We start from the raw sequence: 72,089 nt of genomic DNA on the forward strand, positions 1-72,089 counted from the left end.
TATCTTAAAAGAAAAACTTTTAAAGATATACTAAAGAAAATTCTCTTTTTTGAATTTTTGGTCTTAATGTACTAAAAGAAAATATAAAAGCAATATTAATTCAATAAAGGAAAACCACCTCAAATGATTTTTTTTTTATTCCTAGAATTAGTATTCTAAAGAAAACTTCTAGCGGAAATATAAAATGCAACATCTCTTTTTTTGGATTTTTGATTTATAACACATTTTTTCAACTGAAAAACAGAAAGTACAATAATAAAAAAAACTCGATATTATTATACAAAACTAGAAGGTAAAAGACGCCATAAAAAGAAAAATAAACCCAAAACATAGAGAAGAAAATCTCTTTAAATCCACTCCTGAATGAGCGATTCTGACTAGATGGTCTTGGGGCTTTGTCATGCTAAAAGTAAATCCACACGTGTATGAGAAAACTTGAACCAACACTATGTGAGACAATAACATTCGCTACTAGACACATGCGAGACATGGTTGCGACTATTTTTCTAAAATTAACCTATGTGGCTAAAATGGCTAAAAATGCAAGATTTGGCTAAGACCCCGCGAAGCCAAGGACCTAAACTCACTAGGAAGACCGGACCCTATGTGGGTTGCCTACGTATCCGGCCCCGAAAGACGAGAATTAGGTATGCGTAGTTCGGACATATTGGATACGGGCGAGAAATAAAAATAACAACTAATTCAGAGAAAAAAATTATTTTATGTCTTTTGTTTTGAAAAAAATGATGAAACATGTAAACATCTTTTGGATTTTCTATTCTATTTTTTTTTATTTTTTCCTTTTTTAAAAAAATGACGGGAAAATGCAAACTCTATTTTTTGGATTTTTTTCATTTTCAATTTTTTTTTTTTTTGAAAAGGTGTGCAAGAAAATTATAAGTGGGCCCCACTTGCTTCATTTTTATACTTCAACCTCTTTTCTTTCTCATTTGTTTTTCTTTTTCCATTTGCCCTCAACTATCATTGGTCCGCCAAATGACCCTTTTACCCTTGAAGAAATGCAACATGTAGCACATAGGATGCATCAAGATGGTCTGTTATTTTGGGTACACCTATCCTAGACGGACCCAACCCCTGTGTTGAGTCCCCAAAGTCATATGCACGTGATGCAAACAAGCGTTCCTACTAGGGATCTGGCATGAGGCTATATTATTCTAGGTTTAAAAAACCTGGGTTTATTTGTTCTAGACCTGACTTACTCAAGCAGACAGCTCGAGCCGAGGGGGTGCAGCATACCGGGAATACAGAAGCTTCACCGGCTTTGCAACTTGTCCGAACCTCGTTCTAAAATTAGGATATGACTCTAACAGAAAAGAAGTCACACGAAGTGCACACTTCCCAGATGATTTAGAAGACTCAGAGAGAGGAGGGTTTCGTAACAATTTATATACAGTTCAAACAGTATCAATGCAGTAAAAAGTGACATTTAGCACATTAGGCCCAAAAATGTGAATAAAACCAGATAATAAATAAAGAAAAATATAACAATTATTCTAAGCTTGAATTCTGAACCCTGAACTATAAGTTATGGGTTCTTATCCCCAGCAAAGTCGCCAGAGCTGTCACACCTCCTTTTTCCTACCCCCAAGAAGGGTATAAGGGAGTTTTTCCAATTAAAGTGACAATCAAAACGGGATTATCTATTTTAAATTCAGAGTCGCCACTTGGGATGATTTATGGTGTCCCAAGTCACCGGTTTCAAATCCCGAATCGAGGAAAGATTTATTCTGTTTTACAGTCCGCGAACAAAGAAATCCGGGTAAGGAATTCTGTTAACCCTGGAGAAGGTGTTAGGCATTCCCGAGTTCTGTGGTTCTAGCACGGTCGCTTAACTGCTATTATTGGCTTATTATCTAATTTTAACACAAGTTTTAGCCTATGGTAGATTTTAATTTATTAACCGCTTTTAATCATTTTTAAGAAGATTCAACGATATTTAAAACACGCCTTGGACCACGTCACATGAAATGCACCCGCGGTCCGCGACATATTTTATCTAACGTTGTTGAGATTTGGATTTGGGTCACATGAAATGCATACCCGAGTTTAAGGAAATTAATTTAAATTGGCCTAAAGCAACTACACTCTTTCAAATTTGCGAGGACCATGGAAAATTCACTAATGGCACACCTCGATTTCCAAGGAGTTAAAATTAGTTGAGGGCCATGAGTTTTGAGATTTTATTTGGCATGGCACGCCTCGAATTATTCTATCAAAAGGATTTCTAAATTTAGTTTTGAGGGCCATAACTATTGGTGTTATTTAATATGGCACACCTCAACTAGCAATTCTTTACAATCTCGGAACAAATTTCCACTAGTGATCATTTTCTTTCACTTGGAGTAACTGCAAATCAAAGCTACCAAACGAACCTTCCCAACTCAACAAGAATTTTGGACGCTCATTTAAAGTAAAACCTCCTTTACAAACCCTCATGAGTAATTAAAATCAACTCAAGACCTGTTAGTGGTGTGCAAAAGAATATTGCTAAAAGATTCTGGCAATTAGTCTTCGTAATCTTCAGCATGTTCTAATAAATAATTTGCAGCTAGTTCTTCATTGCGATCACAAGCTAAAAAGGCCTCAATGACAAGAGCTCGATCAAAACCCGTGTAGAAAAGAACGTAGTTTAACTAGACAACCAACTACGGATCTCGACAACTTAATATCAAAAGAAAGAATTCATTTATGTTATTATCTTATACCAAACACCGAACAATCACAAAAGATTCAAATCTTCCACAAATCAAATCGATTCAAACACTAGACAATCACAAATAAAGATCATAATCTTGACAAATTAAACTCATCAGAAACAAAATGCTACTACTGCTCGTAGTACCTCAGACAAGCACCAGGATTTGCTTCAAGCAACAGTTATAGGAGATTTCACGCTAAGTAGTTGAAACAGCAAAATATTTATGGACTTTATTTGAGCTTGTCCACTTTCAAGTCTTATAACAAAGTTGTTTACAGCAACATGGCATCGACGTAATGGCAAAATTGAGAACCGGTGCTTCGACTGGAACTCAACGACCCTGACCGGGAACCTCACCCAAATAGAATCAACCTCGACCTCGACTGTGAATCAAAAAGAACACTCAACTAAACCAGAAAAGGGTGAGGAGTCACATTGTTGTTGAAATCACACAACGAAGACGAGCTTGTGAATGTGAATTTCTCTATGTGCTCGTCAATGAATGAAGCAATTGAGTGTTTTAATCTCCCCTACTGATTCTGCTATGTCTTCTCGTCCTCCTCTATTTTTCGTTTTATTCCTCTAGTTCTGATTTGGTCCAGAGATGCTGGTGTGTGTAAGTCTTAGCCATGGAGGGAAAAAATAAGGTTTTTCGCTGGTTTCCAATTGTAGAAGAAGAAGCAGAACAAAGGGGTAGTTCCAAAGGAGATCAGAAATCGGGGAGGGGGGTCTCTTCTATGTTGAAGCGGCGTTTCCGATCTTTTCCTCAATTCCGTCCCCCTTTTTCTGATTTTAGGCGTTACCTATATTGTATAGGTCAAGGTTTAGGTTATTTTTTGCTCTTAGGTCCTTAGGGTCTTTTTATTTATTTTTTGTTCCCAAGAAGAGTTTAGAAGGGTCCTAGGGTTAGCTTGATGGGTATTGGGTATTGGACTTAATGGGCAAATCTGAATTGGGCCAAAAATTGGGCTCTAAAACTCCTAAAATGTGGTCTAACACCTTAGTTAACTCCATTTAATAAAGGATAAAAATACTACACAATGCAAAAACTAATTTTAAATTAATTAAACTAAGCTATATTAAAACATGAAACTATTATATATTTTTGTATTTTGAAGATTATGTAAAGATAAAAATAAGATACTATTTTTGTATATTTTTTATTTAAATTTATGAAAGATACGTAAGATAAAATATTTTTGTGACGAAAATAAAGTAAAGGAGTCAAAAATAGTTGAAACAACTATATTAAGCCTAAATTAAATATTTGCATGCTAAAATATAAAAAATCTTGGGGAGGGTCAAAAATCACATGTCTACAGTGATGACGCTGAATAAAGAATGTTGCCCTTTGTTTTTATTTTCATTTTGTTATTGACTGTCGTTCGTTCCTTGTTTTTGGGGGTGGCCTAGGCGATATGTAAGCGGCGGTAGCCTGCACTGTGACTTTGCGTGAATAAAAGTTCTTTTCTTCACTATTTGCCTTGTACTTCACTTTTTATTTCAACTGTTCATGGCTTCGGTGTAAGATAGATGCTCGTCTGACAAGTCCCGATTTTTCTTTTCTTCCGGTGGTTGACGACCTTTAGGGGTGTCATTTCGAACCTATCGAAATGTCAGCCCATCATCGTTCGATCGAGGTCGAACCATTCTCTTTTTTGGCAAGGCCCTTGGCCTTGAAGGGTGTTATTTCGAACTTATCGAAATAATAGCACGTCGTCGTTCGAGCGAGGTCAAACCCTTCTTTTCATTTGGCAAAGGCTCTTAGACTTGAAGGGTGTTATTTTGAACTTATTGAAATAACGGCATGTCATCGTTCGAGCGAGGTCGAACCCTTCTTTTTCATTTGGCGAAGGCCCTTAGCCTTGAACGGTATTATTTCGAACTTATTGAAATGTCAGCCCGTCGTCGTTCGATCGAGGTCGAACCCTTCTCTTTTTTGGCAAAGGTCATTGGCCTTGAAGGGTGTTATTTCGAACTTATCGAAATAATATCACGTCATCGTTCGAGCGAGGTTGAACCCTTCTTTTCATTTGGAGAAGGCTCAGCCTTGAAGGGGTTATTTCGAACTTATCAAAATAACAGCACGTCGTTCGAGCGAGGTCGAACTCTTCTTTTCATTTGGCAAAAACCCTTAGCCTTAAATGGTGTTATTTCGAACTTATCGAAATAACAGCCTGTCGTTGTTCGAGCGAGGTCAAACTCTTCTTTTCATTTGGCGAAGGCTCTTAGCCTTGAAGGGTATTATTTCGAACTTATCAAAATAATAGCACGTCGTCGTTAGAGTGAGGTCGAACTCTTCTTTTCATTTGGCAAAGGCTCTTAGCCTTTAAGGGTGTTATTTCGAACTTATCAAAATAACAGCACATCATCGTTCGAGCGAGGTCGAACTCTTATTTTCATTTGGCGAAGGCCTTTAGCCTTAAAGGGCGTTATTTTGAACTTATCGAAATAACAGCACGACGTCGTTCGAGCGAGGCTGAACTCTTCTTTTCATTTAGCGAAGGCCCTTAGCCTTAAAGGGTGTTATTTCGAACTTATTGAAATAACAGCCCCATCGTCGTTCGAGCGAGGTCAAACTCTTATTTTCATTTGGCAAAGGCCCTTAGCCTTAAAGGGTGTTATTTCGAACTTATCGAAATAATAGCCCGTCGTCGTTCGAGCGAGGTCGAACTCTTCTTTTCATTTGGCGAAGGCTCTTAGCCTTAAAGGGTGTTATTTCGAACTTATCGAAATAACAGCCCGTCGTCGTTCGAGCGAGGTCGAACTCTTCTTTTCATTTGGCGGAGGCTCTTAGCCTTAAAGGGTGTTATTTCGAACTTATCGAAATAACAACCCGTCGTCGTTCAAGCGAGCTCGAACTCTTCTTTTCATTTGGCGAAGGCTCTTATCCTTGAAGGGTGTTATTTCGAACTTATCGAAATAACAATACGTCATCGTTCAAGCGAGGTCGAACTCTTCTTTTCATTTGGCAAAGGCTCTTAGCCTTGAAGGGTGTTATTTCGAACTTATCGAAATAATAACACGTCGTCGTTCGAGCGAGGTCGAACTCTTCTTTTCATTTGGTGAAGGCCCTTAGCCTTAAAGGGTTTTATTTTGAACTTATCGAAATAACAGCACGTCGTCATTCGAGCGAGGTCGAACTCTTCTTTTCATTTGGCGAAGGCCCTTAGCCTTAAAGGGTGTTATTTCGAACTTATCGAAATAACAGCCCGTCGTCATTCGAGCGAGGTCGAACTCTTCTTTTTATTTGGCAAAGGCTCTTAGCCTAGAAGGGTGTTATTTCGAACTTATCGAAATAACAGCACGTCGTCGTTCGAGTGAGGTCGAACTCTTCTTTTCATTTGGCGAAGGCTCTTAGCCTTGAAGTGTGTTATTTCGAACTTATCGAAATAATAGCACGTCGTCGTTCGAGCGAGGTCGAACTCTTCTTTTCATTTGGCGAAGGCCCTTAGCCTTGAAGGGTGTTATTTCGAACTTATCGAAATAACAGTACGTCGTCGTTCGAGCGAGGTTAAACTCTTCTTTTCATTTGGCGAAGGCCCTTAGCCTTAAAAGGTGTTATTTCGAACTTATCGAAATAACAGCCCGCCGTCGTTTGAGCAAGGTCGAACTCTTCTTTTCATTTGGCGAAGGCCCTTAGCCTTAAAGGGTATTATTTCGAACTTATCGAAATAACAGTTCGTCGCCAGTCCTTGTTTCTGGAGAGTTGGTCAACTTTCGTGGGAGTCCCAGTCCATTTGGTATTGCTTGCACCATATGGTGCAATGCTGGTGAATACGAGGTGTTGATGTTTCGTTTAGGTTCGTGCTGTGTACGCCTCATAGTTTTCTTGTCTGACTCTTGTTGTCCAGCTCGGAGATGTTGCCGGTAGGAAGTATTTCAGCTGTGTTAAAGCAATTTTTATCCTTCAGTCGAGATGTTCCTGTGTACGCTTGTCAACACGGGTCTTGTGTGCTTGCCTGGACAAAGAGTGGGAGGTGAGGATGAGATTTTCTTCGCACCCGCCCAGTGATCCGGTGGTGGTGGGGGGAATACAAGTTGGTAACATCATTTGCTTTGTTTAGTATATCGATGGTTGATGGGGCAAAGATTTCCGAGCCTGGTGATTTGGTTTGACTCTTCTTCCTCTTCTGCGATGCTCTTGTGTCTCGCGTGGGTTGGGTTTTTCCTCCGCGCTCCTTTTGGTGAGTGATTGTATTTTTTGATTTCGATCTGGGAGAAACTAGGAAATTTTCACTAATAAATCCCAACAGACGGCGCCAAATTGTTTGACTCAAAAGATATTAAGATCTCTTTGAACAAATCAATCAAAGATGAAGGGGTAAATCTTAGTCAAACATAATTAATTCCGGACCGAAAAGTTAACAATAATAATTGCATATGAGATGAAAGAGGCAAGATTGATCTTATTTAGATTCAGCATTGTCTTTCTCATCAATTGACGAGGAAGTAAATTTACATATATTCCTCGAAGTCATTTCCTCGATTTCTTGAAGATATAAGTAAGGAGCTTTTTTGTCATCCTTTATTAAGAGAAAAATGGAGAAGCCCCCCAAATTGAGAGCTTTCTTTGGCTATATATAGTCGAGGCCCTTTTTCCCTTTGCTTGACTCGACGCTTTCTTGTCACTAATGTGTTCTGGTCGTGATTTTAGGCGTTACTCTTTTCGATTCATCGAACGGCACATAGGAAAAATGGAGTGGGCTCTAGTGACTTTCACTGCCCAGTTACTAAGACAGAGTGTCGGACAATCTGGTCATGGTGGTCAGATTTTGACTAATACAATATTCACTGCCAAGCACATATTTCAGCAACTATGTTCTATATAACAATATCAAATTAATTATTCTTTGATAAAATCTTTTATTTACCAAAATATCTTGATGATATGAATTAAATAGAAATAAATAATTTATGAAATCATAAAGATAAGTTATTTTTACCATGAAATAAATTTTTGGACTTAGCAAAATAAAGACTACCAATTAAATTAGAATATAAAAAGCAAAGAGCTAACTTACTATAAAGGGAAAAAATTATACTACACACCAAGAGTGCAAACGACTAATATATACTGCAAAATATTTAAAAAAATTATTATAACATGCTATATACATATGAACATTTAAACCAAACAATCGCCTACCTAATTTCACGTATAATATATGTATAATTGTACATAATCAATGTATAATCTATGTATACCAGCTAAGAAAGTAAATAATAAATTTGGTCAGTTATTTGTGTAATATATATAAATAGGTATTTTTATAGTCTATTTAATTCGATTTTTCAATTATTTTCTTGCTTAAAATCTAAATTAAATTGAATTTATCTATTTTTATAATTCAAAATTAAAATCAAGTCAAATCAATATATAGTTAGTTTTTGCTCTTGATATTATTCGATTTTCTATTGAAAGAATTACAAGAAAATACACATGACTTCACACCATAACAAAAATGGCTCATGTTTTTAAGTTTTACCCAACCTAACCCATATTATACATATTTTGAAAGCACTAGCAAATTCAAAATTTGTGTTCTTACAACCATTGCTTCTAAAACGATACGGAGTTAAATTTGTGTTCTCACAACCATTGCTTTCACTCTCTCTTTTTCTCACATCTTCTACATATGCTTCACGGAGCCGTGTATTTTTTGCTTCTCCCCCCGTATCAACTGTTTGCAATGTAAGAAAAGTGAAGAGTAGAAGTCCACAATTGAAGTCCATTCAAAGCTTTTTGCTTTCAAAAATAGGATTTTTTGAGTTTGTTAGTTGTTTGGATTGGGGGTTGTTCCAATTGATTGAAAATATCAAAAGAAGTTCAAAATTTATATTTAAAGTGATTTGGAGTAGATTTGACCAAGATTTGAGTTAAATTTCAGAAAAGACGCAAGGAAGAAGACGAAGTCAGTTTTTTGTATAATTATGTATAATCTTATATAATAGTGTATAAAAACACTTATACACTATAGGCATGTGATTTTTAACCCTTCCCAAGATTTTTCATATTTTAGCGCGTAAATATTTAATTTAGGCATAATATAGATATTTTTTTAAGTAATTTTGACTCTTTTACTTTATTTTATTACAAGAAAACAAAAAATCACAAAAATAGGTTCATTAATGTTTTGTAGTCATTTTTAATCTTAAAAATCTTTTTAAAAAATAATAATACAAAAATAGTATCGTATTTTTATTTTAATATTATATTTGAAAATACCAAAATTAGCTTTATTTTAATGGTTAGTTTTATTTTAATATTATATTTGAATAGTAGGATTAATTAATAAATGGGACCGTATTTTTAATTTCGTTCGCAGGGAAAGAATAAAGCTTGGGCTCTAACAACTCATTTTTAGGCCTAATTTTGGACCTAGCCTATAATTCCCAAGCCCAGAATTCCTAGGCCCATACCCCTTAACCTAAAAACCCTACAACTATCTAAACCTAGACTCTACAATATAAGAAGGACCTAACGAAAATCTGAAAAAAGAACGCTAAAAATGGACTGGGAAAAGTTGGGAACCTTTCACAAGAGCCCCACCCCCATCATTGTCTTCTTCGAACCACCCATACCCAAACGACCCCCTGAACGTCTTCTTCTTCATGAAGAACGAAGAAAGAAGACATCAGAACCGAACAGGGTGAGAAGTCAGTTGTTTCTCTTGGATTTTTGGACTGAACCTAGATACACAAACGACCCCTGATATCATCTCCTTCACCCCCGCCAAGCCACGCCGCCAGTCCGCCGAAAAACACAGTTCCCATCCATCGAGCAGCCAATCTTTTTCTCAGCTGAATGACCAGACCCTCATGAGTTTCTTCTTCATGAAGATCTAACAAAAACCAGAGAACACAAAAAGAACCTTACGTGAGCTTGACCCATTTTTAACAGAGAAAGGACCCTTCAGCTTCTGTTTCTTCCCGTTAACAAAACTCGCCAAAAACTTTGAACACCAGCTGATGTTCTCTTCGTCTTCCTCCTCCACTAGCTCGCCTGAAAAACAAGCTCCAACCAAAAACCAGAACACACCACCACCAACGAGTCTAGCCGTGAATCCTATTCGTGAATCCCAATCTACTGCCTTTCAAAAGTTTCTGAAGCCTACCTTTCTTCTACTGGATAGTAGTTGCTTTGAGTTTGGATGTAGATTTTTCCGGCGCCGATTTGAGGTTTCGGTTCATAGATTTGGCATTTCAGTCCGCCGATCATGGATCTGTTTGGTTTGACGAGTGATATTGTAAATCTCCAGCTTTGTTTATCAACAAGGAGCTATTTTGAATTCATTTCCAGATCCATCAAGGACAATGTGTTCTTTCAAGTGCAAACGTTTTGCAGCTTCTAACACCTTGGAATGGGAAACAATTCGTTTTTTTATCTAAAAGAAATCTGAGTGTTTTTGAATCTATTAATTAATTCATAAAGGGGTTTCATGGAATTGAAGAAATCAAAAAGGGTTTCGTTGGCTACTGGACCTAATCTTTGTCAGCATAAACAATGATTAAAGTGTAGGTTTGAATTCGTGTTTGGTTGAGTTTCCGGTGCTAATTCGGATTCCGTCCGCGGTTCGGCGCAATTTGAGTGTTAAACATTGAAACAACCGATTTTCCGGCTATATCGAGGTCCAATTATTTTATTCTCTCTTTTTTTTATTCGAGCTTAATGTTAATTATTTGTTTGGTGATGCGATCCCGTTGTTTCTGTAATTGTTCTCCGTAGTTTTGAATTTGCTCGCTCGGTTATCTGCTCGTGTTTACTCAAATTGGTTATAGCTGAACATGATTTTGTCACAGTATAGAAATTGGATTGCTGAACTACGTCACATTATATTAAATGGGCTCGGGGGTGCATTTCATGTGACCCTGCCATAATTTTGAATAATAATAATAAAATAAACATGTTTAAAATCCGGGTGTGCATTTCATGTGACCCGATTCTAATTTCCAATAAGTTTAAGTAGAACGTGTCGTGAACCGCAAGTGCATTTCATGTAGCGTGGCTTACAATGTGTTTTAAATAACCTTGAATTTTCCTGAAATATTAAAAGCGGTTTTAAAGTTAAAATTTGCACATAGGTTCATAATTATTTAAAATCGGATAATTAAGCCGGATATAATAGTTGAGCGACCGTGCTAGAACCACAGAACCTGGGAATGCCTAACACCTTCTCCCAGATTAACAGAATTCCTTACTCGGATTTCTGGTTCGCGGACTGTTAAACAGAGTCAAGCTTTTCCTCGATTCGAGATTCAACCGGTGACTTGGGACACCATAAATCTCCCAAGTGGCGACTCTGAATCTTTTAACAATAAATCCCGTTTCGATTGTCCTTTAATTGGAAAAACTCTCTTACACCCTCATGGGGTGTAGGTAAAAAAGGAGGTGTGACAGCTCTGGCGACTCTGTTGTGGACAAGAACCCAGAATTTTTGGTTCAGGGTTTAGAATTCGAGCTTAGATGAATTGTTATAGTTGGATTTATTTATTATCTGATTTGCCTAATATGCTAAATGTTGCTTTTACGGCTTTGATATTATCTGAACTGTATATAAATTGTTGTGAAATCCCTCCTCTCTCTGAGTCTTCTAAATCATGAAGAAGTGTGCACTTCGTGTGACTTCTTTTCTGTTAGAGTCATATCCCAAATTTAGAACGAGGTTCGGACAAGTTACAAAGCCAGTGAAACTTATGTATTCCCGGTACGCTGCCCCCCCTCGGCTCGAGCTGTCCGCTCGGGTAAGTCAAGTCTAGAACAAATAAACCCAGTTTTTTAAACCTAGAAAAACACAGCCTCATGTCGGATCCCTAGTAGGAACGTTTGTCTGCATCACGTGCATTTGACTTTGGGGACTCAACACAGGGGTTGGGTCCGTCTATGACAGGTGTACCCAAAATAACAGACCATCTTGATGCATCCTATGTGCTACATGTTGCATTTCTTCAAGGGTAAAAAGGTCATTTGGTGGACCAATGATAATTGAGGGCGAATAGAGAAAAAAGAGGAAACAAAAGAGAAAAAAAGAGAGACTGAAGTGTGAGGATGAAGTGAGTAGGGCCCAATTATATTTTTGTTACATTTTATTTAAAAAAAAAGAGCATGGAAACTTCAAAAAGATTTTGCACTTTTTATCATTTTTCAAAAAGAAAAAAAAAATCCAAAAAGAAGTTACATGTCTCATCATTTTTTTTTAAAAAAAACAAAAGACAAAAAATATGTTTTCTCTAAATTAGTTGTTTTTTTTAAATTCACGTCCGTATCCAATCTGCCCGAACTATGCATACCTGATTCTCGTCTTTCGGGGCGTGATACGTAGGCAACCCACATAGGGTCCGGTCTTCCTAGTAAATCTTAGGTTCTTGGCTTTGTGGGGTCTTAGCCAAATTTTGCAGTTCTAGCCATCTTTTAGCCAAATAAGTCATTTTGCAAAAATAGCCTAAATCATGCCTTGCATGTTTTCAACATGAAGGGTTATTGTCTCGCATAGCGCTCTAGGTCTTTAACCTATTTGATTTTAATTTTCTCATACAGGCATGAATTTACTTATCGGAGTTTGAGCAGGACAGAGCCCCGGGACATCTAGTCAGGATCGCTCATTCAGGAGTGGATTAAAAGAAGATTTTCTTTTCTTTTTATGTTTTGAGTTTGTTATTTTATTTTATGTCGTCTTTTATCTTTTAGTTTTGTATAGTAATGTCGAGTTTTAGTATTATTATTGTACTTTCTATTTTGCATTTCAAAGGGTGTGTAATGAATCAAAAATCCAAAAAAAAAAATTGCGTTTCATATTTCCGTTAGGAATCTTCTTTAGAATACTAATTGTAGGAATGAAAAAAAGTATTTTGGAGGTGGTTTTTACTTTAGGCAATTAATATCTAGGACTTAAATAAAAATTATTTTTATATTTCCTTTAAAATATTAGGACCAAAATTCAAAAAAAAAAATTCCTTTTAGTACCTTTTAAAAGTTTTCCTTAAGGCATTAATCTCAAAAATCCAAAAAGATTTTCTTTTGAGGTTCTTAATGAAAAATGAAAAAGAACATACTTTATCTTTTGTTTAAAGTTTCTTCCTTTAGGCAATCAAATTGAAATCCAAAAACATGTTGTTTTATCCTTTTTGCTTGTTTCAAAATCCTGCATCAGGATATCAAATGGAAATTCAAAATATTTTTCTATGGTTTATTCTTTCGATCTTCTTCCTAAAAAAAAGGAATCAAAAAATATCTTTCTCTTCTAGAGTTTTTCCTTACTAGAGTATTTGTTTCAAAGAAAAGAAAAAAAATCCGTTAAGCTTGAGTTTAAAATAGGTTATAGAACATTAAGTTTAGAAAATTCAAAAAAAAAAAGATTTGCTTCATTTATTTCTCTTTTCTCATTGGGCTAGTAATTAAGGTAAAAAAAAGGAGAATGTTAGTTTGTTTCCTTTATTCCTGATTTTTCCAAACTACGCAAAGATCTGATTCATGCGGCGTCATGATACGTAGGCAACCTATATAGGGTTCGATCGAATCATTTTTTTTATTTTTTTTAAAAGAAAAGGAAAAAAAGGGAAAAAAGAGAGAAAAAGATGGTGAAATTATGGGAGGTGAGAATTGAGAAGGAAGAAAAGAGCGACAATCAGAAAGAAAAGGGGAAAGAAAATGAGCGAGCTAAGAAGCGCGAGGAAAGAAAAGAAAAGAGAAGATTCAAATGGACAGATTGGGATGATGCCAAGTGACCTTATGACCCTCGAAGTCTTTCTAGAACCATTAATTGTTGCTAGGTGCATTGCACGCAATGTGATATTTCTGGTGTTAAATGCCCTAACGTTAATGGGATGACCCCATTATATTCCTTTTGATATCTTCATAGCAGAAAGGTGGTTGGTTTGTGGTCCTCGAAGTAGTAACTCCTCTCCACAACATAAAGTCAAAAGGCAATGGCAGACAACAACAAAACTGAGTTAGTTGATACAGGTTCCCAAAAGCAATTGGTTGAACAGAACAATGGGTTGGTTGAAGAGGTGAGGATGTTAAGACAATACATGGCGGACATGTATCAGGCCTGGATGACAGAGAAGGCACCACCCCCGCCACCACCTAGCTTCCTAAATGCTATCCTTACCCAAACACTGGTCACAGTGCCAGATGATCCCCCATACTCTCCAAATCCACCCGCTTATCATGGCTTTCCCAGCCACCCTAGTAGCTCCATCACTCATACTCCAATTACCTTTGCCGAAAATTGCCCTCCGGTCTTATTCACCATCCCCAACAATGAACACCCACTCAAAGCTCATGACGCCCAATATTACCCCTCAGAGGTTGCCCACAAGGTTCCCAACTCATACAAGCAGGGTCCGCGGGATGGGCCTCATGTTGTAAGTGAAGAGTTCATAGGAAGAAAAGGGCGAGATGGGATACCCAGGAGGCTGAAAGGCATAGAACAGTCCTTAAAGAACAAGCAAGGAACGGGAGATCAGGGTAGCATGTCTTACAAAGAATTGTCTATGTCCCCTGATGTTCGCCTGCTCGCGGGGTTCAAAGTGCCAAGATTCAACTTGTATGATGGGAGTGAAGATCCGGTAGCCCATTTGAGGGCTTATTGCAGTGAAATGAGAAGTGTTGACGAGAAAGATGATTTGTTGATAGCGTATTTCAGTGAGAGCCTGACTGTGGCAGCTTTGGAATGGCATAATCGTCACGATATTGGTAAATGGCCTACATTGGGTGACATGGCTCAAGATTTTGTTCGGTGCTTTCAATACAGATTAGGTATTACCCCAGACCGCTCCTCCCTATCTAAAATGGAAAAGAAGCCGGAGGAAAGCTTTAGGGAGTTTGGGCTCAGATGGAGGGAGCAAGCTGCTCGAGTCAATACCCCGATTGGTGAAGAAGAAATGGTTGAGCTTTTCCTACAAGCCCAGGGGCCCATATACTTCAGTCATTTAATCCCGGCCTTGGGAAAGCCTTTCAATGATGTGTTAAAAATAGGGGAGCTAGTAGAAGAGGGAATCAAGTCAGGCAAAATCATGAGTTGTTCGAAAGACATTCAGAACATCCCAGTAAGCTTGGGTGGAAGAAAGCGAAACAGAAAAGATGATTTGATGGGCTTTCCCGATCAACACCTCCAGCCTCGACATCGTCCCTGTGGATATCCTTGTGCACCAGATGATCCTCCCCAATGCCACTTTTCTCCACAAAATTCCCAAAGTCGTACATCACTTTCTCAGTACCCAGCTCCACAAAATGCCTATCCACCCCCACGAGCCTACCGAACCCCCCTAGATCAGGTTTCCGGCCCAATCAAGCATTTAAGAATGAGAGGTTGCTGAAAAAAGAAAAGGCTTTCACCCTTATTGGAGAATCATACACCAGTTTGTTCCAAAAGTTGAAGCAATTGGACATGTTGAAGCCGATTCATATAAAAATGTCAAACCCTCTGTCAAAGAAGTTTGATTTTTCTCAAAGGTGCGCATATTTCTCAGATGCCCAAGGGCATGACATAGAGAAGTGTTGGAATTTGAAGAAAGCAATTCAGAAGCTTATTGATACAGGTGACATTGTCGTGCAAAATCCAGATGCAGCAGACACTAGCCCAAGTCCATCGCATGTTCGTAATGAGATGCATATGGTGAGTATGATTTGTTTTGAAAAGGAATATAAGAATTCTTCTGAGATCCTCGAAGGTCCACGCGTTGCAAAGTTTTCAGTGCTATCAGAGGTTGATCTTAAGAATGAGCCAACAAAGGGAACCCAAAAGCAATTTATTAAGAACAATGTAATGGAGGTTTGTGAGGGTCCTAGTAATGTTGATGCGGAATTCAATGGCTAAGATGCTGAGCTTGACAATTGGAAAGACGCTTATTTCTTGGTTAGCCAGGGAGGAGTTTTAGTGGTTTATTTTGTTGTCATTTCTGTTGTCCGGGTTATTTCAGGTTTGTAATCCGGATATTGTCTTGTGACTCAAACAATTCTATCCTTTTATTTTGCCTAGTTTGTTTAGTCATAGTAGCTCGTCTAGTGTTGTCTAGGTTTGTTCTAGGTTTGTAACCCCAGTTTAGTTTGTTTGTTTTGTTGTTCAAACTCTTTCACCATCTGTCTAATGCAATTTTTTGTTTTCTGTAATTTCTAGTCATTTTCATTTAGTTCCCTTTTCTTTTTATAGTTCTTTTCCCAATTGACTCTAGTGACATGACATGCACGCGTAATTCTCAACCTGGTTTTACAAATCAGTTTAGTCACGAAGCAACGAAACAATGTTGAAGATGTAGGGACATTTGAGGGAAATAAGTGAAGGCATTTTGAGATCACTTCAAACCCGAATTGTGTGAAACTGGGGCAGATAGAACATAAAAATACACTATTGAAATGCATCATACTACATCGGGTGAAGATAATGGCAAGTTTGCCCCAAATTTGTAGGGGGTCGTTCGTGGTAGTGAGAGTGAGAGTGTTCTCCAATAGTGCTTTGTATGTAACAGATGTAGAAGGTGAATGTGTGGATATGGTCATCAAGTCTGGCACAATCAAAAGATGTTACGAATGTTTTCCTTGGTTTGTTTAATTGTGTTATTTGTACTTGGCATGTTTTGAAGATTGGAATGACGAAGGCATTTTGTTCTGCTATCTAAACACCTTATCCTTCGTTACCCCTTTGAGCCTTGTTTATTTTCTTTCATACCCCTCTTTCGGAATCAGTAGCAAAGATCAGAAATACAAGCGGGAAAGATAAGTAAAGGAAAAGGAGAAAAGAAAAGAACGAAAAGGGAGAGAAGAAAAATGAAAATTAAAAACAAAAAAGAAAAAAAAGGAAAAAAAAAAGAGAAAGAAAAGAATGAAAAGGAAAAAAGAAGAAAACCAACAAAAAGAGAAAAAGAAAGCAAAAAGAGAAAGAAAAGAAAGAGAAAAGAGAAAATCACAACAACAAAGTAATTCCTATGTCATGAACTACGTTCGACCTGATTCCTTTTAAGGATACGTAGGCAACCTCACGATTCGGTCCCATCAAAATAAAAATCCAAAAGTCCCCAAGCAAGAAACTGGGGCAGAAGTTGTGGTTGTTGTAAGAAATCTGATTCCGAAAGTTGTAATTTTGAACCCATGTGAACTGTTTTGAGCCTTTGATATCCTTTCTTTTTAATCGTATCCAAAAGCCCACGTTACGGTCCAAAGAAAGACCTTCCGATCAGTCTTCGAGAGATGCCAAGTCAAGCAAGGAGAGGTAATTCATATCAGGGGCAACACTCTCGTTCAAGCAGAAAAATAATGAAAATAAGAGAGTCTTGTTGGTGAAAACCCTCACGGGCACCGTAGGGCGACGGGAGCTGAGAGAAATCCAAAAATGAGAGAGTCTTATTGGTGAAAACCCTCGCGGGCACCGTAAGGCGACGATAAGTTGAGAGAAAGAACAGAATGAGAGAGGCTTGATGGTGAAAACCCTTCGGGCACTACAAGTCGAATAAGGATTGTGAATCACATTGGATAATCGGAGCATTGAAGTCCAGTTTCACGGTTCAGGGATATAACAAGAGTTGAACATCAGACTTGTTTGACAGATTAGGCCACTTAATCAACATGTGCATGTCATGGTCATTAGAGTTGGTATCCACATTTGATAGGTTTCTACTTTGTAGTTTCTTGTTAGGAATCATCTCTTTCCTTTGTCCTTTACTCTGTTCCTTTTGTCTTGTTTACTTCTTCTTCCTGAGTCCGTTTGGTCAGAATAAGTGAGAAATGACTTCAAATTTTACCACCAGCTTTCCAATTGCACAAAACGGGATCTGGCCAGCACATCAAAGTGGCATAAGTTAGGAAAGATCGACAAGCGCACTGAGTTGGTAGCAATCAATATGCTTTGGAGTCCATGAGAAATACAAAGGTTTGGTATATTTCAATTCGTGAATAGTGCAACAGATAGAGGATATTGGGTGAACGTGTCAAAGGTATTCTCTATGATGAGATTAACAAAGAAAGTGTTTAACCAGTGACAAGCAAGGTATTCCAAGCAGAAATCAAAGTTATCGTGACAAGTGAGGGAACAATAGACTTCAAGGCCAAGGCCAGTGATTTAAGTCAGGAAGGAATAACATACATACTAAGTGGATGGCAATTAACGTGCTTTGGAATTCATGTCAACACAAGAGCATGATGCAACATATGGAGGGTGTTAGTTAGATAAATCAAAGGTATTTTCGGTGAAACACAAAGGTTGGTAAATGTCAGTTCATGAGAAATGCAATATATAAAGGGAATTGGGTCTGAACCGAGAAGGGGTATTTTCTGTGATAAGGATGACAAAGAAAGTGGTTAGTCCATAAGCAAGCAAGGTCCTCGAGTGGAAATTAGTTATCATGGGAAGCGAAGGAGCAATCGCCCTCAAAGTCAAGGCCACAAACCAACCACCACATTTTAAACTAACAAGATTTTTCTTTGATTGAAACAGGGGCAGAAAGTCTCGTTTGTTTCGGAGAAACCCTCTGCAAGGAAAGGCAAGCACCAGACAGGTTTGATCGTAAATTTTCAGGACCTTCCTGGAAAATGTGACTTAGTTTAAAATTCAAAACAATCATAAGTATCAAAAATTTAGCCCAAGGAATATAAGTTGGTTTCAAAGTTTGTATGTTTAAGATATGATTCAATTAGGAGTTTTCAGGACCCTCCTGGATAATGGGATGTAGTTTTAAAACTTGTTTGGATAGCAAAACTTAGCATAAGTCACACCTTTAGAAGATATAACCTAGATTTAAAATTGTCGTTTAATTAAGAGTTGTCAGGACCCCCCTGGATAATGGGACCTAGCTTTCAAATTCTTAGTAATATTTGATAATATGATTCACTTTAACACTCACATATGTGCCCAGTTACCAAACTGGGGCAGAAAATTTTCTTTGTTTTGTCTATTTTTTGTTGAAATCAGGTACCCACTTAGAGAATAGGGAGAAGCAGTTCAAGTCTAGCAGTCAAGAGCCCGCTTGGAGAGCAGGGAATACATTTCAAGTCAGGAGCCCACCTGGAGAGCAGGGAATACATTTCAAGTCAGCAATCAGGAGCCCACCTAGAGAACAAGGAAGTATAACTCAAGTTTTAGTTTTCAAGTTCTTATTGATATTTGGTAATGTGGTTCGTTTTACACTTACATATGTGCCCAGATACCCAAACTGGGGCAGAAAAATTTTCTTTGTTTTTGTCTATTTTGTTGAAGTCAGGAGCCCGCCTGGAGAGTAGGGAATACATTTCAAGTTAGCAGTCAGGAGCCCGCCTGGAGAACAGGGAATACATTTCAAGTCAGCAATCAGGAGCCCACCTGGAGAACAAGGGAGTATTATTGATATTTGGTAATGTGGTTCGTTTTACACTTACATATGTGACCAGATACCCAAATTGGGGCAGAAAAACTTTCTTTGTTTTTGTCTATTTTGTTGAAGTCAGGAGCCCGCCTGGAGAGCAGAGAATACATTCCAAGTCAGCAGTCAGGAGCCCACCTGGAGAGCAGGGAATACATTTCAAGTTAGTAGTCAGGAGCCCGCCTGGAGAGCAGGGAATACATTTCATATCAGCAGTCAGGAGCCCGCTTGGAGAGCAGGGAATACATTTCAAGTCAGCAATCAGGAGCCCACCTAGAGAACAAGGAAGTATAACTCAAGTTTTAGTTTTCAAGTTCTTATTGATATTTGGTAATGTGATTCGTTTTACACTTACATATGTGCCCATATACCCAAACTGGGGCAGAAAAATTTTCTTTGTTTTTGTCTATTTTGTTGAAGTCAGGAGCCCGCTTGGAGAGCAGGGAATACATTCCAAGTCAGCAGTTAGGAGCCCCCCTGGAGAGCAGGGAATACATTTCAAGTCAGCAGTCAAGAGCCCGCTTGGAGAGCAGGGAATACATTTTAAGTCAGCAGTCAGGAGCCCGCCTGGAGAGCAGGGAATACATTCAAGTTTAGCAGTCAGGAGCCCACCTGGAGAGTAGGGAACACATTTCAAGTCAGTAGTCAGGAGCCCGCCTGAAGAGCAGGGAATGCATTTTAAGTCAGCAATCAGGAGCCCGCCTGGAGAACAAGGGAGTACAATTCAAGTTTTAGCTTTTAACTTCTTATTGATATTTGGTAATATGATCCGTTTTACACTTACATGTATGCCCAGATACCCAAAGGGGGGCAGAAAATTTTCTTTGTTTTGTCTATTTTGTTGAAGTCAGGAGCCTGCCTGGAGAGCAGGGAATACATTTCAAGTTCAGCAATCAGGAGCCCGCCTGGAGAGCAGGGAATACATTTCAAGTTAGCAATCAAGAGCCCGCCTGGAGAGCAGAGAATACATTTCAAGTCAGCAGTCAGAAGCCCGCCTGGAGAGCAGGGAATACATTCAAGTTTAGCAATCAGGAGCCCGCTTGGAAAGCATGGGAATATAATTCAAGTTCAGAAGTCAGACGCCCACTTGGAGAGCAAGGGAATACAGTTCGAGTTCAACAATCAGGCGTCCACCTGAATAAAAGGAAAAGCATCTCAGATTGCAATTCAAGTCAGCAACCAAAGAATCTCACGACAAGAATGCGAGTCAACAGTCCGACATGATCAACAGAAGTTAGTCACAATAAAGAAAAAAAAAAGAGAAAGGCAAGAAGTGAATCCAAATGCAGAAGTTGATGAGAGATATGAACTGCTTAAGACATGGTGGAAGTTACAAGCACTACATGCCCGGTCTTGATCCAAAAAGCTGTAGAAGAACGAGCTAGTACCTGCAACTAGCAAGCGTCAAGGTTCAAATCTAAGGTCTGCATGAAGAACCATTTAATACTCAAGATCAAGCTTCAGAAGACTTATAGATAGGAATCTTGTAACTCGTAGTTGACAGGCTTAGCTAGTCTTTTTCATGTTTTGATTTTTGATGTAATAACAGGACTGCAGACCGGAACCTCGGCGGAACGGCACCTTGACCGGCTCTCCACCTCGGCATACTTCATCATCTCGCTCACCTCTGAACTACACGTGGCCTGATTTTTTTATAGCCAAGGATATGTAGGTAGCTCAGATACCAGGGCTCGTTCACATTCCCATTTTCTCTTAGTTTTGGTCTCTTTAAATAAGGGTCGAGTCAAAATACCTGTCTAGTTGTTCTTTGTCCGAAAATGCTTCGCGTTTCCAGTCAAAGAGGGGCAGCTGTAGACATGTGATTTTTGACCCTCCCCAAGATTTTTCATATTTTAGCGCATAAATATTTAATTTAGGCATAATATAGATATTTTAAGTAATTTTGTCTCTTTTACTTTATTTTATTACAAGAAAACAAAAAATCACAAAAATAGGTTCATCAATGTTTTGTAGTCATTTTTAATCTTAAAAATCTTTAAAAAAAAATAATAATACAAAAATAGTATCGTATTTTTATTTTAATATTATATTTGAAAATACCAAAATTAGCTTTGTTTTAATGGTTAGTTTTATTTTAGAAATTATTTGAATAGTAGGATTAATTAATAAATGGGACCGTATTTTTAATTTCGTTCGCAGGGAAAGAATAAAGCTTGGGCTCTAGCAACCCATTTTTAGGCCTAATTTTGGACTTAGCCCATAATTCCTAAGCCCAAAATTCCTAGGCTCATACCCCTTAACCTAAAAACCCTACAACTATCTAGACCTAGACTCTACAATATAAGAAGGACCTAACGAAAATCTAAAAAAAGAACGCTGAAAACGGATTGGGAAAAGTTGCGCAACCTTTCACAAGAGCCCCACCCCCGTCATCGTCTTCTTCGAACCACCCCATACCCAAACGACCCCCTGAACGTCTTCTTCTTCATGAAGAACGAAGAAAGAAGATATCAGAACCGAACAGGGTGAGAAGTCAGTTGTTTCTCTTGGATTTTTGGACTGAACCTAGATACACAAACGACCCCTGATATCATCTCCTTCACCCTGCCAGCCACGCTGCCAGTCCGCCGAAAAACACAGTTCCCATCCATCGAGCAGCCAATCTTTTTCCTCAGCTGAACGACCAGACCCTCATGAGTTTCTTCTTCATGAAGATCTAACAAAAACTAGAGAACACAAAAAGAACCCTACGTGAGCTTGACCCATTTTTAACAGAGAAAGGACCTTTCAGCTTCTGTTTCTTCCCGTTAACAAAACTCGCCAAAAACCTTGAACACCAGCTGATGTTCTCTTCGTCTTCCTCCTCTACCAGCTCGCCTGGAAAAAAACGAGCTCCAGCCGAAAACCAGAACACACCATCAACAACCACCAACGAGTCCAGCCGTGAATCCCGTTCGTGAATCCCAGTTTACTGCCTTGCAAAAGTTTCTGAAGCCTCCCTTTCTTCTACTGGATAGCAGTTGCTTTGAGTTTGGATGTAGAGTTTTCTGACGCCGATTTGAGGTTCTAGTTCGTAGTTTTGGCATTTTAGTCCGCCGATCGTGGCTCTGTTTGGTTTGACGAGTGATATTGTAAATCTCCGGCTTTGTTTATCAACATAGAGCTATTTTGAATTCATTTCCAGATCCATCAAGGACAATGTATTCTTTCAAGTGCAAACGTTTTGCAGCTTCTAACACCTTGGAATGGGAAATAATTCGTTTTTTTATCTAAAAGAAATCTGAGTGTTTTTGAATCTATTAATTAGTTCATAAAGGGGTTTCATGGAATTGAAGAAATCAAGCAGGGTTTCGTGGGCTACTGGACCTAATCTTTGTCAGCGTAAACAATAATTAAAGTGTGGGTTTGAATCCGTGTTTGGTTGAGTTTCCGGTGTTAATTCAGATTCCGTCCGCGGTTCGGCACAATTTAAGTGTTAAACATTGAAACAACCGATTTTCCGGCTATATCGAGGTCCAATTCTTTCATTCTCTCTTTGTTTTATTCGAGCTTAATGTTAATTATTTGTTTGGTGATGCGATCCCGTTGTTTCTGTAATTGTTCTCCGTAGTTTTGAATTTGCTCGCTCGGTTATCTGCTCGTGTTTACTCGAATTGGTTATAGCTGAACATGATTTTGTCACAGTATAGAAATTGGATTGCTGAACTACGTCACATTAGATTAAATGGGCTCGGGTGTGCATTTCATGTGACCCTACCATAATTTTGAATAATAATAATGAAATAAACATGTTTAAAATCCGGGTGTGCATTTCATGTGACCCGATTCTAATTTCCAATAAGGTTAAGTAGAACGTGTCGTGAACCACGGGTGCATTTCATGTAGCGTGGCTTACAATGTGTTTTAAATAACCTTGAATTTTCTTGAAATATTAAAAGCGGTTTTAAAGTTAAAATTTGCACATAGGTTCATAATTGTTTAAAATCGGATAATTAAGCCGGATATAACAGTTGAGCGACCGTGCTAGAACCACGGAACCTGGGAATGCCTAACACCTTCTTCCGGGTTAACAGAATTCCTTACTCGGATTTCTGGTTCACGGACTGTTAAATAGAGTCAAGCTTTTCCTCGATTTGGGATTCAACCGCTGACTTGGGACACCATAAATCTCCCAAGTGGCGACTCTGAATCTTTTAACAATAAATCCCGTTTCGATTGTCCTTTAATTGAAAAAACTCCCTTACACCCTCATGGCGTGTAGGTAAAAAAGGAGGTGTGACATACACTATTATACAATTTTATACACATTTATACAAGCGTATGTAGACGAACTTCTTCCACGATTTTCAGTTGCAATTCTTGTTAGAAACCAATCCAAATCTCCATTAAATGACATCAAATTTTATATACAACATCCTTATACTATTTCTAACAAGTTTAAATAACACCCACTCCAAAATCCACACAAAATCAAATTCGGAATTTAAACCCACATATTTAAGCTTGTTAAAGATTTAATTTTCATCACCCAAATGGATTTGGTTTGTTGAACTAATATTTGAATCACAGTTACTGATTCAAAAATTAACTTAAAAGCTTGAGCAATCTTTTTTTAAAAATTAAATAGTAATTTCGAGAACCTATTGGAGTTGAATGTTGAGTATTAGCCTATTATTTTTAGGTTAGTTGGTTGTAAATTAAAATATGGTCTATAAAATTGAAAAGTAGGGAGCCCAGTTGTTCTTATGCGAAATTTTCCCTTTTATATTTGGTTCAATTTTTAATTCCCATGAATACCCCTATCTCTAAAAGTAAATTCACCGTCAAATTTCCTTTAAGGAAGTATATCACCATCTCCTTTCAAAATAAATTTTGGCAATTATCCTAATAAAGTGAAAACTTAATGGACAAAATTGTAGTTTGATACTTGTATAGGTCAAAATTTGATCAAGAAGACCTCGCCTGAGGTCATGCTTAAGAAGTAACATTGGCGAGCCGAGCAGCTAAGGTTGAGGTCGAACACTCAGATCGACCAAAACGGCTAGTTTAGCAATAAGATATTTTAAAGAAATATTCAGTGAAATATTCTCTGCACTTGTATTTTCAGTAGGTAAGGGATATGTCCCATATAAGTAGGAAGAGAGAGAGAGAGGGAAAGGGTATGTAATATTCTATACGATAAGCTCTCTCTAGAAAAGTTAACTCTCAAGTAACTACAAACATTATTTTTATACAAGATTCGATTTGTTATTTGTCTCAAGCTTTCTCACATCAGATTTGATAAAGTTTTCTATATTCCCACATTTGGTCACCTAACATCACTGTCGGAGGGAGAATCATCCACCTCACTGAATATTTGGGTGAATCATTCTCTTTATTTACACTTATTGCCATTTATCATATTTATTATTTGTCACTATCCCCTCATTCATTTATAACAATACTATTAAACACCCCTTGGTATTTAATAGCCTTAAATGCGATTTTTATATTATTGCTATCCATCAATCTTGGATCTAAGACTTATTATATATAACTAGAATTTACCCATTATCATTTTATTTAATTAGTTTAACAATAAGGCTTAACACTTTTTGGTCAAATAATACTTTCATGTACATACTTATGTTTTTGCAAACAAAAGATAGGCCTTTATATAGTTGACACTCTTTTTCATTTGAGCTAGGGGTGGGCATATATCGGGTAAAACCGATAATTTGAACCGTTAATTATTTATTGGGTTATCGGTATTGAGTTATTGGTTAACGGTTCGGTAACGGGTTAAATTTTTTTTATTGGGTTATCGATTCGGGCTCAGTTTGGCAATTCTGTTATTGGATAAAACCGATAACCTAATAAGGATTAACTAATTTACTAGTTTACCCTTAAGTATATATATACTAGGGTTTCATAATTCATAGTTCACTCTTTGATTCCCTATTCTTTCTCGGTTTCTCCGCCTCACGCCCTCACCAATCAGCCCGTCAAGACCCAGGCCGGCGTCAGTCGCATCACGCCCTCACCAGTCAGCCCGTCAAGATCCAAGCCGGCGTTAGTCGCATCACGCCCTCACCAGTCAGCCCGTCAAGACTCAGGCCGGCGCCAGTCATATTTCTCAGCTTCTTTCTTTCACTCTTCAGTCAGATTTTCACTTCATTTCTCATATCCATCAGATTCTTCAGTCGTATCTTCACTTCACTCTTCAGTCACATTTCTCAACCGCATTCTTCAACTTTATCTTGATTCTTCGGGTAAGGTTTTAGTTGCTTCATCTTTATCTTTTTCTTAGTTTGTTTGAAAGCATTCTGGCTCTGGATTTTTCTTAGTTTGTTTGAAAGCTAAAGTGAGATTTGTCGTGTGCTTTAATTGTTGAGTTGTTACAAAGTTATTTTGTGTCAGTTGTTATCAAATTTGAATTTCATAACTAATAAACTTGTATTTGTTATTCATTTAGATCCTTTGTATTTGCAGAAAGTTTTGAAGTGAAAATATGATTGATATTCTATTTTTCCGTCACTGACTGATATTGGAATTTTTGTTTATATTTTTGGGTTGAAGAATGAAAGATAGAAACTTTGGTTAGTGTTTATTTTATTGGATATTGTAGTAAATTTAAATTCTTGTGAAATAGAATAGTTCTGAAAAGAGTTTTAGCAAAACAGCTCTTAAAATCTTATAAACCTATTTTAGCAAAACAGTTTCATACCGAAACTGTTTTATACATAGAGAAACAATTTTATACATTGTGAAACTGTTTTAGTTGTTTATCTTATCAGGTAAATCGATAGCCGAACCGATAATGATCGATAACCGATAACCAATATCTTATCGGTTTGGTTATGGGGTTATGATATTTGTAAACCGATAACCGATAGGCAAAACCTATAATATTCATAAGCGAATCGAACCGACCGATGCCCACCCTTAATTTGAGCTTGTTAGATTTTAGAGTAATTTTTTTAAAGTGCTTTTGTTACTTTGACGTTGATACGTATATTATGAGACTAAACTATATTATAAATATGTGGTTGACACATTTTTCTCTGAACTTGTTAGAACTTATAGTAGATTTTTTAAAGGTGCATTTCGATATCAATAACTTTAAACTTCTAGTAACACTTTTAATAAGGTGAAAAATTGTAAAATAAATCCTTATAAAAAGACTTTTTAACCACCCACGAAAGAAAAGATGAGGGTAGCTCAAATTATGTTTGATGTATTCTCCCTGAATCCTAATTCTTGTAAATCTACAAATTGCACTTTTATTTCCCTTTTTCTTTCTAATGTAACCAATTTAAATTGCTCATTAATTATTTACTCGAACTTTTGTCACTACCCCTCCAACTTGTCAGATGGAACTCAAAACCACAAGGAGCAAGGTAAAAAGTAATATTGTTTATTTTAATTAATGTGAACTTGTTTGACTAGATATATGATTTAAAAGAAAATGGATTTTTTTTAAATTTATGGTCCTAAAAAAGGATTTAAAATATTTGTATGATTATAATTTTTTTTTATTAAAAATAGAATTAAAAGTTTAAACTTAATTATTTTTAAATTTAAAAATAAATCATTCTTTTCGAACAGATTAAAAAGAAAATAAGTTTACATAAACCGGAACGAAATTGAAATTGCAGGAGGGATAAAGGGCAAAACAGTCTTTTCGAAGTCCCGTAATGATACACCCACCAGGGGAAGCATGGCTTGCAGAGTTGGCAATGTCGTTTCTCTTTGGACGAATTCACCATTTTCACTCTCTCTTTCTCCGCTGAAAACTACAGACCTTCACACCCATCGCTTTCTCTCTCTACATATATCAAGTACAAACTCTCTCTCTCTCTCTATATAGATATAGATATATCACTATATCTATCTGAGCAGTAAGTAGTTAAGCTGCTCCACTCCTTCAACTACTCCTCTCTTACTTTCTCTCTCATCATTCCTTCATTTATTACTATATTTATTGTTTTACTTCTCTCTCACATTCAATTTCAGAGTACTTTTATTTTAGTGTGAGACAGAGTGGAGAGAGAAAGTAGAGAGAAGTGTGAAACGGAACGATGCCGTTGGTAAGAACTGCGGCGAGGAATGTGTACGGATTGGGAACACCGGAATTGTACCGGGACGCCGATAAAGAGGATCCCAAGGTCGTTCTTGACGGTTTTGCTGTCGCTGGACTCGTCGGGATCTTGCGTCAGCTCGGCGATCTCGCTGAGTACGTTTTATTTACTCTCCTTTTCTCATTTATGCCCTCTCCGAACTCTGAAGAACTATCATTTTTTTCTTATTGTTTAATTTTAGTGGAAGTTTCCGGAAAAAAGGTTTCAACTTTGGTTTTCTGTTGAGTTCTATTTTGTTATGCTGCGGTGACATTGAAGTAATTTCTGAGAAAAAATCGGACCTTTTTTTTAGTGAAACGGAAGTATTGCTGACTTTTCAAATTAGGTGTGCTGAAATTTGCTAAATCTCGTATTAGTTTTCCAGTTTAGCAGAGTTATATGACTTCATCTTTCTTTGTTTTTTTTTTCTCATAATCATTTTCTTAGCCTTATTGCATGCAAATTAGGTTGTCCCTCTGTCCACTGCTGATGACACAAGTATGTTAATTTGACTTGTAGATTTGTATAAGAAGTAGTGGAAGAAAATGCTAGTGTAATTTGAATTTTGAAACTATTGTGTTACACAAGTGATGTTAACCAATTTTGGATATTTCAAAATGGGAACAATGTCATTCAAATTAGGAGAAAAAAGATAGTATAAGTTAGAAAAAAATAGGTAACTTCGTGCTCTCTTTCAATATTTTGGTTACTTCAAATTTACCTGAGTCAAGTCAACTGATTTTTAGGGTAAAGGGAGAAAAGGATAAACTTTTCATTTGAAGATAGTAATTAAAGATTTACAAAGGAAAATTGTGGTCAAAGTTTACTTGTTTTGACTCTAGAGAGTTGTGAATAAAAACGTCTTGGACGAAAGGGACGTCTGTTACGTGCATGCACAAGAAGCTTAATCTATAGCCAATAATGCCGCAAGAGGAAAAAGTTGTATTTGGAATATGTAATGTCATTCTACTTACATTACCTTATCAAAAAAAGAAGTGTCACTCTACTTACACTTGCAACATCTATGATGGAGCATTTGATAAGCATGATAAGATACAGTTTACCTACTGATAGTCTTAACATGTGACAGCATTACAACTGTAGTCTTCACTTGAGTGATGGTTCTTCACACTTACATTCTGCTATCAACTGGACTAAGGCTTTCAGCAGCCATTTTGTATAATTACGGTGGAGTTTGTCGGAGAATACTGTAGCTACTAGCATTCAACATTAATGTATTGCCTTTTACGGGATATATCATCTTTAAACTTACTCCATTATTTATTGAAGAACCTTCTCTTTTTGTTTTGTTCTGGTAAGTGCTAGAAACAAGCTTTTCTTCAGCTAATTGGTAGACATGGCTGGTTTCAACATGGTGATGACCTTTATCAACCATTGTGCATTGCATAGGCTGGGGAATACCCTGTATGGCCAATAAAAACATAGCGGGAAGTCCTGAACCATGACAGCTCATACAGATTAACAGAGTAGTTATAATTTACCTAGGAAAAGGTAAACACTGGGCTGGTATTGCAAAAAAGTAGTTTAATGTGAGAACCCAAGGATGTGACTTAGTGGTCGATGAAGTTGGAATGAAGACCATGAGACTTGAGAGACCAAGGTTCGAATCCTAGCAGAGGCAAAACACCTAAGGTGATTTATTCCCATCGGCCTAAGCTTTGTTGGGTAAAGTTACCTGATACATGTAACGGTGGGAGGATGCAAGTACTTGGTGAAATAGTTGAGGTGTGCGCAAGCCGGTCCGGATACTACATTTATTCCATTTATTAAAATAAGGAAGAGGAGTTCAATGTGACGGTCTTACCTTCTTATCAGAGGTTAATGACTCATTGCCACTTGGAGGAAGAAGAATGGGTCCTGTGCTTAATTATGCATTTGAATTCTGTCCAGCAGAATTCCTATTGTTGCTTTGGGCTTTTTTCTGAGTCTTAGTTCTAGTACTATCTTTTTCTGCAAATAAGTTTAGCACTCTGAAATAGTCATCCTGTTACTGGAGTTTGAAGTGGACATTGATACGCAAGTTGCACTGGGTATTTCGAACAGCCAATAAGTCTCGAGAGCATCAACATTTCCCTATCCTTTAAGATCTACACAAGGTCCTTAAGAAGTTTGGCGGTACATTCTATTATATATAGCTCTATAGTATTCTTTGGTCTTCATTTGGTGGGATGAAATACCCAGTTTGATGTTCAATGAAGGATTGCAAATGTGAATTTTGAATGCTAAAGATATACTAGTAGTTAAGAGCAGTTTTGTACTTGTAGATTTGCGGCAGAAGTGTTTCATGGCTTACAAGAGCAAGTGATGGTTACATCCTCGAGAAGCAACAGGTTGGTTGCTCGTGTGCAAAAAATTGAAGCTGCACTTCCTCCACTCGAGAAATCAGTATTGGCACAACGGAATCATTTACACTTTGCTTATACAGCTGGTATGCCTTTTTGATCTCCATTACCAAATTCTTTAAACCAAGGGAAGGTGACAGTGAGAATGGGGGGTGGGGGGTAATTGGTTTAATTTCTCAAACTCAGATATGCCTGCCTATGATAGAAATGATGTTCCAAATAGTTCCACCAATAAAGTTTTACTTGTAGGAAATACTTCAACTTTGGTGTATTTGGAATGTCTGTTTCTGCTTCTTAAATGGCTTCTTTTTCCTGTTCTTCGAGTTTTTTTATGGAAGCAGTTGGTGTGCAGGATCAAATTGGCATGCCCGTATCCGTACTGAACAAAATCATTTTATATACAATGACTTGCCAAGATTTATCATGGATTCATATGAGGAATGTCGTGGGCCACCACGCTTGCATTTGCTTGACAAGTACGTGAACCCAAATTTATAGCTATATTTATATCTCCTGATTTCCCTGTTATACTCTTGAAACATTTACTTGTCTCTTCAGATTTGACCCTGGTGGACCTGGATCTTGCATGAAAAGGTATTCAGATCCAACCTTCTTTAAGAGAGCTTCAGTTGGGTCTGATGAAGAATATATTGAAAAAGTCCTAAAAGAAAAGAAGGGTCGAAAGATTAAGGTATGTCATGAATAATTCCGAAATTACCTGCCACAGCTTAACTTTGGGATTTGCTTGGTGTTTCTATGAGCAGTATCATCTCATATATTCACGGGATGTTACATAAAGGGATGCTAAGAAGTTGAAGAAATACATCTTAAATTGAAAAATATGTAAAGGCCTCTCCAATTCTCCCATTTATATAGGTAGAGCGAAAGTTTGCTTTATGGGATATGTTAGCACCATATAATTGCAGGGACAGAGCTGGAAATTTGACAGAGAGGGAGAAGATCTTCTTATGTCAAATATATAGATTTAGGAGCGTAAGTCTGTAGTTTTTTATATACATAGACAAGAGAAGTCTTAAAATAGATAAAAATTATTGAAAAAAGAAGGAAAGTGTAATATACTACACTTTGATTGAGAACTATTGCACAAATTCAGCAGATAAAAAGAAAACAACAGACTAAGATATTAATTAATATCTCAATGACACTCTCGTGTCAAAAGAAAAAAGAAAAAATGCATCCTGATTTTATTTTTTTAAAGGGAAATGTATCCCTCATGTTCAGAACACTACTTCTTATATTGCACCATGCTAGTTCATCTTAACTCAATAGGATACATATTTTTTAAGGAACTCTATAGGATGCATGCCTTCTAGACAAAAGAAAAGAAGCTCAACTTCAACAATTAAAATAAACATCATCACATGACAAATGAAAAGAGTTGAAAGCTTGGATCAATGTTTCTTTCTGTCTTCCAGTATGGGCACAATTTTGGTTGGCAAACTGGTGCCCAGTCTCTCTTGTACAAAATTAACTCAATGAAACTAAACATCAATCCCACATTACTGGAAACCATATCACTAATATATTTTATGTACAAATTTAATGAAACTATATAATTCAGGTTGTTATTCATATTAAATTCTTTTTTAGACATAGCATTGTCATTTAATCTATACTATATTAAAAGCACGAAGGCCCTTAGCGAAATGTTATTCGTCTTTTTTACCCTTTAAGAAAAGAGCTTGCATGGGATAATGTAGTAATTTGATTATATTTATAATATTTAAAAATAGTTATTTAATTAATTCCCTAACATTTAGGAGTTTGTATAATAAATTTTTTCCTTATTTGAACTGCATTAAAAATTCTGATATTTAGAACTTTAAAATTATTAATATTTTACCTTATATAAATTTTACACGTAAGTTATACATGAATAATAATAAATAAAATAAATAAAGGAGAGAATAAGAACATCTAAGAAAGAAGAAGTAAGTTTGGCTTTGGACAATAATGGAAGTGGTCGAATTCTTTTAAAACATTTATACGTTCTAATTTATATGAAATTGTTCTATATAAGAATATTTAAAAATATATACAAGATTACTCCACTAATAATAGTATCATGGGATAATATAGTAATTTGATTATATTTATAATATTTAAAAATAGTTATTTTCCCTAATATTTAGGAGTTTGTATAATAAATTTTTTCCTTATTTGAACTGCATTAAAAAATTCTGACATTTAGAACTTTAAAATCATTAATATTTTACCTTATATAAATTTTACACGTAAGTTATACATAAATAATAATAAATAAATAAATAAAGGAGAGAATAAGAACATCAAAGAAAGAGGAAGTAAGTTTGGCTTTGGACAATGGTGGAAGTGGTTGAATTCTTTTAAAACATTTATACGCTCTAATTTATATGAAATTATTCTATATAAGAATATTTAAAAATATATACAAGATTACTCCACTAATAATAGTATTCTATGTTATATTTTTAGTTTCCAAAGCTTCTAAATTAGCAATATTACAATTATTTGGAATATTGAGAAGAAACCAATAACAAACTCCAAAAATATCAATTATTCCAACAAGATAATTTATGAGGTCTTTTAAATTTTCTAGATAATATTAAACTTAGCTGAATATAAGTGAGTATCTTGACTATAATTAGGGCTTGTAAAAGCGCATTTTCACTGTAGATTTTATTATGGTATAAAGTGATTCTTATATTTTAGAGATTTACAAAGAATTTCATTTGCTTTTCTGGGAACATGTCGTGCATGGACAATTTTTCACCTAATCGATTTTTCACAATTTGAAAAAGAATTTTTATTGAATAAAAGTATAATTACAATTAAATATGTAAAATTTGATATGAGCTAGCTAATTAGTGTTAATAATCTCACTTGAATAATGATACTTCCAAACTGAATACACATTTCCCATTTAACTTCACTCATTCTTTGAAATATATTTTAAGTTGAATTATTCGACTGGCGATTGAGTATTTATGTGGAGCAGTTTCATTTTTTATTTAGTTAGTTATATACGACCAACATTCATTAATTTCAAGAACTTATTTTTTTTATTTTATAACTTAAAGATAAATTTTTAAATTTTTTATTGAGTTAGGTACACGCGCAAAGCACGTAAACTAAGACTAGTACTATATTAAAAGCACGAAGGCCCTTAGCGAAATGCTGTTCGCCTTTTTACCCTTTAAAAGTAGATTTCACATTGGTCAAATTTGTAATTTAATTATATTTCTAATATTTAGGACTTTGCTCAATTAATTATTTAAACGTTCCTTACTTGAACTATGTAAAAAGACCTAATATTTAGTATTTTAAATATAATATACTTGTCCTATAAGGCTATACTTACGACTAAAGTTTCACGGCATTCCAAGAGTTATCTTATATTTAGGGTTAAATTTTCATAGATTCGGCCACACCAATCTAAGATGGACAAGAACATGTTGGACCACTTTTTTCTTCTATAATGAAGGATCGCGTTTAGTTTGAACTGCCTTAACTATTGTTGGAATATCGGGTTTTCAACAGGTAATTTAACTTTTTTTATAGTATGAATGCTCTCTAAAAAATTACCCCAAGCATTTATTTCAATCAAGAACAAAATATGAGATCTATCATGCTTCTTGCTTTACTTGTGTTATTTATCTATCTTATTATAATGTATTGCATCTTTTAATAGTAGGCCTTTTCAACTGTTGCCACACGCAGAGAATATGATGTCTTTTTTGAGGTGATTTAATTTTTGTTATCGACGATTATATGCACTTTCTTTCAAAAACAATGTCACCAATCTCATTGGAGAACAAAATAAGCCTACATCTATAGTGTTATTATTGTTTTTTTTTTACAAAAATTGTAATCTATTCCGTTTTGTGTCTCACACCTTCATTTAACATATCTATTGGGAATAACCAAATAAATTGTACTCGATTCTTCTTCTTCATAAATTAAAATTCACTTTTTAAAAATTCACAAAAATTAGAATTAGTTGCCAAAAGATGTTTTCCCAAAAAAAAAATAGGAGAGCCGGAGAGAGTTTTAATATGAGGAAAAAACATAAGTAGGCCATATTTAAGAAAATATTTCAGTTACCTAGCAGTAGTAGGTATTCTACAAAAAAGGCACCTAAATAATTGTATTTTTAGCATGAAGCTATAAATATGGACCCAGAATCACGATTTAAAAAATCTAAAGCATTCAATTCCAAAAAAAAAAAAAGAAATCCAAAGCAGTTCCGATTCTTCTCCTTAACTTCCTAAATTAACGCTGAACAATAATTTGACTAATTTTATGTTATTTGATTTTTGATTCTTTCATGTTTGTATATTTAAATCTTAATGATATATAAAACGTATATTAATTGACATTGTAAATATTTTACAAATATATTAAATATATATAGTGTATATTTAGAGTATTTAAGTTTTATACAATAAAAATTCTACAAATATACTAGTATATGCATAGGTTTTTCCTTGAAGATTTTCATATTTATGGTATATTTCTAGTATAAAATATTTTATATCTTATACATACCATGAACATCCCACAAAAAAAAATCCATCTAATCACATTATTAATATACAAAATATAAGCAAAAAATGTATGCATGTTTAGTTGAAAATATATAAGGTATATTTGTCGTATATACATTATGAACAATTTAAATTTATTATATATATATATATATATATATATATATATATATATATATATATATATATATATATATTACTTGTATAAAAATAAGTAAAAATATTTAAATTTGTTTTTATATGCAAGAATGGAGATAGAAGGTAGCAACAATAAAGGAAGAGGGGGGAGTGCCGTTACAAAAGAGTGAAAAAAGGAAAGTTTTACTATAATGATGAGAGAGAAATGATATCAATATTATTAGAATAAAACTAACTCCTTAATCTAAGGGTCAGCTTATTTTTAAAATGTGCTAGAATTATAAAAGAAATTGCCATTTATGGAATAAATGAAGAATAATATTATTAATGAAAATAATATTAAATAAAGGATTAGGCATGTAAAAATTTCTTTTAATATTGAATTTGTGTTCAAGAGACGAAAAAACCAGGACAAAGTGGATTTCACCGCAAGCCGTACCTATTGTTCGAATATCAAGTTTACATTTAATATATATATATATATATATATATATATATATATATATATATATATATATATATATACACACACACACACACACATACGTACACATACACATACACATACACTATATTAAAAGCACGAAGACCCTTAGCAAAATGTCGTTTCTTTTTTACCCTTTAAAATTAAGTTCACACTGAACAAAATAGTCATTTTATTATTTTTTTAATATTTAAAAATAATCATTTAATTAATCTCCTACTATTTAGGAATAGTCATTTAATTAATTTCTTATTATATAGGAATAGTCAATTAAATATTCTCCTAATTTTTATAAACTAGAAAAGTTTTTCATTCAACTCCATTTATATTTAGGAGTACTAAATTTCTTCCTTTAGGTTTCGGAGGAGGCTTCATTAGTTAATAAAATTCTGTCTAAAAGTTTTATTTTTTTGAGTTCTCCTATTAGGTTTAGGAGGGGTTTTTCTTTAGTTAATAAAATTTTACCTAAAGGTTTCGGTATTTCTTTAGTTAATAAAGTTTTGACGTAGGAGAGTTGGAAAAGTTTTGTACTAGCTTTTTAGGACTACTTTTTAGAAACTATATTGGGTGAAAAATGAGCCTTTTGAACTAATTTATTGATTAGGAGTCTTTATTTTTTAACAATTTTTTAATCTATTTGAATTATATACAATTTTACCATATATATATATATATATATATTTATATATATGTATGTATATTTACCCGATATTTTTAAAAGTGTATTGTGTTAAGTAGTAAAAACCTAGATATTATACCCAACAAATTAAAATCCGTTCTAATTTAGTTTTTATGGATCCGCCTCTGACAATGTGCTTTGACAAGGTTCTTTTAATCCAAGTTTACTGACAATTCCAATAATAAGGCATCAAAGGACTATCGTAGGACAACATTTCTTTATTTAATGAGTTAGCTAAATAGGACGTGTCAATATATATAACTTTTAGGCACTTGCAGTTTTATCTTTAGTATTTCTTTTTAGTTTATAAAGAATATTTCATAATGTTAACGTTGTTTCTTAAAGTTTGTATGCAATGATACGGGATACACGCGCAACGCGCGTACCTTAAGACTAGTATACTAAAATGCATCTAATCTATAACTTACATCTGACAATCATTGAAACAAAAAAAGGGCAGTTCACTGCGCTAAGCTCCCACTATGCGCGGGGTCTGGGAACGGGACGGGATGGATCACATTAGGTCTACTGTACGCAACCTTACCTTTCATTTCTGCAAGAGGTTGTTTTAACGGCTTGAACTTGAGACCTCTTACCTCTTGGTCATATGGCGGAAAATTTTAGCTATGCGCCAAGGCTCCTCTTCAATTATTGGAACAAAGATACTCTTCTTTCATCTTGTCATCTTACCTTTCTGCGTTATTTGTTTAGCTTTTTGGTTTGTGAACGTACTTTGTGTGGACAGCTACATCTCATTAATTACTTACTATCCTCGGAAGGGAGGGAGGAAGGGATAAATAGAAACCAAACAGAGTTCCAAAACTAAATAATTGTACTATAAAGTTACAATACCATTTATCATAAAGCTCCATGCCAAATGTTAGGAATCCACTGCCACAATATATGAATGTACGGATGTCCTTTTTCCTTTATTTTTCTTGTTTTGAGATTGCTCATGGGGTAGTTTTAAAGCGATTTTGGCAGAAATTTTGGAGGGGGTAGCGGAGGGGAGAGCTGCCCTCGCTCTAACACCCACTTTTCCACCTGTGCATAACTGTGCTCGAAATTGATGGAATTTAACTTTCTATGGTGAACATCAAGGAGTTCCAAAAGGCATGTGTTAGTACTGTCTGTTATAATTCCACTTAATCTTAAAATTTTGCGATAGCCATACTCATTAACGAGGAACAGCAATGAAAGGCAATGTTATGTATGCAGATTGAGCAAAAAGGGTAAGGGATAGGCTCCTTAAGCATTGCGCCTTCCATTAGTAAAAATAGAAAAAGACCAGCTCATATTTGCACTGAGATTTTATTCTGTTCCCTTGTCTAGACAGTAGTCTTTTGTTTTACTAGTTGTTACTTTGGTCCTGAGCTTTGTTACTTCTAATTATTCAGTGGCGTCCTTCCAGCAAGTGTTCATGAATATTTAAACAAAAATCTGTGCTATAGCAAGCTTGTTAATTTCTGATGATACTTTTAATAAATTTCTGTCACAAATATGTGTCAACATTGAACAGAAGAAACGATCATGGCGGAGGAATGGAGAAGTCTCTCGTAGTGCATCTATGCCCAATTATGGTAGTAGGTATGCATTACTTGTCTTCTCTTATGGACCGGAAAGATGGAGAAAAAGTGGTGACCTCAGAGAATTGACGTATTATGGGGATTTTATATTCATAGCTTTTACAGATTGGAATTTGCTGAAATATAACTTTGTGATCTTTGCACATTGCAGAATGCCATTTTCTTCTAGAAATCTGGATAGGCGACCTTCCCTGGTTCATAGTTTCTGCACATATGACACCACCCTGAAATCTGACTTAGATTCGAGACATGGATCAGGGCAGCAGGAATTTGTTTCACAGCCAAGATACTCAATTCAACCTGAAGATGGCAAATCTGAGACCGTCTCATCTCCACTAAAAATGCAGCATAACCAATCTTTTGATTATTCTTTTCTTGAAGAAAAGAGTGATCATGCTTACAATGATAATGGAAAAGATTTGTCACAAGAGCTAACGGACCTTGTTTCAACATCCGTTGCGTGGAATTTGAAGATGCAACCTGACACACAAGAGCCTAAAGGATCCTTTGATTCGACGTCGCAGCTACATCTTAACAATATGTTTGATCACGCTTTTCCTGAGGAAAGAAGTGAAGTTGTTTGTGATGACATTGATAATAGTGTATCAGAAGAGCAAGCTGGCCACTGCACATCTTCTGTTACTTGGAATGATAAAACAGGACGTGAGAAACAAGAGTCTAGAGAATCCTTCTCTTCTCCATCCCAGATTCAGCATGATGCTTTGCTCGATTGTGCTTCCCCTGATCGGAAAGGTGATGATGAGTACAGTGATATGGGGAATAGCTTAACAGATGAACAAATTATTGCTTGCAGTGGTAAGATGAGAACTGCAGAAGTAGCGTCTAAGGAAGTCTTCTACTCTCCATTGCAGATGAATCCAAATGCTTCAGTAGAAGATGCTTCTCCTGATGAAAAGCTCTGGGTCATATCTGATGAAGAGAGTAACAATTTTCGACAAGAGCAAGTTGTTCCTAATTTACCTTTCTTAACTAGCAGTGTTAAGAATGAAGCGTTGGATCCTATAATCCTGAAGTATGATAATGATGAGAGTTTGGAAACAGGTCAAGAAAATCTACTCCTAGGTACTCAGGTATTGAATTTTGCTATATCTGAAAACATTGAACAACAAAGTTCTGAGCCTGAGGCTGCAATTATACCAAGGTCAACTTCTTATGAAAGCCAGTTTGATGACATTGAAAGTGAAACTGACAATTTTATGGATGCACTAAACACCATTGAGTCAGAGTCTGAAACTGATTTAGATTGTCAAAGAAAACGAGCAGTGGAGCTGGAATCTAGTCTGAAGACTGCATCACCCCTGAATGGAACCCTTGGAACTAGAGAAGAACTTTCTGATCGGAATTTGTCTACTAATACACCTGAAGTCGCAGCTAGAAATTCCCCTGAAAACAGTGGTTTTGGTGGTAATACCAACTTTGCATCTGCTGACTCTGACCCTGGAGCTTTCTCTTCCTCTGACAAAGTAAAATGTGAGGAAATTCCAGAGAATATCTCTTCAGAGTGTGGTGAGTTTTTATCGTCTCCTCAGATAGCTAGAACTGCTTTTAAACCAAACAGTTCTCTGGGTGTCCCTTCAATTGAAAGATCCAATATTCTGGAAGCAGCATCACAAGTAGAGCCACTTGTTAGTAATCATATCACCTCTAGCCCTAGGGGAACTGGTTCAGGATTGCCAATGGTCAACAAGATCCTGTGTGGTCCTTCTGACTCTGAAAAGCCCCCACCCCAGCTTCTGGGCACTCCTCCAGTCAAATTCTGGACAAATGGTGGCTTGCTCGGGCTTGAGCCCTCAAAGCCGCCAGATGGTGTAATAAATACTGTTGGTCAAGTTTATGAAGCTAATCAAAATGATATAGTCAGTACATCAAGACAAGAACCTGTTCCTGTCAATCAGAAACATGCAGGAAAACGAGATATTGTGCAGAATAAGTCAACAGATAAAGCTGATAGCCAAAATTCTGCTCAAGCAGTTGGCATTTCTATTAAGAACATATCTTCAAGATTTTCAGCCAAAGATTTAGATGTCAAGCTTGAGAAGTCAAGTAACTTATACCAGCAAAATTGCACTGATAAGCCCCTACAGAGTTGTTTAAGTGGATCTGGTCTAATGACATCTAGCACAGTGGGACCGGTGAGTCTGGAATCCCAAACTATTGGAGCTGGTCAAGAGAATGGAAAGAATTCATCACGTATTCTTGAACTAGGTAATCGACTGCTTACTAATGGATTTCACGGGAAACTCTCACTTGGTTGGAATGATAACACTGATTCAGTCAGTTCCTTGAACACTGGAATTAATGAGCCAATGAATGATTACCAACATTTTGTGGGTAGAACATTTTCCGGTAGAATTAAAGACTTCCCAGGAAGTGGATCCTCGTTTACATCACCTTCTTCGTCTCCCCCGCTTGGACTTATGAAGATCTCATTCCAGCCGATAGATGGCAATGAGGCTTCGAAACTGAAACTCAGATTTCCTGATAGGAATAACATCCATGAAAACAATGGAGATATCTTTCCTTCATTTCAGCTGGTACCGGAGCCTTCGATTCCTCTGCAAGAAGCTGGTTCAGACTCGGATGATGAGACATTTTCCAGATCATCTCCCGATCTGTCAGATGATTATCTTAGCCATCAGTCAGAGTCAAACTCTGAACAGTGGGAATCTGGTAACTCTCCTAGTTTAAAGGACCAAGAAGTATACGATGCTTTGCAAAGAATATCATCAACTGAATCAACATCAACATCTTTGGAGAATGGCCGAACATCTCAGCAGGAGCTGCGCCCCTGCAGTGGACTTCATATTCCTTTTGCAGAATACTTTCTGGAGGATTGTCAGTCTGATAATTTATTTGATCTTCCAGTTCTGGATACCCAGCATTCCTCATTCAAGCACGTAGTTGGTAATGCTCTGCCTGCAAGAGATCTAGAGCCATTGTCTGCTAAGGAGTCTACGTCGCCTCCTTCTCCTCTCCCTCCAATACAGTGGCAGAGTACACAATCACATTTAGATGACGAACAAGATTATCTACATAATTCCTCTGAAAACCATCATGTGTTTGATCACAAGGAGCTTGGATCTACCATTTCACATCAACCTAAGCCTCCTCCATTCAAGCAACACCAAGTTATTGAAGCTGCATTTTCATTGAAAAGCAAGGTATTCTTCTTGATCCCACTATGAAACTTCAAAAAGAAAAAAAAGGAATTGAAATTTTATCTAGAAGGTTCTCTTTTCCACTTTCATATCACACTGAATTAAGTAGGAGGTGACAATTATGCATTTACATATGCAGCAGCCAGATTCGATAGACACAACTGAGCGGAAACTCATTGATCATGCTAAAAATAACAGAGGAATCAATGAAAAGGAAGACTTCCTGCACCAGATTAGAGCAAAAGTGAGTGTTCATTATTGTCCCATTGGTAGTCAAATATGGGCACGAACTGGTTTTGATATTTGATTTAGTTTTTTGGATTGACTTGCCATTTTATCTTTTAATTTTCCTTCAGCCCGTGTAAATTACCTGAATACTTCAAGAATTTATCTCTGATTTTGAAAATCGGCAAAAAACTTTTTTCCACTTGGATATTGAATAGCTAAGCTAGTTGTAGCCTGCTCTTGACAGGTTTGCTAGCTTCTTTCCTTGAACTACTTTATTAGTTTGCTTTCTCAATTTGATTGTTACCAAACCGCTTTCTGTAGATAATTTCTCCAATGCTTTTGTTGTAATGTTTCACTCTTCTTTGAATCGTGAGTGGGGTTGAAGTCATTGTGAAATTATGATCTTAAAACTTGAGGACGAAGTGTCTACTATTTACCAAAATGAGCTATTTAGTCCAATTTCATGCCATTTGAGGAATTCACTTTACCTACTTTCTCTTTTATTGTATGATTCAGTCCTTCAATCTCAGACGAACTGCTCCAGCAAAACAAGCAGGAACTTCAGGGCCTCCAGCAAGCGTCAAGGTCACTGCAATTTTGGAGAAGGCCAATGCAATCCGTCAGGTATCAAAATCTTATCCTGCATCCTTCTCTCCCTTCTACCCCTCCAACCCAACCCAAAAAAAAAAAGTAAAAAAAAATGCCCACCCTCTTGGTCACTCAAAGAATGATGAACACAGAAATAGTCGATGGAGATGGTTCCTCTTTACCAATATATCTAGCTAAACTGTTGAATGACTTGTTCCTTTCTTCGACACATTCAGGCAGTTGGAAGTGATGATGGAGAAGATAACTGGAGTGACACTTGAATTCTTAGCCAAGCATGATGACATTAGTCTATCAAACCCAACCATGTATAATTTTGCTTCTGGACTTAGGTGAGAGGGTCTTATAAATATGTAAATAACTAGTTATTTTCTGTAATTATTCTTAGGTCCTGTTGTTGTATCTCAATTAGCTTTTTTCCTTAGGTAGCTTTCAACCTGTTTCTGTAAACATTGTGCTTTAGTATGACCCAGCAACATTTTCTTGATTACGGAGGCATCATTTATGCATAAGCCTTTTTCATATGAAGACACCTCTCATTGGTGCTTTCAACATTTTATCTAGTATTCTTTCACAGCTTCGACTGCACGTTTTGGAGTTTTAACAATTGCTAAATTTATATGTGCTATTTGACTCTCTAGCAAATCATAGAGATTCTCGTAATGCGATGAGACGATGACATCTGTGTGATGTCACATGATTTTCATCAACAGCTTTCATGAAGATGCTGGCGTGTTTATTTTACTGTTTAGTTCATTTTAATCCATTTGGTCTATTTTACATGATGACATTTGATTAATCACGATGTTCAAAAATGTTATTTTGTACTTGTATATTATTGGGGTATTATCATTTTTAGCCCACATCAGAAACTATTTACATTTGGTAGCCGAAAAAATGTATAAAATTTGTATAGTTTTTGTATATATATACATTAAACTAGTGAGTGAAAGGTTTACTTGATAAGAAACATAACTTCGAAATATAAGATTTTAGTACTTATATAATTTGAATTCTTGAAAGTTGTGAAATTATATAATACTATTAGTAGTATAACAAATATCTTGAAATTTCTCAAACTGAAGTAGTCATGGTAATAAATTCATCACTTCACTTCAGTATTATTATATCTTCTTTATCTGTAGCTTAACCTGTTGTCCACGACTCAAAAAGATTCTGACCATGTCGTTTGCTTCTATGCTGGAATCATGGGGAAAAGGCTTACTACTATTTGTTTATATAGCTTTAGTATTGTGTTTGACTGACTTCCGCTCTGCTGATCTACACTGAAAATTAGGGTCAAACACCGAGAGCCGTGGCAACTTGCACCAAAAATATAGCAAATCTGCAAGTTGCAACCCAACTTATGTTCTAGTTGCTCTACGAAAACAGGATAGCCACCCACCTATAGACAAGGCAAGTAGCTTGATGACCATTAAGGCGTGTGGTGGCATAGCTAGAGATTCTTTCATGAAGTACCGGGTCGGAGACGTTAACATGGACAACTTTTGCAATAAGAAACACTCCTAACCTGTAGTGCGATTCTAAATTAATTGGACAAGTAGGTTTTGAAACGCCAGATGCTTAAACAATTTTTTAAAAAAGTAGCGGGATGAGTTTTTGGACAAATACAACCTTAAAACTTTTGCTCGAGGGCTGCTCATATTCATTAATTGGATAGCTAATATTACTAGGTGGAAAACTTTTGCTTGAGAGCTTTGAAATTGACTTTTGGGCATGACTTACGCAGAATTGAACTGAGCTTGCGTAAGAACAACACCTTCGACTGGCTTTCTTGTTTCTTTTAGGATGTTCCTTGTTTTCTGCTACTTCGTTTTTCTTTGAATTTTTTACAACACAAACAAAATGCAATACCTTTTGCCTTGAAGGACAGGCAACTAAATTATATTGTAATGTGAAATTTGTCCCTCTTTTCAGCTGGTGTTTCTATGATGTGGTGTAACGTTCCTGGTCTTTGAATTTTGCAGTTAATATGGCAGAAAAAGCAAAGAACAAAAGTATTTTATGTTATCAAACTGTCACAATTATCATTTTCTTTGAAGGAGGAGACCAAGTTTGAATTTCCACTTAGCAAGTATAAGAGATCAGAAGATCGAAATATTGGATGATCAATCCCCTCCTCCCCCCCACAAAAAAAATAAAAAAAATAAAAAAATAGAACATTATCTGCGGATCACTTAAAATACCAAGAAAAAAAAGTTTCCCGAACAAGTACGAGACCAAGCAATAGGACGAGAAATTTTTGTGGCATAAAAGGACCCCATTAAACCTTATCTGTTTCTTTCCTAAAAAGGCATGTGTTTTAGCTAATATCGTGATAAATTCGCCAACAATAATTAAATAGGACCTAAAAACAAAGAAATATCTTCTGAATAAGATGCATGTATCAAGAACAGATTACTCTTATCTTCTACAATATCAACAGTTATATCGTTAACTATTTTTTAATCAGGATGATGCATTCCGAAGTCTCAACTTGGCCTTGATTGGAGGAAAATAGCATTAATTACAGAAGAAGATACGAATAAATAAACAAAAGAAAGAAAGGGAAAGTAAAGACTTCTTTCTTTCCTTTGATTAATTTAAGCAACTTGGTTATCAACAACATGCAATTTAGCCTTTCCAACACACCCCCTAATGTGCTTTTTATAAGTTTAGCTTCTTTTATTTTCTTTTACCTTTTTTGAAACTAGTATATGGTGTTAGATGGTGATATTTGGCACCCCAACCTTTGTTTGTGGTGATATTTGGGCATCCCAACTTTTGTTTGTGGTGATATTTGGGCACACCAAAAATATATAAGAAATGTCTTCTTAAAAGATGATATAGTTGTTATACAATCGGGTTGAAATCTATACACTTGATGATGAAATTAAATAAATGAAATCGTATCCTCTGATAAGCTTTTCTAGAATAGATTATATATACAGCTCAATAGGGATAAAATAATCTCTGGCAAATCATGCAACAAACAAATAGAAAATATCCTTTAAATAGCCTCCATGATATATAATACAAGGGCATATATATTGCTATTTATACTAGTTACTGTACTGCAGCTAAGTGGAAAATGTGAAGAAGTAATTACAACCATAAGATTGAATATTCTATCCAACGACCTTTTTAATTTTTTTTAATCAGACCCTAAAAGCAACCCATAAAGCAAAAGTGCATATATCTTTTCCATGTAAAGGACGAGAATGCTTGTTTATCTACATTTTAGTTTTGAATAAAAGAAAAGTTTTGTGTTGGAAATGAAGAAGCTCTTACTTTTGTAATAGTAATAAACAGTTTTGATCAAAGAAAAGGAAAAAGATAACTTTATTAAAGGTAACACCATATTCTTGAAAATTTAAAAAAAGTACTCTACTTTTTCATTTGATTAGTAATTTATGAACTGAAAGCTACCCAGACAACAACACATTGCAAAAATTCTGATTGATTTTGAAAAAGATGGCACAATTAAAAATGAAATAAAAATATTAGATGCTTGAAAAGCAAAGACTTTGATTAAAGTAAGCCAAATGGAATAGCATTTACCATAACAAGCATCCAGCTTTAAAGTATCAAATTCATCCCCTTTTATGTCACTCCAAAAATTTCTTATCTCTTTTTATGGTTTTCTTTGTTCCCCTTATTCAAGTCAAGTCAATAATTTTTCCGTTACTGTAGGGAGAAAAACCCTTTTATTTCCCTTTACCTTTTCTTCTTTTATTTTATTTTTAATAAATTTTGGTGGCTTGCTCTCGTATAAAAGGACAGTTAGTTTTTCCTATCTCTTTTGATCTGGTATTCAAGTTAATTGGGTATAAGACGTCTGATTATATATGGAAGTTCTTTTTTTCCTTAATGTGAGCATCATCATTGTTAAGAGATGCAATATGTGCCCTGCAATATGTGCAATCATTTCTATACCGTCTAATAATTTATTTACATGAGCTAAAGAAGAGAAAAATGTCATTTAACTAAGATTTAGAGTGTATTAATGATTAATTTTGGAGAAACAGCTGTTACTCGCATATGAATCCTATAGGAATTGACAAACAAGTCTTTATAATTATAACTAAACGTAGAATTGTCAATAAGGGGCGAAGCTATAGCCTATCAAGAGTAGTCAATTGACAACCCTTCGTAGAAAAACTGCATTGTGTATAAAAGTAAATATATAGTTTTAGAGGTATATAATATATATTGAACACCCTTTGTCGAAATTTTTTTTTTTTAAAAAAAAATTTGAACTCCCTTGGAGAAATTCTTGGCTCGCCACTATTATCAAAAGTCTATTAGTTTTAACCAGAATGATCAAGATAGGTAGGAAATAGAAGTAGACCATCTTACCATAATTGTATAGAATATACTAACTTCTAGTTTTAAATTTAGTCTGATATCTGTTATTTTAATTTTCTTATATGACATTAATCATTAATTATATTTTTAATTGATATTTATTGTTATTAATTTTAAATTATTTAATTTGATATAAATACCATATAAAAATGAATTTTTCGTCATGTTATTGCTATTTAATTAAAATAAGGAGAGAAGAAGAGGAACAAGAAGAAGGGAAAGAAAATGTTGGAGCTTCACCCTTAAGGATTAAAACCACAAGAACATGATGTGTCAGCACAATCTCAATCTTGATTAAAGAAAAGCCAAATACTTTAGGAAAAAGCTAATCCAGATTTGATATTAAACTAAACTTAGAAAAGACCTTCCTTTTTCCAGCTTTATCTCTTTTAATTCATCCCTTATCTTTACACTCCCACTTTGTTGAAAAATATAATCAACCTACCTGGCGCTGGGTCCCACTTCATGGAGAAACTTTCAACACAACACGATGACGTGGAGTAATGATGTGGACAAAAAGTTCAGCATCAACTTTTTCATACCACCTTCCTCACCCCAACAAAAAGAATCCAGCCCTCCCCCCCCCCCCCAAATACAAAGAATAAAGAATAAAAAGAAAAAAAGAACCTTTGTTTGTTGCTCATGGCGGCTCCCTTTTACCTTTTATTCTTTTACTGGAAAATTTACAACTTACTTTATTCCTTTTTCACTTTTTGCTCACCTAATTGTGTCTATCACACATATATGGTATCTAACATATTAATATACTTTAAAGCCAATGATTTTTACTTTCCTTTTTTTCTGAGTCTAAACGAAGATGTTTGTTATAAATACTAAGTATCAGTAGCAGCAATACAAACATTGATTTTTTTAGATAGAGAGCTTCATAAAGTCATTTTGCTAAAAATCACACACAAAGCTTGGGGAATCATAATAAATTGGCCTTCAAAAAATTCCAATTTTATTTCCATACTTTCCTTTTAATCAGTCTAATGATGACTTTGTTATTTGGATCTGGTAAAATAAAAATTTAACATTTATTTTGAAAGAAAGGGTATAATTTTGCATTTTGTTATTAGTTCATTCCAATTTGTTTGGTATAATTTTTCTATTAGTCCGTTTAAAAAAATATATTTTTATTTTTAAAAGTAATTAACTATAAACTTTTTAATTCACCTTTAATAATTTTTTTTTTATAATCACTCAAATATGATTGACATATTTAAGAAGAAAAGTTTTATAGTGACAAAAGTATTACTTACATATTTAAAACTACAAGTTTTCCATTTTAATCTTAAAGTTCACATGGAGTCAAACTATATGAACCATTGGAACGGATGAAAATTTTAACTGTATACCAAATTTTCGTTGTAAATGCTGCTAAGTCAGTAAATTTAGAAGAACCAGAGGAATAAAACTTGAGTAATATATAAATTAGAGCATCCAAAAGTTCTTAAAAAGAAGTTGTGCTCATCACCCATGAACTTTTTCTTTCTTGACTTACCCTTTTTCTCTCTCTCATGTCCTTTTTATTCTATACTTTTATACTCTTCAATTATATCTCTTTCTCCCCATCATATCTATGAACTTTTTTCCTCCCCTATCTAACTCATCATCCACCCCCAACCTCTTAACCTCACTCTGCACTTTTTGCCTTTTCCTCTCTCTCTCTCTCTCTCTCTCTCTCTCTATCTATATATATATATATATATATATATATATATATCAAATTAAGTTCCTCTACATCAAACATAGACATTCACTTGCCTCCCCACCCCACCCCCAAAAAACCAAGAAAATATGGCTCAAGTTCAAGAAAGTCGCATCTCACAAGGCATCAAGTTGTTTGGTGCAACAATACAAGTTCAAGCAAAACAAGCTGCAAAAGGTCTTGATCATCATCAACAACCAAACAAAGTTGATCATGATCATGATATTGATGAAGATCAAGAAAAAAAGCCAGACAAGATCATCCCTTGCCCTAGATGCAAAAGCATGGAAACCAAGTTTTGTTACTTCAACAACTACAATGTTAACCAACCAAGACACTTTTGCAAAGGTTGTCAAAGGTACTGGACGGCCGGTGGGGCCTTACGGAACGTGCCCGTAGGAGCCGGCCGTCGCAAGGCCAAGCCGCCTTGTGGCGGCAGCGACGGCGACATGGCTGCCGGATTATCAGATGGTTGCTTCTTTGATGTTACTAATCATGGGAATATTCACCAGCTTGACTTTGATGGAGTGGTGGCTGAGGAATGGCATCTTTTTCCGGCGGCCAAGAGGAGGAGGAGCACCTCCGGTAGCCAATCTTGTTGATTCTCTATTTGTCTTGTAGTGCTAAATTATTCTATGTGGAATTAGTAAATGAAAAAATAATGGAAAGAGAAAAAAATACAAAAAAATAAAACATTTGCAGGCCGACTTTGCTTCCTTGATTGTATATAAAAGCTGTCTTTAATTAGTTATTAAACAAAGTAGTCTTAATTACTTACTTAATTAATAGTTATATTGCTGTTAGCATTGAAAGTTCCACTGATTTATGTCCTATAATCAATCATGTTGATAACGAGTTGAGGGACAAGATAGCATGCCGCAACCGATCATAGAGGCCTGTAGTCCGACATACTTGTTAGCATCATATATATTGGCCCAATAATTGCATGTTCCTTAATCGAGGCGAATTTATATGTAAGATGGAGAAAATATTCAATCAAAATCCAATGTTAAAATAAAAATTTACTATAATGAGTTTAGATTCTTCAATTAAATTTTAAATATATAGTGTATAAATAGAATGGTATCAAATATTATTTGACGTTCTAAAATAGAAATAATGTTATATAAATCGTGACAAAAAGAGTATATCTTTTATGGTTTACCCTCACAATCAGATAACAATTGAATTTATAAGTGGTTTTAAGGATATGTGGATTAACTTGACACAAGGTGATAAATTAAGTTGCAATTGAAATAAATAAGAGAATGATAAAGTAAATTCAAACCACACGAATTAAACAGTTATAATATTGGGAGATTAGCCACCCTCGAATTAGATGCACTTCGATCGGTACTAGGACACAATTGAATAAGAACTTAAAGAGAAAAATAATGTATTGCTTGGAATGTGTGTTACCGTGTCTTAAACGAATTATCAAACTCCCTTTATATGGTGGGGGAATCCTACTTTAGGTACAATTCTATAAAAGGTAAAAATCTCTTGATTTGCTGATTGTCGGTTCCTTATTGATATGTGCCAAAATTTACGCCGTAATATCCGATCGATCACATATATTTTGGTCTTCTGTTGTTTATGCTAATAATGTTTCTTCGAGCTCGTTCGGGGTTAGGATCGATCCCGGGATCACAGACTCAATATTCTCGAAGACATGCATTCTGACCCGGGTTCTAGTCCGTTGGGACTCGGGGTCGATCTTCAGTCCTTCATGTTCCAAGCCTGATCTACCATGTCGTAGATGAGCCCGATTTCGATTGTATACAGATAGTTCCCTCATTTTTCGGAGAGTAGATGACGAGAAATGATATGAGCTTCCGATTCTTACTTTGATACCCCGCGATAGAAATGAAAAAATAAACGAAACGTCTCGTCAATCAAGTCTTAATGGCATTAAATGATTTTCAGTTGACGTTTGACCACTCTTGAGTGCGAACCATCGATTGAAAAACTATAAGTACCCCATTCTTTGTTCATTCAAACTTTACATCCAAACCCTCTACCCTTGTTCCTGTTCCTTAGAAATCTCTATACTTTCTGGCACTTATATCCTGGTTTTTTGAGATCTTTTGTTCGTCTTCATCCCAAACTATCCAGTGTACTCCTTTAACTTCCTCTTTTCCCCTCCATTTAAAAGAAAAGGCAAAGACTTCAAAAACCGTTCCCCAAAAAGAAACTCCTTCAACCTCGTGGCCGACTGCCGAGGAGACTGTTCTGCATACTGCTGTCGAGGAACCAATAGCGGAACCCTCATTGAAAATGTTCATCCCTGGTGGATGCTCGGTAATCACCGATTTCAAGGTTGAAAAAACTTCCTCCGTACCAAGCTGGCGTGAGGAGGTCTCGAGATGCGTATGCTCGATCACTGAAGAAGTCCTCTCTATGGTAAAAAAGGATTGCAATTGGGTTGACAAACACGTGGTGGTTACCGGACCCGATGAAGATATCACCACCCACATCGAGGGATACTTAAGTGTTTACACTTATCCCTTTACGCCGGGCCCATTAGATCCGGTCATCATCAACTTTTGCAAAAGATACGTGGTATGCCTCGGTCAAATTAACCCTTCATTTTGGAGGATCGTGATCCTTCTTCGATTCTTCGTGAGCAAGATCGATGGATGCTCGTTCACCGTTGACCACCTCATGTGCCTATACAGTTCTCGACTCTTTCGGGGTGGACTGATCAAGCTCGCTCGTCGGGCTAGTAAAGCCCTATTCTCGAGTATCGATAAAGATCAGGATCGAGGTTGGCTAGGCTATTTTGTCCGAGTGAGGACCTCAGACTTGATCTCAGCTGCGTGCATGCTGTTCCTCGAGAAGTGGAATATAACACGTAAGTAAAATTTCGTTTTCAAGATTTTATCTTACTCTTTTTTCCTTCCTTCTTATCGGTGCTTTGCGGTTGTGCAGCTGTCGCTCGGGTCCCGAATGTAGTCACTCGACTCAAGGAGTGGGTCGAGGGCATCGTGTTACAAAGGCCATATTCTAAGTGCGTATGACACGAACTCTCGAAGGGTCTTTATGAGGCCCATTCTCATGGTGAGATTCCTTTCCCGAGTGAGTAATATTTGGGGTTCTTTTTGTGTTGCTAAGTTCTCACTTGTTTTGTTTCCTTTTGCAGGTTTTTCCAAGGACGTCATATTGAGGCCTCCATCCGATGGCGAGGACTTCTCTACCGATTCCCCTGCTCCGAGACAAGGTGATGAGAAGAAAAGAAAAAGGGCTCCGAGTTCTCCAAACTCAAAAAATAAGAAACCAAGGAGAAGGTTGGTTCTCAAATCCAAAGAAAGCACCAGCACCATCATCGGACTCACTCTACCGACTGAAGAACGAGTCCGAAGAAGAAGAAGAATTTGATCTGGTAGCTTGCGAGCCATCGCAACTCGAGGGGCAAGGGGCCTTCGAACCAGAGAGAGGCGATGCTGAATTGCCCCAATTTATGGAGGCCAACAAGGAGGCCGTGGTCGAGGCTTCCGAACCAGAGAGGGGCGAGGCTGATTTGCCTCAAGTTAGGGAGACCAACAAGGGGGCCATTACCGAGGCTTCAGGGGTTGCAAGCAATGCCCCGAAGGATGCATTTGGTGTGATAGACATCTCCGAGTCGCCTTTGTTCACTGAGTCCATGTATAACGAGGCTTAGATGGTGAAAGAACGTCCCAACGAGGGGGCCCAAGGAGCGGAAGACTGTCGCGCCCTTTTTTTCGCGAAATCAAGTTTTGACACGTGACAACTCTTTTAAGGAAGATGTTAAAAGAGAGAGTCACCAACTAACGATTTGAGGTGAGTTAGGGCACCTATTTGCAAATAACTCAGGTTTAACCAGTTTGCATCACCAAAGATCGGGTAAGGGCTCGAAATTACCTCGAAGAGAAGGTGTTAGACACTTTTTGAGGTCCACAACTATGGGTCCCAGCCGAACTCGAATTATATGAATTAGTCCAAAACAAGAGGGAAAGGCAAGAAGTTTAGGAAGTTCATTGTTAATCACAAATAATGGATTTAAAGACAAGATGGGAGGGGGGGTCCTAAATTTTTTAGCCTAAAGGATCACCCGGTGCAACATAAATAATATTTCGTAACTCCCCCAAGATGGGGTGTTATTCGTATTATTCAGCGGGAATAGACTATCATCTCCTGTTATCCGATTACTATCTTTAAGTTGTTACCTAAAGCGTACTAATTGATTCTAAGCCGTACCTTATGCATGCACTACCCGTCCCATGGCTATGGTCCAGGAGGCATTTGGACCTCTATTTTGGGTGGTTCTAGACCTAACTTAGATTGCTCAAAATGAGAAAACTAGGCGATATACAAAACAAGTTGGACTTCACATAAAAGCAGTTAAGGGCTTAAGTTAGCCTCCACACTTAGACAACAAATGCACGCAAACAAATTAGGCATTTGACAGTTTTAGAATTTGAAGTGAGTTAGAGTCATTAAGCCCTATAGATATGGTTTCTATGTGACTTTGGAATTCAAACATGCAGGCAGTTTCAGATGTAAGGTGCTATTTTAGAAGCATACTTTCCAAATAACTATATATTTTAGGTAATCTGGTATTGCATACTGATTACTAAAATTACAGATTATAAGTGTTTAAACCTATAGACATGATATCTAGGTGCAGTAGCTGGCAGTGACAACCATGGAAAATATTCAGAATTACTTAGTTTGATCCTATAGGTATGCTTTCTAATAGTGGCAACGAAATAGTGTTTGAAAGTCCAGTATTAGCACTTAAAAGTGAGTGGGATTATCCTATAGGCAGAATTTCTACGATTAGCGATTTGAAACTGGTTTTTATCTCCTATAGGCATATCTCCTAAGTGAGTAATTATAATAACAGTACATTAACCAATTAAGGCCCTATAGGCATGATTTTTAAAATGCAAATTTGTAGAACATAAACTATTATAGTCCTATGATCATGGTATCTGGTGAATATGCTGCAATTGAAAGAATGGCATGATATCTAGCAATCATGTAAAAGCATAATATGTTGAACGAATTGAACATTGAAGTTCTATAGGTAGGTTATCTAACACACATAGAAATAGAATATGCTCGAGCAAATAAAACACCTATATGTAGAATTTTTACCCATTTTATGCAAGTATAAAAGTAAACCCATTTTCCCAATTTTACTATCACCTCAATTGTTATTACAGGCCCAATGAATAAAATGAATTACAAAATTACAAAATAACTATAGTAGGCCTTAAACATGCCCAAAGTATACCCGACCAGGCCAAGCCTATCATATACAACAGGCTTCAACATAGCCCAGAAGTCATAGCCAATTAAACTCAGAAAACGATCTTCATTTAGACATAGAATAGCCAAAACCCAGTAGCCAGAGCTGATCAATAGTCCCAGAAAGACAACCATTTACACAAGCCCATTGCCTTGTCCAGTAGGTGGAAAAGGGTGCATAGTTGAGCAATTAGGAAAAATGGCAAAGAACCTTGGACCCTAGTGCGTCAGAGTTCCCATGGGCTTCAAGAACCCAGGGCAGTGCTCACACTAGGGAGGTTGATTGAGGAGACGTAGGGGGAAGGGATTTGGCTTACATCCAGCCCCAGAATTAAACTTATGACAGGAAACAACTAGTGAAAATAATGCTAAGGTAATAGGTTTGAAAAAAATATTTGCAAACTTACAGGATAATCACATAATGAACATAAACTAGTATATTGGCAGGGTAACATATGATAAAAGACAAAGTATCAAGGATTGCAAAGTTAATAGGCAAGGCATTAAACTAATAAATCCAAGTGATGCAATCAATTTAGCATTTAGAGGATCAGATTATACCAAACTCAGGATTAAACAGTATAATACAAATAGGATCAGGTATCATAGAGAGCATTAGTTAATCACAATACGTAGAAACTCATACAACCACAATATTGGAGCCCAAAATTAACATGTAAGATGCTACAGGGTCTAGAGATGAGAGATCACAGAATGCAAATTATAGTAGACTATTCTCATGTGTCATAGAATGACATCAAAGCTGAACACAATCATAGTTGAATCAAAGTTCAGATACATATGCATGAAAGAATTTACACATTATGAGAGTTTAAACACTAACCAGTAGCAAAATTAAAAGAGTGCAGAGTGTAGAAGCAAAAACCCCAAATCCTCGATGCTTCAGAGTTCACGAGAGCCTCGAGAATGGGCTCCGAGTAGTGCTTGCACCTGAGGAGGTTATCCAATAGTTTTAGGGAGTTTAAAAATAACAGTGAGTGAATGAAAGAGTAGTGGAAAATAGTAGTCAGAGTCCGGGTCCCATAATCTCTTTTGAGAGGGGTTTATATAGTAGAAATCAAACAAGTAAATATGAAAATAAATTATTCAAACACAAATAGGGAAAGATATACTAGAATCAATCAGAATCAATATTAGGGCATCTAACACATAGAATAAGGAAGTTCAGTGATTTAAACAAGGGACAGAAAGTGATATGCGAGAATCAAGTAATACTCAAAACAAGGAAATACAACAGGTTCAACAGAGAATAAGGAAAATAGCATATGAAAATCAATTAAAGTCAGATTTAGGACGAAATAAAGTAAAAATATGGGAAACACGGTGGGTCAAACAGAAATAAGGAAAATATCAGTCAAACACAAGAAAGGGAAGATTATCAATCAGAAATTAGTAAAGAATAAGGGAAAATCTCAAACCCTAGTTGAGACTGAAGCCTTGAATCAGACCAAAAATACAAGTACCGTTCAATATAACATGTATAGAGACAAAAGATCATCCAGATCTTCATAGAATCAAAGTGAATCAGCCCATTCTTGAGAGGCAGTTCTTGCCAAAAATAGGACAAGAACTAAGCGATGCCAAAATCATGCATATAATGATAAAGTATTACGAAATAGGTAAGTAGATCATGGATTGATTCCATGTATGAGCCGGAATCGGAGAGGATTAAGGGTTACAATGGCTAGGGTTTGATAGAGAGAAAGGGGGTTTGAGAGATTTCAAAGGCAGTGGGTGAAGGGGCAAATGGGTTAGGGTTTTGGGTGAAAGGGGGTAATTAAAAGGGGTAGATTAATTGTAGGCCGCTGATTTTAGAGATCAACGGCCAGGAATTTAAAACGGGACTGGGGGAGTTAAGGAAACATGTACCGACCGGGTTGTGGGATTGGGTTAATTGATTTGGGCTAGGGGTTATTGAGCTGGTGTAGGGGGTATTGGGCTGGAGTATTAGGTCCGAAAATGATTAGGAATTTAGGCTAGTTTTTAAATACCTAATATTTAGCAAGAAAGAATTTTATAAAAGTAATTAATAAATAGAAAAAATATTATTTGTGAACTAAGATGATTAAAATAATAACGTAATATTATAAAAATATAAAAAGATATTATTTGCATAAATAAAGTAATTATACATTAATATGGGCTATTATTGCAAAAATATGCAATTAGCCCTAAAAATGCAAATGTAATTATAAAAAATATAGTATAATATTTAAAAATATTCATGGGGGTGTAAATAATAAGTTTAGATGATTAAAGCATCATAAAATAACTTAAAGGATAATTATTGGATATTTCTACAATAAAAAATGCAGAAAGAAATTAATTTAAAGGCTTTAAAAATTATGAAAATACTTGTATAGGTTCATAAACTAGATGATGATGAAAATTTACTATTTTGAAGGTATGTATATATTTTTTAGAAATATGAGGGAAAAATTGAGTATCAACAGCTGGTCCTCTTTACCCGAAAATGATGAAAGAATTATCGGGTAAAGAAATGATGTCTGATTTTGACCGAATGAGATGACTTTAAAAATAGAGGCCGAACTCCGATTCCTGAGTTGCCTACATATCCTTGTTTTACAGGAATCATGCCATGTGTAGTTTTGGATCCAATGGTGAACGAAACCGATGGAGTTGTTATAGGAATGGTTGTACGTTTTGAAAAAAGGTTCTTTTGGGAAGGATAGTATCAGATGGATTTATATGGGGTTATAAATGTGAATCTGAAACGTAACGGATATGTTATAGAGCAAGTATCTGAATAGCCATAGAGTAAGAAGCGGGAATTGATGATGGTCGGTTACTTTAAAAATATTTGCAGAATGTGAACGTTATGAACTGAAACCGAAGCGAAGGTTACTCCCGTTTGAAGAACGCTTACTTCCTGGAATACATGCAAAACTTAAAACATGATGCATGCAAATATATGTGGATTATTGCGAGAATTTAAACATGATGCAAATTCCCTTTGGACCATGGTTATTGTCTTTGGACGGTGAGGATTGTCACACCTCCTTTTTACCACCCGAAGGGATATAAGGGAGTTTTTCCAATTAAAGTTACATTAATCAAAATGGGATTATTTTATTTTATTAAAAAGTCTACGAACCAAAAATTCTATGTAAGGAATTCTATTAACCCGGGAGAAGGTGTTAGGCATTCCCGGGTTCCATGGTTCGAGCACGGTCGCTTAAACTATTAATTATTGGCCTATTATCTTATTTACTACACATTTTAAACATATTGTGAAATTTTAACTTTATAACTGCTTTTTAATTATTTTACGGAATTATTCTGGAACAAGTTACGATTGTCGTAGACTTTTTTGTTTGATACACATTGCGAATCATGTCACGGGAACCATACCCACGATCTACAACATGTTTAATTTATTAAAGTTATTAGAAGTTTTGGCTGGGTCACATAAATGTACCCCCGGATTTGGAAATTAGGTATCACAACTACGTCACGGGAACCGTACCCGTAGTTATGATGATTTTATTATAAACGTAGCTAAAGCAAACTACGATTGTTTAAAAAGGATGTTTTACTATACTAAGTTAACACTTAATGTGAGGGCCATAAGTTATGGATTTTGTTTATGTATGACACACCTCAATTTTATTTTAACAAGGTTTGTATTTCACTAAAGCGAGCTAAGGACGCTCTTATTTAAATCTAATTTGAAATTAGGTATCACAACTACGCCACGGGAACCGTACCCATAGTTGTGATGATTTAATCGCGTGCCTAAAGCAAAATACGGATTTGAATGATTTTCCTGATCTTTGAGATTATTGTAAGGCCATGGATTATGGAATTATTGTAGAGAAACATCAAATGGATTAATTATGAAAAAGTATAATAGCTTTGTTATTAAAGAAGAAAAGGGCTAACAACACATCATCGCGAAAGTGCCCTGGCAGATGATTTATTTGCCTCAATAGTTTATTTATCAAATTTTCTCAAACTAATGGACCATACTATTTATAGCCCAATCCAATTTTTCTGATTTCCTAACACTGACAAATGACCCAACTAGAGTAAATATTAACGAGATAGCCTATTGATTAATAAAAAGCAAATCAAATCCAATGAGCAACACAACTTATCAAATTTATGCCAATTTTCAACCAACTTATTTTGCCAATTGAAGAATGGAGTTACAGAATCTTATAGCCCAATCATGAATATCAATAAATGATCAAATAAGTATAAGGAGGCAGACTACACTGAGAACTAGTCGACTCTCTTAAGAAAATACAAAGTCGGCTAACAATGAAATTAACGAAATGCCTAGCTCTGAATCTTAGGAAATATGCAATACTAAAACAGTTCATTTCAAAATCAACGAGCTTCAATGAAAATTTTGTCAAATATCAGAATCACAAAAGAAAAATAAGGGTAAATCTGTCGAAGCTAACCAAGGAAACAACGGAGTTTTAAACTAAAAGAAAAAAGGTGATTAAACTTAGCATGATTAGATAACCAATACAATATTCCTAGTTGAAAGCAGGGGTCAAATTAACTCAAGTCGACATCATTCATAACACATGAGAGCAACGGAGATTAAGAATCGAACAGATCGTCGAAGCTAAATAAAAGCTCTGTTGTTTAATCGTTTACTAAAAGGAGAGAATACAGAGAAGTTTCAACTACCCCGATTGAACAAAGAAAACTCGATTGATCCAAACAAGATTGGATAAGCACAAATGGAGCTCAGCTAAACAGCCCCGGCGATACAATAGCCGAAGTCCACGGAGAAATCAACCTTCAACGGCTTTAAAGTCCAGAAAAAAGGCTTCCCAAAATCTCGTTCTCAGATCTTTTCTTTTAGTTTTGAATTTCAGAGTTTCTCCTAAAGTCAGTGAAGGGCGTGATAGTGTTTCCGCTTGAGTGTGAATAGGCATGAATCAACGAGGATGAACGAGAGAGATGAGTGTGCAGAAGAGGAGGGAATCGAGAAGAGGAGAAGGTGGTGTTCGTTCTCTTTGTGAAGAAAGGGGTTGTCACACCTCCTTTTTCCATACCCGCGAGGGGCGTAGGGAGTTTTTCCAATTAAAGGACAATCGAAATGGGATTTGTTTATTTTATTTCAGAGTCGCCACTTGGGAGATTTAGGGTGTCCCAAGTCACCAATTTTAATCCCGAATCGAGGAAAAGAATGACTCCATATTACAATCTGCGCACCAGAAATCCGGATAAGGAATTCTGTTAACTCGGGAGAAGGTGTTAGGCATTCCCGAGTTCCGTGGTTCTAGCACGGTCGCTCAACTTTTATATTCGGCTTGATTATCTGATTTTTATACACATATGAACTTATGTGCAAATTTTATCTTTTAACCGCTTTTGTCGTTATTATTATTTTTACAAGAATTGCAACGTCGTGAAAACATATATCGAACCACGTTACATCAATGCACCCGTGGTTGTTGACATATCTCGACTCGGTTGAGATTTGGATTTGGGTCACATAAATGTGCACCCGAGTTTAGGGAGATAACATTATTAAATACGCGCCTAAAGTGACTAGCGTATCATTATTTTGGGTAGGGTCGTGAAATTTGCTAAACGGCCCGTCCCGGAATCTAAGTATTTAATACATATATTTTTGTGAGGGCTCCGCAATCTGTACATTTTTATTTGGCGAAGCTCGTCTCGTTTTTTATTTTAATTTTAAAAGGATGCCATTTTTATGCCTTCAAAAATACTAAACCTTACAACCTCTTTACAACTAAAATCTCATAACTTGTTAGAAATTCAATAAAAGGAGTTTAGCGAATGAGTGTTTCGGGAGTAGTAACAACATGTACTAATACTAATTTTGTCTAAATGTACTAAGTAAAGGAAGGGACGAACCAATTAACGTCAAACTGTGTCATAGAACACGTCATACAACTTAATCAAATGACATCAAATAAACAAGAATAACATAACATAAAAAATGAACCAAAATGCGTACAGTGAAACATAGGCAGAAAATTACTATACCAATTTCTATATTGCATATTTGAACATTCAACGTAACGTTTCCTTATCTAATACTTGAGGTTTACTAACCTGAACAAATAGAAACGGATAGAGCCACGGACCGGCCCTCAACATCGACCTCAACGGACAACCTCAAACGGGAGCCCATGGAAACAGTCATCAAAGTTCAGGCGGAATAGCTCGCGCTAGAAACTCGAACACGAACGGACTGAAAATGAGTCATGGCTGCTGCTGGTTTTTCCAGGTGGTCATTTGGACGTGAGGGAGTGGGGTCGAGGGATAGTGATGACGGGAAGCAACAGCAGTTGCTGTTTGATAGAAGCTGAGGCATGGGGGTCGTGTTGGTTCAGCTGGTAGCGGGCAGCAATGGTGGTAGATGACCAGAGCTGGGCGTCGCTTGTGGTCGACGAAGGGAGTTTGGACAGGATGAAGGTCGAATGCTGCAGCGGTGGTTGCTGCTGCTCAAAAAAATGAGGGGTCATGGGTTATGGAAATCTGTAGACGAGGAGGGTGATGACGATGATTATGGCATTTGGACATGAGGTCGACGGGCAGTGACGACGAGCAAGAGCTGGACAAAATGGGACGATGAGGCTGGAACGACGAAGAAGGTGATGAGGAGGTGACGATGGTTTAGGGTTTGGTTGGTTTGAAGGAGAATAACGTGAAGCAGCAGCAGCAGCAAAAGCTACTGCTCGACGGGGATCCGGTGGTTCAGGCGTTGGGGGAAGCTGGTCGGAGGTGGTGGTCGTGAGGCTGGTGGGTTGTTGATGGTGGTGGTGAGACGGAGAGGGAGTAAGGACTGGTGGTTTTGGGTAGGGTTTTTGCTAGGGTTTTTTGTTTGTTCTTCTTTTGGAAGAAGATGAACAGTGCTCGAGCCCCCTTCAAATTTTTTTCAAAAATCCCCTCCCCAAGTCTGTCCCCCTTCTGTGTGTTTTGTAGCTTGTGCCAAGAAAAATGGACCCCACGTGTGTAGGGGTCCAAGATTTGTGTCCCCCATGCGCGGTGGGGTTCCCCGTGTGTGGTGTTCCGTCCGTGTTCCCCACGCGTGTCCCCCATGTGTGGTGGACTCGGATTATTATGGGCTAGGCCCGAAAATTAGGCCTAAAGACGGGTAGTTTGAACCCAAATATTATTCTTTTGCCCGGACCCGAGATTAAGAACACGACGTTGCTCAACTAATCCTATGTAAGCAAAATAACTACCAAAATAAGACTAATATTTAAAACAAACTATATCTTTTTTAATATTTTTTTCAAGATTAAAATAGCTACAAAATATTAATAAAACTATTTTTTTGTAATTTTCGTTTTTATATAAAGATAAAATATAAAGCAATATTTTTGTATTTTTTTCAAAATTAAAATGACTACAAAACATTAATAGAACTATATTTTTTTGGTAATTTTCGAAATTATATAAAGTACAAAAGTAAGGTATAATTTTTTTGTATTTTTTCAAGTTTATGAGAAATACATAAACTAAAATTTATATATATATTTTTGTAATTTTTTCTTTTGTGACGAAATAAAGTAAAATAGTCAAAATAGCTATATTAGACCTAAATTAAATATTTACGCTAAAAATGTGGAAATTCTCGGGGAGGGTCAGAAATCACGCGTCTACAGCTGCCCCTCTTTGACTGGAAACACGAAGAGTTTTCCGACAAAGAACGACTAGACATGTTTTTGACCCGACCATTATTTGGAGAGACTACACTGAGGAAAGGAAAGGAATGTGACCGAGCCCTGGCATCTGAGCTGCCTACATATCCTTGGTTATACAGGAATCAGGCCACGTGTAGTTCGGAAATGAGAGAGATGGTAGGGTGTACCGAGGTGAAGAGCCGATCGAGGTGCCGTTCCGTTGAGGTTCCGGTCCGCGGTCCTGTCATTACATTAAAAATGAAAACTGAAAAAGACTAACTAAGCCTATCAGCTACTAGTTACAAGGATTCCTATCTTTAAGTCTTCTGAAACTTGATCTTGAGTCTTGAATGGTGCTTCATACAGACTTTGGATTTGAACCTTGATACTTGATAGTTGTAGGTGCTAGTTCTTGAGCAGACCACATCTGTTCTCCACTTCCATACTTTGGATTCATTTTTTTTCCTTTTTTTTCTTTTTTTTTTCTTTTTCGTGACTAACTTCTGTTGATCATTTTTTCCCGTTGACTCGCATTCTTGAGGCGAACTTCTGCTATTTCTAACTTGGATTGAATGCTGGGGATTTCTATTGTAACCTTCTGCCTTCCAATGGGTTACTGCTTGACCTGGAAAGATATTCCTCTGTTCTACAGGCGGACTCCTGACTTCTTCAATCTTCAACATATAACAACCTCCGTTCTACAGGCGGGCTCCTGACTTTATCATTTTTCAACATATAGCAACCTCCGTTCTACAGGCGGGCTCCTGACAACAAAAACAAACAAAACAAATGAAATTTCCTAACCCAGTTTGCACTGGGAAGGTTTGTGAGTCATTAGCAAAATTGTAACCCACTTATACTACTGATGCAATGCTGAGAGTAAACTAAAGACTAAACTAGGAAGTGTGTCTCCTAGGGGTGAAAACTTCGGTGACTAAAACTAGGAAGTGCGTTTCCTCAATTTAGGAAGTGCGTCTCCTAAAAACTTGAAAGACGTTTATTAGGAAGTGCGTCTCCTACATGTAAAACTCGATGACTCAAACTAGGAAATGCGTCTCCTACGAATGAAATCTCAGTTTAGGACGTGCGTCTCCTAGGGGCAAGATAAACTTAGGAAGTGCGTCTCCTATTGGTAAAACTAGACTTAGGAAGTGCGTCTCCTATTGGTAAAATGTGGAATGTATTCCCTTGTATACAGGTGGGCGCCTAATGGTAAAGACATGAAAATATGGTCTGCCCACATTATACTTGTGGGCGATCTAGAATATGAAATGAACAGACAAAAAAGTATTCCTCTCGTTATTCAGGTGGGCGCCTGTCAAGAAATTTAAAGACTGAAATGTATTCCTCTCGTTATACAGGTGAGCGCCTGGCATGAAATGTAAAGACTGAAATGTATTCCTCTCATTATACAGGTGAGCGCCTGGCCATGAAGTTTAAAGACTGAAATGTATTCCTCTCGTTATACAGGTGGGCGCCTGGCTTTAGGAGAACTAAACATTGATAATCTTAAGAAAACTAAAAATGACTCCCTTTTTTTTTCAAATTCAAACGTTTTTGTTTTTTTCAAATTATCCTAGGAGAAAATTCATCAGACTAGGTTTCGTTTTATTATCTTAGGAGAAAGATTCATCAGACTAAGATTTTGATCCTAGGAGAAGGTTCATCAGACTAGGTCTCTATCTTAGGAGAAAAATTCATCAGACTAAGATTTTGATCCTAGGAGAAGGTTCGTCAGACTAGGTCTTTTTTTTTGGTATCTTAGGAGAAAGATTCATCAGACTAAGATTTTGATCCTAGGAGAAGGTTCATCAGACTAGGTCTCTATCTTAGGAGAAAAATTCATCAGACTAAGATTTTGATCCTAGGAGAAGGTTCATCAGACTAGGTCTTTTTTTTTGGTATCTTAGGAGAAAGATTCATCAGACTAAGATTTTGATCCTAGGAGAAGGTTCATCAGACTAGGTCTCTATCTTAGGAGAAAAATTCATCAGACTAAGATTTTGATCCTAGGAGAAGGTTCATCAGACTAGGTCTTTTTTTTGGTATCTTAGGAGAAAGATTCATCAGACTAAGATTTTGATCCTAGGAGAAGGTTCATCAGACTAGGTCTCTATCTTAGGAGAAAAAATTCATCAAACTAAGATTTTGATCCTAGGAGAAGGTTCATCAGACTAGGTCTCTTTTTTGGTATCTTAGGAGAAAGATTCATCAGACTAAGATTTTGATTCTAGGAGAAGGTTCATCAGACTAGGTCTCTATCTTAGGAGAAAAATTCGTCAGACTAAGATTTTGATCCTAGGAGAAGGTGCATCAGACTAGGTCTTTTTTTTGTTATCTTAGGAGAAAGATTCATCAGACTAAGATTTTGATCCTAGGAGAAGGTTCATCAGACTAGGTCTTTTTTGTTATCTTAGGAGAAAGATTCATCAGACTAAGATTTTGACAACAACTTAGGAGGAAATGCCTCTCCTATGGGAAAAAACAAACTTAGGAGGAAATGCATCTCCTATGGGTGAAACAAACTTAGGAGGAAATGCATCTCCTATGGGTAAAACTCTAATGATTTCAAACTAGGAAGTGCGTCTCCTATTAATGAAATCTTCGCTTAGGAAGTGCGTCTCCTATGCGTGAACCATTTCCTTCTTCCTGAATTATTTACTTACCTGTGTTGTCTTCCCTCGAAACTGCTGGGGGATTATTTTGATGGGGATGACTTTCCTTTTTTTTTTCCTTACCCACTCTGGGTTGCCCGAAACTCTGTCGAGGATGCTTCTACATCTCGATGATCCGCTGGGGATAACACTGCTGAGGATAACTCTGTTGAGTAAATATGTTATCTTACTTCTTCCAAAATTACTTCCTTTTAAGTAGGATGTTTCATTCCTCTGCAAACTGCTTCCCTTTTTTTTATTTATTATTATTCTTTTTTATTCTTTTTTTGTTTTTTTTTTGTTTTTTTTTGCATAGCTTCTTCCTTCGAAGACTACCTCCCTTAAGACTCGTTTTGCCTTTCCCCGAAAGGAATAACTGAGGATACCGACTTTCACCAAACTTGGGTTGGACTCCTCGAAACTGCTGGGGATAACACTGTTGGGGAATTATTTACTTACCTGTTGGGGAATAAAATGTTATCAGCTGGGGATAACGTTGTCGAGGATAACACTGCTGGGGGATTCTGATTCCTTCAAAACTAGTGCTTCACTCTTCGGAAGGTTGTTGGGAATGGTACTGGCCTTCTGCTTTTTCTGAGCTCAAGTTTCATCCCTTTGCTGGGGAACAACTTCCTCCACTGAAACTTATTATGTTTGGGGCAACACTGGTTCTAAGACCACTTCCCTTGAGACTGGCGTTATCTTTATTCTTCCCCGAATGGATACCTGACTTCCAGAAAATTTTCTAAATGGAAGGAAAATTTTCTGCCCCAGTTTGATAATATCCCTTGTGGCATGCATTTCTGGCATCAATGCCATTTCCTTTACCTGCTTCAAATCAAACAAAATTTGTTAGTTTAAAACATGGTGGTTGGTTGTGATACTCCTACTGGGATGACTTTTCCCTTTCTCCTTCCTTGCTCTGCGTTCAACAACTTGTTGGGGATGATATTATTTGTTGGGGATAATCCCTTCCTGCTAGGGATATCCCTCTTCTTTTGTGGCATAGCTCGGAAACTGGCATTTTCCCGACCTTTTAGTCTAGTATGAATTTCCCAAATCCTGCTCACTACTTTCCTTGCTTTGTTCACGGGCCTTTTGCTGGGGATATATATTTTTGACACTGGCCTCGCGCTTGTTCCTTGCTGACTATACCACTTGGATGTACTAGTCAGATCTCATCTTGCATGATTGGAAAGTTGATGGCCTATTTTGAAGTCATTTCTCACTTGTTCTAACCCAACAGACTATACTGGGGAATTCTCTATGCAATGAGAAAGATAAAAAGGAACAGAATAAAAGACAAAGGAAAAAGATGACTCTTTTTAAAAAAAACTATAAATAAAAACCTATCAAACGCAGATACCGACTCTAATGGTCATGACATGCACATGTGGCCTATCCTCTACCGTCAATCATCTTTCAAGATTTTCAATTGGCGATTCCCCATCTGATTCTCAATCTGATTCGACTTGTAGTGCCCAAAGGGTTTTCACTATCAAGTCTCTCTCATTTTGGTTTGTCTCTCAGCTTTCATCGCCTTATGGTGCCTGTGAAGGTTTTCACCGATAAGACTCTCTCATTTGTATCACTTTCCAGCTGTGGATTTGGAGTGTTGCCGGTATGACTCTCTCTGCTGGAGATTAGAGTCCTTTCTGCTGTGGAACAGAATGTTATGTTCGCCGGTAAGGCTCTCATTTGTCTGGCTTGGCATCTTTTGAAGACTGATCAGAAGGTCTTTCTTTGGACCGTAATGTGGGTTTTTGGATAGGGCTAGAAAGAAAGGGTATTAAAGGCTCAAAAATGAATCGATTTTGGGTTATTAATTACAACCTTCGGAACTAGATTTATTTACAACAAACGCAACCTTTGCCCCAGTTTCTTGCTTGGGGATATTTTATTTGATTTTTTTCATTTTTCAAAACTATGACCGAGCCGTGAAGCGCCTACGTATCCTCTTTGAGGAATCAGGTCAAACGTAGTTCCCAATTCCTCTTTTTCATTTGACTTTCTTTTGTTTTTTTGTTTTTGTTATCATTTTTCTTTTCTTTTTTTCTTTTTGTTTTTTTTCTCTTTTCTTTTTGTTTTATGACATGCTTGCGTTTTCTAGTCATTTTTACTGATTCCGAACGAGGGGTATGAAAGAAAATAAATAAGGCTCAAAAAGGGGTAACAAAGGATAAAGTGTTTAGGTAGTAGAACAAAATGCCTTCGTCATTCTAGTCTTTAAAACATGCCAAATGCAAACAACATAATTTAAACAAAGATTTGTAGCCTCTTCTGATGGTGCTGGACTTGACAATTATATTCAACATTTGCTTTTTCATTTGTCATTTCTAAAGCACCGTCGGGCGACACTCTCATTATCATGAACGACCCTCATGCCAATTTGGCAAATCTTGCTTTTAACGGTTTTCTTATGTTTTACTTGCCCCAGTTCCATATGACTCGAGCTCTGTATGATCTCAAACCGTCCTTATCTTTTAACTGTTCTGATCACCTCTCCAGGGTTTTATGATTAACTTTAAAGACTAGGCCCAAACTGTGTGCGCATGTCATGTCACTAGAATCGGCGCTGAACAAAATGACAAAAAGACTAAACGAAAAGATGACTGGAAATAATAAAAGACCGGATTTTGCATTAGACTACCGGTGAAATGGTTTGAATAACAAAACAAATAAAACAAACCAGAACAAAATCCTAAAACAAACTGGACAAAATTTAAACAACCGCTATGACAAAACGGAAAGATAAGACAGTTTGACACAAGACAAAATCCGAATTACAATCCTAATAATCCGAACAACAGAAATGACAACAAAATAAGCCTCCACAAACTTCTCTCTTGCTAACCAAGGAACGGAGCGCCCTCCCACTTTATCAAATCTGGCATCTTAGCCACTGAGCTTCGCATAAGTATCGCTATCAGCTTTAATATCATCAACCTTAGTTAACAAGTCCCCAATAGGGTTTGAGTGCTTCTGCTATCAGGCCTGATCCCCGCAAAGTGTGCATCATGATCTGTGGGTAAAGGATTCGGCGCGATGTTTTGGATGTCATTGTCCGGCTTACCACAAACCGACCACCTTAACTTTCCTTGCGATTCAAAACAAAACAGGTTAGAATGGACTTACTCGGTCCCCATTATTAACAACATTTTTTTTTCTTTTTTTTTTCCGATTTTTCTTTCTTTTTTTTTTTCGATTTTTTTCGATTTTTTTCTTTTTTGCTCTTTTTTCTTTTCTCTTTTTTCGTTTTTCTTCTTTTATTTTTTTTCATTCTTTTTTTTTGTTATGGTCGAATCTTATGGAGATTGCCTACGTATCATGACCCCGCATGAATCAGACCTTGCGTAGTTCGGACAAAATGAAAGGTAACAACAATGAGACATTTTTTTTATCAATTTTCATAATAAAACAAACTGGGTTTCAAAGGTTTAAAGATGACCAACAAACTCAAAAATCAAACATCTCACATATTCTAGTCAAAAAGATTTATAACCTCAAAACAAAAAGGCCAGCTCCCTTTCTCTGTTTGACAAATGCAACCAAACAGTTATTTTTGCAAATGTGGCATCTTCCAAATCTCACATGAGTTTTGAGGCCGGGGAGGATTATTTTATGACACTTTACAAACTTGTCCGTTCTTTTACGAAAATAGCCTTTCGACAACTGAAAGATACTCTAAAGCTATTTTGGCCAGAACGGTTTAAGACGCGGCCGAAGCTGGCTCGGCTTATCATGACAAAATTCAAACGGTATTCACCTCACCGCTGACTCTTTGTTTTTTTTTTTTCAAATTACAATAAAAACCTGGTGTTGCAAACACGGCCCTTCAACGCCTCGGGGACGAAGGTTTATAGGGCTGTGTGGGTCAACTAGACCAAAAATCCTAAACATGACCCAAAAGGTGGCTATTTATGCAAAGTCAGCCTTCCGGCGTCCCTTTCGGGAACATTCGGCTATTTATGACAAAACAGCATCACCCGACCTCTTTATGACAGAATTGAAATTTTGACATGATTTTTTTAATTTGTTTTTGGCTATTTTAGCAAAAGGTGAGGTTGGACCCGATGAGGGTTGCTTACGTATCTCACATCCGGTGAGAATCAAACCCGCGTAGTTCGGGTAAATAAACTATTTTTGAGAAGACCCTTTTCCATTTTCTATATTTTTATTTATTATTATTATTATTAATTTTTTTTATTACAACGAATAAATAAACTATTATTTTTTCATTCATAACAAACAAACAAACTAACATAAAACATAAAACATTCCTTCTTTTCTTTTTTTCAAAATTTCGGCAGAGTTTCGCCACTACTTGGACATTGGTTTTTTTTTCTAAAAATAAGTAGTTATATCTCTACACTGTTATTTTCTCCTCTTTTTCACGATTTTCTAATTTGTGGAAAATGATGACAACATACAAAATCTTTTTTTGAATTTTCAATGCTTTTTTTTATATATATTTTTATTTTTATATTTATTATTATTTTCAAAAAATGTGGCATGAGGGACATAGGGAATTCCAAGACTTATTGGATTCCACCAATGTTCCCCATGTGCTTTTCCCAAAAATGAAGCGTGGGGGACATAGGGAATTCCAAGGCTTCTTGGATTGTCCCCATGTGCGTTTCCCAAAAATGAAGCACGGGGGACATAGGGGATTCCAAGACTTCTTGGATTCCACAAATGTTCTCCATGTGTTTTTCCCAAAAATGAAGTTTGGGGGACATATGGAATACCAAGGCTTCTTGAATTCCACAAATGTTCCCCATGTGCTTAATTAACATAATATCTTGCTTATCTAAACAATCGTGCAACTTTCTTATTTAACGTGATCAGCATGATAAGGAGTGCCATTTGTCCTCAACTATCATTGGTCCACCCGAATGAACCCTTGAATAAATACAACATGTAGCACATAGGATGCCTTAAGATGGTCTATTATTTTTAGGTTGCTTGTCCTAGACGGACCCAACCCCTGTGTTGAGTCCCCTAAGTCAAATGCAACGTGATTCAAATAAGTGTTCCTACTAGGGATCCGGCATGAAGTCACGTTATTCTATGTTCAAAAACCTGGGTCGGTGTTCTAGACAGTGTACCCGAGCGGACAACTCGAGTTGAGGAAGGAGCTCCGTTCCGGGAACCAAAAGGCCAGCCGGCTTAGAAACTTTCCGAGCCTCTTTTATTTAGGGTATGACACTAACAGAATAGGGAGTCTCAACCAGTAAGCACATCCCCGGAGGTAAGAAGAGAAAGGTTTCGGCACAATTTATATACAGTTCAGATAATATCAAAGCGGTAAAAGCAGCATTTAACACATTAGGCTCAAAACATGTAAAAATCAGATAAAGCCAAATATAACAATTTATCTAAGCTCGAATTTCTAACCCTGAACCAGTGGTTCTGGGTTATAAGTCCCCAGCAGAGTCGCCAGAGCTGTCACACCTCCTTTTTCCATACCCTCGAGGGGCGTAGGGAGTTTTTCCAATTAAAAGACAATCGAAACGGGATTTGTTTATTTTATTTCAGAGTCGCCACTTGGGAGATTTAGGGTGTCCCAAGTCACTAATTTTAATCCCGAATCGAGGAAAAGAATGACTCCATATTACAATCTGCGCACCAGAAATCCGGATAAGGAATTCTGTTAACCCGGGAGAAGGTGTTAGGCATTCCCGAGTTCCGTGGTTCTAGCACGGTCGCTCAACTGTTATATTCGGCTTGATTATCTGATTTTTATACAAATATGAACTTATGTGCAAATTTTATCTTTTAACCGCTTTTGTCGTTATTATTATTTTTACAAGAATTGCAACGTCGTGAAAACATATATCGAACCACGTTACATCAATGCACCCGTGGTTGTTGACATATCTCGACTCGGTTGAGATTTGGATTTGGGTCACATAAATGTGCACCCGAGTTTAGGGAGATAACATTATTAAATACGCGCCTAAAGCGACTAGCGTATCATTATTTTGGGTAGGGCCGTGAAATTTGCTAAACGGCCCGTCCCGGAATCTAAGTATTTAATACATATATTTTTGTGAGGGCTCCGCAATCTGTATATTTTTATTTGGCGAAGCTCGTCTCGTTTTTTATTTTTATTTTAAAAGGATGCCATTTTTATGCCTTTAACAATACTAAACCTTACAGCCTCTTTACAACTAAAATCTCATAACTTGTTAGAAATTCAATAAAAGGAGTTTAGCGAATGAGTGTTTCGGGAGTAGTAACAGCATGTACTAATACTAATTTTGTCTAAATGTACTAAGTAAAGGAAGGGACGAACCAATTAACGTCAAACTGTGTCATAGAACACGTCATACAACTTAATCAAATGACATCAAATAAACAAGAATAACATAACATAAGAAATGAACCAAAATGCGTACAGTTAAACATAGGCAGAAAATTACCATACCAATTTCTATATTGCATCTTTGAACATTCAACGTAACGTTTCCTTATCTAATACTTGAGGTTTACTAACCTGAACAAACAGAAACAGATAGAGCCACGGACCGGCCCTCAACATCGACCTCAACGGACAACCTCAAACGGGAGCCCATGGAAACAATCATCAAAGTTTAGACGGAATAGCTCGCGCTAGAAACTCGAACACGAACGGACTGAAAATGAGTCATGGCTGCTGCTGGTTTTTCCAGGTGGTCATTTGGATGTGAGGGAGTGGGGTCGAGGGATAGTGATGACGGGAAGCAACAACAGTTGCTGTTTGATAGAAGCTGAGGCGTGGGGGTCGTGCTGGTTCAGCTGGTAGCGGGCAGCAATGGTGGTAGACGACCGGAGCTGGGCGTCGCTTGTGGTTGATGAAGGGAGTTTGGACAGGAGGATGGTCGAATGCTGCAGCGATGGTTGCTGCTGCTCAAAAAAACGAGGGGTCATGGGTTATGGAAGTCTGGAGACGAGGAGGGTGATGACGATGATTATGGCATTTGGACGTGAGGTCGACGGGCAGTGACGACGAGCAGGAGCTGGAAGAAATGGGACGATGAGGCTGGAACGGCGAAGAAGGTGATGAGGAGGTGACGATGGTTTAGGGTTTGGTTGGTTTGAAGAAGAAGAACGTGAAGCAGCAGCAGCAGCAAAAGCTGTTGCTCGACGAGGATCCGGTGGTTCAGGCGTTGGGGGAAGCTGGTCGGAGGTGGTGGTCGTGAGGCTGGTGGGTTGTTGATGGTGGTGGTGAGACGGAGAGGGAGTAAGGACTGGTGGTTTTGGGTAGGGTTTTTGCTAGGGTTTTTTGTTTGTTCTTCTTTTGGAAGAAGATGAACAGTGCTCGAGCCCCCTTCAAATTTTTTTCAAAAATCCCCTCCCCAAGTCTGTCCCCCTTCTGTGTGTTTTGTAGCTTGTGCCAAGAAAAATGGACCCCACGTGTGTAGGGGTCCAAGATTTGTGTCCCCCATGCGCGGTGGGGTTCCCCGTGTGTGGTGTTCCGTCTGTGTTCCCCACGCGTGTCCCCCATGTGTGGTGGACTCGGATTATTATGGGCTAGGCCCGAAAATTAGGCCTAAAGACGGGTAGTTTGAACCCGAATATTATTCTTTTGCCCGGACCCGAGATTAAGAACACGACGTTGTTCAACTAATCTTACGTAAGCAAAATAACTACCAAAATAAGACTAATATTTAAAACAAACTATATCTTTTTTAATATTTTTTCAAGATTAAAATAGCTACAAAATATTAATAAAACTATTTTTTTGTAATTTTCGTTTTTATATAAAGATAAAATATAAAGCAATATTTTTGTATTTTTTTCAAAATTAAAATGACTACAAAACATTAATAGTACTATATTTTTTGGTAATTTTCGAAATTATATAAAGTACAAAAGTAAGGTACAATTTTTTTTGTATTTTTTCAAGTTTATGAGAAATACATAAACTAAAATTTATATATATATTTTTGTAATTTTTTCTTTTGCGACGAAATAAAGTAAAATAGTCACAATAGCTATATTAGACCTAAATTAAATATTTACGCTAAAAATGTGGAAATTCTCGTGGAGGGTCAAAAATCACGCGTCTATAGGGGTCTGTGGAAAATGAAGAAGAAGAAAGAAGAAGTGAGGGGTAGTCTCCTATGTTCAACGGCGGATCTCTGTTCTAGGTTTCCCTTCTATTCTTAGGTCTAGGTATTTTAATTAAAGGGGAAGGGTCTGATTGGGTAGGTGGGTCGGGAAGGTCTGATCGGGTAGGGTTTTTGGGCTTTGAGTGGTTTGGGCCAGATTTTAGGTATAAGAACAGCCCAAATTTAAATTTAAACTCCCTCTTTCAAATTCTCTTCTTATTTTCCTTTTCTTTTCTTTTTCTTTTTTCTTTTCCTTTAATTAAAAAATCTAAATTAAAATCCTAAATTAATCTAAATTATAAAACTAACTAATTATCTAATTATAATAATTATAAAAATTACTTGACCCTAAATCAAAAGAGAAAAATCAATAATCTAAAAATTAAAAGGTAAAAATGTAAAATGAGTTATTTTTGTGATTTTCATTTTTAATACAACAATTAATTAACTAATTAATCCCAAAAAAAGGATTAAAAAAAATCAAAATGCAATGCATGGTATTTTGATATTTTTCATGATTTTAATAAGAATTAAACGTGCACAAAAATGCAAACAATTAATAAAAATCCTACAAAATCCTATAAAATGGCAAATAATTGGAAAAATCTATTTTATTTGATTTTATAGGAGCAATTCATATAAGACAAAAATCACATGCTCACAAATGCCCCTCTTTGCTCGGAAACACAAAGTGTTTTCGGGCAAAGATAAACTGAGCAATTACGAGCGATTTTTGCCCGTTTGAAACTCCATGAGAAGCCTCTTTTGAAAAAAATCTGATCGAACCTTGCTTCAGGTGTTGCCTACATATCCTTGGCTATAAAGGAATCAGGTCAGTGTAGTTCTGGAAGTTTTGGTAGCTGGAACTACCGGAAAACTGTGATTTCACTACTGTTGCTGCTGTTTCTGCTTGTTGAGCTCCTTATTACACTGAAATAAAAGATGAAAAGCTAAACTAGCTAAGCCCATCAACTACGAGTTACAAGATTCCTATCTATAAACCTTCTAAAACTTGATCTTGAGTCTTGGCTAGTTCTTCCTACACACTTCGATTTGAATCTTGATGCTCGTTAGCTGCAACCGCTGGTTCATTTTTCTTCAACTTTTCGGATCAAGGCAGGACATACAAAGCTTGTGACTTTAATCGTATCTTGGGCAGTCCGCATCTTTTCTCCGCTTCTACACTTAGAGTTCAACTTCTTTTCTTGTTTCTTATTTTCTTTTATTTGGGTTGAGACTTCTTCTTTTGGTCATCTCGAACCTTGTGCCTCACGGTGAAAACCTATTCAGGCACTAAAGCAAACAAACAAACAAAATAATCTGCCTCAGTTTTCACTAGGAAAATTTCGTGAGTTATTTGTAACAAAAAAATAAAAAAAATCTAAACTATTTCTTTATTGA

General features: G+C 36.5%; 2 protein-coding genes across 5 annotated transcripts; both read left to right on the forward strand.

Annotated features, from left to right (window-relative positions):
- Nucleotides 1-26,718: 26,718 nt before the first annotated feature.
- Nucleotides 26,719-41,449, forward strand: LOC107812295 (protein SCAR3). Of its 4 annotated transcripts, none has more exons than XM_016637351.2 (9): nt 26,719-27,227; nt 29,397-29,560; nt 29,827-29,950; nt 30,033-30,165; nt 36,842-36,909; nt 37,060-40,090; nt 40,227-40,331; nt 40,832-40,939; nt 41,140-41,449. In XM_016637351.2, the coding sequence occupies exons 1-9, from the start codon at nt 27,073-27,075 to the stop codon at nt 41,182-41,184; spliced, it is 3,933 nt and encodes a 1,310-aa protein (XP_016492837.1). In that variant the 5' UTR covers nt 26,719-27,072; the 3' UTR covers nt 41,185-41,449. The 4 variants fall into 4 exon arrangements, with proteins under 4 accessions (XP_016492837.1, XP_016492838.1, XP_016492840.1 ...); XM_016637352.2 differs by having other exon boundaries at nt 26,725-27,227; nt 40,230-40,331; XM_016637354.2 differs by having other exon boundaries at nt 26,765-27,227; nt 29,816-29,950.
- Nucleotides 41,450-47,026: 5,577 nt separating this feature from the next.
- On the forward strand, nt 47,027-47,760 carry LOC107812294 (dof zinc finger protein DOF1.5-like). Its single transcript, XM_016637349.2, has one exon. The coding sequence runs from the start codon at nt 47,090-47,092 to the stop codon at nt 47,600-47,602; it is 513 nt and encodes a 170-aa protein (XP_016492835.1). The 5' UTR covers nt 47,027-47,089; the 3' UTR covers nt 47,603-47,760.
- Nucleotides 47,761-72,089: the final 24,329 nt, after the last annotated feature.

This window comes from Nicotiana tabacum, chromosome 3, assembly GCF_000715075.1.
Source record: "Nicotiana tabacum cultivar K326 chromosome 3, ASM71507v2, whole genome shotgun sequence".
NCBI classification, from domain to species: Eukaryota; Viridiplantae; Streptophyta; class Magnoliopsida; order Solanales; family Solanaceae; genus Nicotiana; species Nicotiana tabacum.

Bases quoted from the DNA above. Each gene is read 5' to 3' on its own strand.
- LOC107812295 (XM_016637351.2), top strand. From the start codon at position 27,073: ATGCCGTTGGTAAGAACTGCGGCGAGGAATGTGTACGGATTGGGAACA. The intron at 30,166-36,841 runs GTATGTCATGAA...AACATTGAACAG, and splicing joins AGAAGGGTCGAAAGATTAAG to AAGAAACGATCATGGCGGAG. The intron at 40,091-40,226 runs GTATTCTTCTTG...TTACATATGCAG, and splicing joins CATTTTCATTGAAAAGCAAG to CAGCCAGATTCGATAGACAC.
- LOC107812294 (XM_016637349.2), top strand. From the start codon at position 47,090: ATGGCTCAAGTTCAAGAAAGTCGCATCTCACAAGGCATCAAGTTGTTT.